We start from the raw sequence: 72,089 nt of genomic DNA, 5'->3' as shown, positions 1-72,089 counted from the left end.
TTGTCCTAAAAGCATGTTTGGAAAAAAAAATTTTTTTCTTCAAAATATCAAAAATGGAAAAAAAAATGCAATTGCACATCAGTCTTAGAACAAAACAATAAATAGTGGTATATTTATGTAATGTTAAATAACAATGAAAATATTTAATTACTGCTAAGTGCAAACATCTACAGAAACTATGCTGAAAGAAAGAATCCAGACACCAACAACTGTAGATAGATGGACAGATAGACAAACTCTACTTGATGTTCAGGGAAAGAAAAAAAGCAGTCTTGGGTGATAGAAATAGAAATTTTTGTATAACATTGGGGATATTGAGTTGAAGGGGGAATAAATGAGGTTTCTAGTGTACAAAAAAATAATCTGTATCTTAATTCAGATGGTGGTTTCAGAGGGGAGTGTGTGTGTTAGTTGCTCAGTCATGTCTGACTCTGCGACCCCACGGACTGTAGCCCACCAGGCTTCTCTGTCCATGGGATTCTCCAGGTAAGAATACTGGAGTGGATTGCCATTCCCTTCTTCAGAGGACCTTCCTGACCCAGGGATCGAATCTTGGTCTCCTGCATTGCAGGCAGATTATTTATCATTTGAGATATAGGCAAGCCCCTTCAGAAGGATATTCCTTTGTAAAAATTCATCAAGATCTACTTGTTACCTGGGCATTTTATGTGTGTTATACCTCAATAAAAATGTTTATAGGAAAATATTACTTAAAAATATGTAGAGAGAATTAAAATACACTGCAACAATGGTATGCAAAGTTGGGAGTACAGGTAAAATGATCTAAAGACTTTATATTGTTCAGAGAAAGCTGATGCAATTAATATTAGGCTCTGCCATGTTACATATGCATATCAAAATTTCTAATGTAATCATATAATATAGTAGCATATATAACATATAAGCTAATATAAAAGAGAAACTGAATAGTGAGAAGTATTATCAGTTCAAAAGAAAGCAATAAAAGAATAGAAAAAGGAACATAGAGGATAGGAAAAATGTTCAGTCACCGACTCATGTCCAACTCTTTGCAATCCCATGAACTGCAGTACACCAGGCCTCCTTATTCCTCATCATCTCCCAAAGTTTGCCCAAGTTCATGTCCATTGCATCAATGATGCCATCCAGCCATCTCATCCTCTGACGCCCTCTTCCCATCTGCCCTCAATCTTTCCCAGCATCAGGACTTTTCCAACGAGTTGGTTGTTCACATCAGATGACCAAAATATTGGACCTTCAGATTTAGCGTCAGTCCTTCCGAGTATTCAGGGTTAATCTCCCCTAAGATTGACTGGTTTGATATCCTTACTGTCCAAGGGACTCTTGGGAGTCTTTTCCAGCACCACATTTCAAAAGCATTAATTCTTTGGTGTTCTGCCTTCTTCACGGTCCAGCGGTCACAACTGTACATAACCACTGGGAAGACCGCAGCCTGGACTATACAAAGTATATGTTACAGTAAAACCCAAATATATCATAAATTAAATGTCTAGATTAGAAGACATATTTTCAGACTGTATAAACATCCCCAAATTAATCACACATTGCATATTAGAAACTTATCTCATATATAAAAGAATATGAGAATACTGAAAATAAAAGCATATAAGAGGACTTAACAAACAATAACTAACCAAATATAGCTTATATCACTAAGTTAACATGAGATAGAACAGAACTTACAGCCAAAAAAATTGTTAGAGCAAAAAAAACCAAAGTCTTATTAACTAAATTTAGTTTGACAGGAAAATATAACTAAATTGAATGCTATATATAATAAGACAGACTCAAAATACATAAAGCAAACTTTTACATAATAAGAAAAAATAAGAAATTAAAATCTTTGTAAAAATATTCTAACACACCACTCTTAAAAATTTATAGGAAAATTAATAGAAATTTAGGAAGTAAATAGACTATTTGATGACAATTTTCTAAAACTTGATGTATTAGATATATGAAAATGATATTCAAAAATATACACTTTTTAAGCAAATATATAACATGATAGAAACTTTAAAAATTTTTCAGCATAAATAAAATGAGGGAAATTTTGCAGCATATATTAATTTCCCAACACTGCAGTAGCAAGTTACCATAAATTTAGTGGATTAAAACAACACAAATTTTTTATCTTACAGGTCTACAGCTCAGAAGTACTAAAATAAGGTGTCAGCATGTCTGGAGGCTCTAGGGGAGAATCTTTTTCCTTTTCCAGTTACTAGAAGCAGTCTAACACCCTTGGTTTATGGCCCTTCCATATATCATGCTAACCTCTGCTTCTGTGTATCTCCTCTCTCTCTAACACTTTTGCTTCATTCTTTCCCTTATAAGACATTTTGTGATTACAAGGGACTAAAGGTCACCCAGGATAATCTCCCCTTCTCAAGTCCTGTAATTTAATGATATCTAGAAATTCTTTTCTGCCAGATAAGGTAACATATACATTCCAGAGATTAGAACATTGACAACTGGGGGTGCCATTAAGTTTTCTACCGCTAACAGTATATGCTTCAAACTCAATATAAATCTGTATGCAGGTCAAGAAGCAACAGTTAGAACTGTACATGGAAGAGCAGACTGGTTCCAAATCAGGAAAGGAGTACATGGCTGTATATTGTCACCCTGCTTATTTAACTTATATGCAGAGTACATCATGAGAAACGCCAGGGTGGATGAAGCACAAGCTGGAATCAAGATTGCTGGGAGAAATATCAATAACCTCAGATATCCAGATGACACCACCCTTATGGCAGAAAGTGAAGAAGAACTAAAGAGCCTCTTGATGAAAGTGAAAGAGGAGAGTGAAAAAGTTGGCTTAAAGCTCAACATTCAGAAAACTAAGATTATGGCATCTGGTCCCATCACTTCATGGCAAATAGACGGGGAAAACAATGGAAATGGTGAGAGAATTTATTTTTTTGGGCTCCAAAATCACTGCAGATGGTGACTGCAGCCATGGAATTAAAAGGCATTTGCTTCTTGGAAGAAAGCCTATGACCAACCTAGACAGCATATTAAAAAGCAGAGACATTACTTTGCCAACAAAGGTTCATCTAGTCAAAGCTATGGTTTTTCCAGTAGTCATGTATGGTGTGACAGTTGGATTATAAAGAAAGCTGAGTACCGAAGAACTGATGCTTTTGAACTGTGGTATTGAGAAGACTCTTGAGAGTCCCTTGGAATGCAAGGAGCTCCAACTAGTCCATCCTAAAGGAAATCAGTCCTGAACATTCATTAGAAGGACTGATGTTGAAGCTGAAACTCCAATACTTTGGCCACCTGATGTGAAGAACTGACTCCTTGGGAAAGACCCTGATGCTGAGAAAGATTGAAGGCAGGAGGAGAAGGGGACAACAGAGGATGAGATGGTTGGATGGCATCACCGACTCAATGGACATGAGTTTGAATAAACTCCGGGCGTTGGTGATAGACAGGCAAGCCTGGCTAGCTGCAGTCCATGGGGCCAGACTCACAGCGTCAGACATGACTGAGCAACTAAACTGAACTGATAAATATGTCTAAACTCTTAAAATTGCATAACTAAATATGTGAAATATTTTTTGTATATCAACTATTTTGACTCACATTGGAACACTTCAAAACTCAACTTGGATGCAACTCCTCTGGAAATTCATTACATCATCAGTATCAGTAAATGTTCTTTGTGGAAGTTCCATAATGTAAGACAGTCATTGAGTTCAGTTCAGTTCAGTCGCTCAGCTGTGTCCAAATCTTTGCAACCCCATGAACCGCAGTATCCCAGCCCTCCCTGCCCATCACCAACTCCCAGAGTTTACCCAAACTCATGTCCATTGAGTCGGTTATGCCATCCAACCATCTCATCTTCTGTCATCCCTTCTCTTCCCGCCCTCAATCTTTCCCAGCATCAGGATCTTTTCCAATGAGTCAGCTCTTCACATCAGGTGGCCAAAGTATTGGAGTTTCACCTTCAACATCAGTCCTTCCAATGAACACCCAGGACTGATCTCCTTTAGGATGGACTCATTGGATCTCCTTGCAGTCCAAGGGACTCTCAAGACTCTTTTCCAACACCACAGTTCAAAAGCATCAATTCTTCAGTGCTCAGCTTTCCTTATAGTCCAACTCTCACATCCATACATGAGTACTGGAAAAACCATAGCCTTGACTTGACAGACCTTTGTTGACAAAGTAATGTCTCTGCTTTACCAATTCTAGATTTGCTTCTATCTGGGTTTGAATATCACCTTTTTTAAAAAACTTTTTATCTCTTCTTGAAGTATAGCTGATTTACAACATTTCAGATAAAAATTTAAAATGAAAAAGGTGATATTCAAAACTGGTGCCTTGGACAGTAAAGAATCTGCCTCATTGCAGGAGATCTGGGTTTGATCCCTGGGTCAGGAAGATTCCCCTGGAGAAGGGAATGCCTACCCACTCCAATATTCTTGCCTGGGAAAATCCCATGGACAGAGGAGCCTGGCAAGCTACAGTCCATGGAGTTACAAAGTGTCAGACAAGACTGACGGACTAACACTTTCACTTTCATATATATATATTCTTTTTCAGATTCCTTCTCATTATAGGTTATTACAAGATAGTGAAGATAATTCCCTGTGCTATATAGTATGTTTTTATTATCTATTTCATATATAGCAGTGTGTATCTTTTAATCCCAAATTCCTAATTTATCCCTCCCCCGCCTTTCCCCTTTGGTAACCATAAATTTCTACATCAGTGTGTCTATTTCTGTTTTGTTAATGTTTATTTGTGTAATTTTTTTAGATTCCACATCAAAGTGATATCGTATGTGAATATCACTTTTTTTATTCATTGGCTGTGTGACTTGAATAAGCTATTAAACACCTCTTGAGTTTCCTTTCCTCGACTGTAATGTTGCTACATTAAGAGACAGTAAATGTGCTTAAGGAGTTAAGCTGTCTGATATCAAACAACTTAAGTTTGAAACCCAACTCTATACATTACTCACTTTGCAACCTTGAGCCAGTTGCCTTATCTCTCTGGGCCTCAAATTCCTCATCCATAAAATGGGATAATACTTAAATTACATGATTTTTAAAGAACAGGTAAATTAATATGTTAAGCACTTAGAATAGAGTCTGACTTATACCAAGAGCTCTGTAAATATTTGTTCTTAGTGTTGCTTTTGGTATTTGTAGAAGCTACACATGGTAATTCTGGGGTGTGTGATTCTCATGAGAAAAAGAGACAAAAGAAAGTCAACTCTACTTCTGAGGTCTTTCACAGTGGAAGGGAGGGTCATATGTTAAAAGTTCGGTTCAGTTCAGTTGCTCAGTCGAGTCCGACTCTTTGCGACCCCATGGGCTGCAGCACACCAGGCCTCCCTGTCTATCACCGACTCCTGGATACTCAAACTCATGTCCGCTGAGTCAGTAATGCCATCCAACCATCTCATCATCTGTCATCCCCTTCTCCTTCTGCCTTCAATCTTGCCTGTGTTAAAAGTAGTCAGTGTATAAAAAGTGATAAAAATGGAGAAACATCATGATTTGGGAACACTACACGGTAAGAGAAACAAGAAGAAGTCTCCAGCAGCTACCATTAAGAGAGAAATGCTGGAATCAGGGCAGACATTAAGAGAAGTGTCAGTGAAATAGAAGATGTAAAACTTCTCCATCTCCCCTAAAAGAATAAAGATCTATGATATTATTCCAAACTTTCAATCAAATTCACATTTTACTCTGGTAGGTATGTTTGTTTGGATGCTTTTAAAAATATATGGACAGAGAGAAACAGGTTCCAAACCTGCCAGTTTCATTTAGTTGTGTTGTTTTTTTTTTAACTTTTTGATGTGGACCATTTTTTAAGTCTTAATTGAATTTATTACACCATTGCTTTTGTTTTATGTTTCAGTTTTTTGACTTTGAGGCATGTAGGATCTTAGCTCCTCAACCAGGGATTGAACTTGCACTCCATGCATTGGAAGGGGAAGTCTTAACTACTGGACCGCCAAGGAAGTTCCTGCCATTTGGGTTAACCCAGCAAAATCCTTAGTAATCCTCAATAAACAGAAACTATTATTACAGTGCTGATCATGACCTATTAAATTTGTTTTTTGACTCTTCTCCCCCACTGTCCTCTGTCATATTCATCTCCGAATGCCCGTCAACTAAAGCCTCTTTGTAATGATAGGTGCTTAACCAATATTTGTAGATTGGATTAACTGAAGGGATTGGAAGGATGATGGATGGAGAGAGGAACAGACAGAAGAAAGGAAGAATGCTGACATTGTTCACATCAGCTTTATGGAGAAACACACTAGCATGATCAGTTTAGTTTAGTTCAGTCACTCAGTCATGTCCGACTCTTTGCGACCCCATGAATCGCAGCACGCCAGGCCTCTCTGTCCATCACCAACTCCCGGAGTCCACCCAAATCCATGTCCATTGAGTTGGTGATGCCATCCAACCATCTTATCCTCTGTCGTCCCCTTCTCCTCCTGCCCTCAATCTTTCCCAACATCAGGGTCTTTTCCAATGAGTCAACTCTTCACACGAAGTGGCTAAAGTATTGGAATTTCAGCTTCAGCAACAGTCCTTCCAATGAACACTCAGGACTGATCTCCTTTAGAATGGACTGGTTGGATCTCCTTGTAGTCCAAGGAACTCTCAAGTCTCTTCTCCAACACCACAGTTCAAAAGCATCAATTCTTCGGCACTCAGCATGGCCAGTCTTAGAGAAGGCAAAACACACGCTGAGAGTGGGTCTTCTATCTCCCCACTCTGGAACTCTCCCTTTGGATAGCATCACCAGGAGACAGTAGAATCACTAAAAACTCAGGGTCTAAAACCAGATGGCCTGTGTTCAAATTCTAACTCCATCCAGAGACATATTCACAGTAGAGTTAGTGATGTGAAGATTCAGGGCCCCTCACTTACAGCCCCTTCCAAGGTCCTGTACCTGTATTTCACATTTGTAAATGTGTATTCTATTTGTGAAAGAGATTCCCAATCCTATAAAACAAAACTTCCTAATTCCACAAAACCTGGATCTAAAGTTGGCTCCTCTAGTTACTGGCTATGTGACCTGGGCTCCATGTATTTATCTGCTATGTGCCTCCATTTCCCCACTTGTTAAACAGATTAAAACTGGAAACCTACTTTGTGGGGTTATTTTGAAGATTAAGTGAGTGAAATACTAAGCACAATGTCATGCACATAGTATGTGCTCAATGTGTGTTGGCTTCTATAATTCCCTTTTTAGGTCATCCCTTAACTTCCTGCCTGTCAGGTCCCAGGTAATCTCTCTCTTTGCAAATTTAGCCTGTGGCAAGCTCCTCCCTAATCCTTAATCCCTTCCCCTAGCACCTGAGCACATTGTCTGCTGTGAGCCTCCTGGCTTTTTTACAATCTGATTTTATCAATCTCTCTTTGATTTCTTTAAACCTACTATACTTGTTCATTACTTACAGCACATGACAAATTGGTATTTTTTTTCCCTTTAGGAGCCATCTGCTTAATGGGTTTTCTGGACAATAACACAGGGAAGATGATAGCATTATCCTGAAAACTTTTGTTATAAATAATATTTTGAAAACACTCATGCATACAGAACTGTGGAAAACATTCATACATACAGAACTGTGGCCACTAATTAGATTCTATCTTGCCCCTGAAATATTGATCTTTTCAGATATATTCAGCCCCATGAATACTGATACCTCTATGTCAACTGTGGAACAGGCTTGGGACACATGGATGTTTGCCTGATATACCTGTCTAGCGGGTTTCTCAGGTGGTGCTAGTGGTAAAGAACTTGCTTGCCAATGCAGAAGACAATAAGAGATGCAGGTTCGATCCCTGGGTCAGTAATATCCCCTGGAGGAGGGCATGGCAATCTACTCCAGTGGAATCCCCTGGACAGAGGAGCGTGGTGGGCTACAGTCCACAGGGTCACAAAGAGTCAGACATGACTGAAACAACTTAGCACGCACACAGGCATTTGCCTAGTTCCTGATTTAAAGCTAAACCCAGTGAAAATGTACAAGAAAACACGCTGCTGCCAGGTTTGCCTCATACTCTCCATCTCCCTCCAAATCTTGTATGCAGTTTGGGTAGCAGTTAAAGAACAAGGTTGTGTTGACTGATTGGCTCAATGGCTCTCAAACCACATCACTTTCTAGAACAGATAGTCATTGCTGTTTAAGTCAGGATTACTGAACCAATGTCTGCAAACGTTCAAGTCAGGTTCACATACCCAGGAGTCCTATAACCAAATACACATGATGGAGTGAAAGACAAATGCCGGTCATTCATACTGGTCCTTACGTCATCCTCACCATGTTTCATTATTCCGGGGCCATCATTTTCCATGGTATCTTGACAAATATGTGACCATTGCTTTCTCTTCTTCTTTTTTTTTTGGGGGGGGGCCTCACCATGTGGCATGCGAACCTTAGTTCCCCCACGAGGAATTGAACCCACACCCCTGAATTGGCAGTGTGGATTCTTTTTTTATTAGTTATCAATCCTGAATACTTATTGGAGGGACTGCTGCTGAGGCTGAATCTCCAGGACTCTGGCCACCTGATGCAAAGAGTCAACTCATTGGAAAAGATCCTGATGCTGGGAAGGATTGAAGGCAGGAAAAGAAGGGGATGACAGAGGATAAGATGGTTAGATGGCATCACCAACTCAATGGACATGAGTTTGAGCAAACTCCAGGAGTTGGTGATGAAAGGGAAGTCCAGCGTAGTCAATGGAATCACTTGCAGTCAGACATGACTGAGCGACTGAACAACAACGAATTAATTAATTTGACTGCACTGGGTTTTAGTTGAGTCACATGGGATCTTTGTTCTTCCCTGAGGCATGCGGGGTCTTTAGTTGGGGCGTGTGAACCCTTAGTTGTGGCATGCGGGAACTAGTTCCTTGATGAGGGATCGAAACTGGGTCCCCTGAAATGGGAGTGTGAAGTCTTAGCCACTGGACCACCAGGGAACTCCCATGTGACCATAAAAATAGTAATAATTTTATACTAAAATAGAGGTAAATATCACTATGCAGTACATTTCAAAATTATGTTAAATAGGCAATAAACTGTCTCACATCCCAGGACTTCACCACATGATAAAGTTACACTGAAACATCCTGAAGCCCAGGGAAATGGCGCAGAGAATTCAGCACAACCTGTCTAAGTGGTGTATCTTCATTTCTCATCTGCCCTTCCCAGGTGAAAGGCCACTATACCCTGAGGTTCAGAGAGCAATTTTACCAACAATTTCAAATATACTTTTAACCAATATGAATCCCAACACTTTCAACCTGTACTATCCCTTTCCAAACAGTCTGTATTAGGATTCTCAGAAGAGAAACAGAACCAGTAGGGTATGTGTTGGGGAGACAGGGCTGGTTGCTGGGGTGTGTGGGTGCGGGGTGTGTGTGGGGGTGTGGGGGGTGTGTGTTGGGGTGTATACGGGGGGGGGGTTTTTGGGGTGTGTCTAGGGTCTCTGTGCTTGGGTGTGTGGGGTATGGGTGTGTGGGGAGTAGGTGTTGGGGGGGTGGGTGTTAGGGTTTGTATGGGTGTGTGTGTTGGGGTGTGTGTTGGGGGGGTGGGTGTTAGGGTGTGTGGGGGTGTGTGGGGGGAATGCGTGTGTGTGGGTGGGTGGGGGGTGGGTGGGTATTGGGGTATGTCTTGGGTGTATGTGGGTGTGTGTGGGGGGTGTGGGGGGGTGTGTGTTGGGGTATATAGGGGTGGGTGGGTATTGGGGTGTGTCTGGGGTGTATGTGGGTATGTGTGTGGGGTGTGGTTGTGGGGGTGTGTGTGTTGGGGTGGTGTTAGGGTGTGTGGGGGTGTGGGGGGCATGGGTGGGTGTGGGTGTGTGGGGGTGGGTAGGTATTGGAGTATGTCTGGGGTATGTGTGGGTGTGTGGGGGGGCATGTGTTGGGGGGGTGGGGGGTGGGGATGGGTGGGTATTGGGGTGTGTCTGGGGTGTGTCTAGGTGGGTGTGAGTGTTTGTGGGAGGGTGTGGGGGGGTGTGGGTGTTTGTGGGGGTACATGGGGGGTGTGTGTGTGGGTATATGGGTGTGTGGGGGGGTGTGTATGTCTGAGAGAGACAGACAGAGCTGTGTTTTTTTTTTTAAGGATTTGATTCATATAATTGCAGAGACTGGCCAGTTTGAAATCTATGCTCAGGTCAGCACCCTGAGGACCCAGGAAAGGGTTGATGTCACAGATCAGGTCTGAAGGCATTCTAGAGGTAAAATCTCTTCCTTGGGTGGCCTTAGTCCATTTTCTTAAGGCTTTCATCTGATTGGATGAGACCTGCCCGCATTATGGAAGGTAATTAGCTTTACTCAATGTCTATTGATTTAAAAATAGCTTCACAGTAAGTCAGAGAAAGAGAGATATGGTATGATATCCCTTACACACAGAATCTAAAAAGAAATGATACAAATGAACTCACAAAACAGAAAGAGACTCACATATTTAGAGAAGAAATTTACGGTTATGGGAGGAAGGGGTAAGAGACAGGGAGCATGGGATTGACATACACACATTGCTATATTTTAAGTGGATAACCAAGAGGGCCCTACTGCACAGCACGGGGAACTCTGCTCAGCATTAGGTGGCAGCCTGGATGCGAGGCAATTTAGGAGAGGATGGATACATGTATACGTTGTCACTTGCTCAGCGCCATGTGGCAGCCTGGATGCAAGGGGAATTTAGGGGAGGATGGATACATGTATATGTTGGCACTTTGCTGTGCATCTGAAATTATAACACTATTAATCAGCTATACTCCAGTATAAAATTAAAAGTTTAAATAAAAATAAATGAACTAAAAATTAAATTTAGAAAATAAATAAAGCTCCACAGTGACATCGAGACTTGTACTTAACCCAAAACTAGGTACTTTGGTCTAGCCAAATTGACATACAAAATAAACCATCAAATGAGCCATGACCTGCACAATATATAAGATACATCATGTGCACTGAAGGTTCTAAATACTGTTGTTTCCTATGGCAACCCACTCCAGTATTCTTGCTGGAAAATTCCATGGACAGAGGAACCTGGTGGGCTACTGAAGTCCCTGGGGTCCCAACGAGTCAGACACAACTGAGCACACACGCACACATTCACACTGGCCAACAGGAGAACACAGAGTCAATAGATCCTCTTAACTCATCAGCTGTCCCTTTTGGAAAACTGCTTTGATGGAACTATGCTAGAGGTAGGTCCTCAACGATTTGACTATGTCTTCAAAGGGAGTTAAACCTCAGCAGGGAGTTCTTCCTGGATTTCCAGTGGAAGAGAATGGACACTTTCTAGATTCTTTTGCCCTGATTCTTCTTTGATCTCAGCTAGCAGGTCCCTCTGATGAAATTTATACAAGCAAGTAAGAGAAGGAGCAGGTGCAAAGAAAATTACATTGTTGAAGAATGTTGAAAGAATGCAGATGTATAGAAAATTACAATGTTGAAAAAGGAGGGTCACCATGACCAGGGCAGGGGGAATGAAAGCATTGTTCTTGAGTACACAGAATGGAAACAAAGAAGAAAGCATGTGACCACAATAATAGCTGGAGTCGTAAGTGAGGAATGACATGAGTAATGTCAAGTTCAGAGGAATGAGTAGAGAAATGCAGGAATATAATAAGCAGGAAGAGCAATCCACAAAGATATATTCAGAAACAGAGGCATATGCCTGGATTTTAAATCTGAATTCTGGCTCTAGAGATATACATAGGCAACTCTCAGAACCCTGATTTTCACGTTCATGCCTGGGAAAGTCTTCCCATACTGCTATCTGTCAAGCAAAGGATAGGAACAAATTCCACAGTGTCATGACATCATAGGTAAAGGAATAGATTTAACTGAATAAAGACTATCACCAAGCCAGTGCCATCAAGAGCCAGTTTCCCTCTCATCCCAGGGAGAGAATCTCTCATTCCTGCCAGGGCAATCTCTGGACACTGTTTGGGTTCTGCTCTAATGGAGACAATCCTTCCCTTTGTGGGTCTTCCTGTGTGCCTCGTGCTGTAACACAGCAGTAAGAAAGTGACCACCTCAATAGTGAAATAAGCAGACTCTTCAGTGCTGAGATGTCTGATTTAGGAAAGCCAGCTATGTACAGAAATTGTCTAGAGTTAAAATACTGCCTGCATTGGGGACTCTGGGGCAGCTAGGGGTCTTGGGCATCTGTAGGATGTATCATTAACCCTGAAGTTAAGAAGGACTCTATAATCACAAATATCTTCAAGTCACCCAGTGCCATGACCTCAAGTTTCCATCATCCAGAGCAGCCCATCTCTAGTTCCCCCACCATATGATTTTTTGGTGGCCCTTGGGGATACCTTGATCACCTTAGTTTCTGAAAAAGGATTTGAACATGTCCAATTGAACTTAATAAGGGGATCAAGTAAATGTGCCCCAGACTGAGATCTGAAATCTGCTCCCATAGCTGGATTCTCTGGCTCCAGAGACTATCAGAGGAGTGACTGAAGCTAAGACCATGTAGAGCAGGACAGACAGGTATGGAAGGATGAGGAGAAGGAAATCATTTCTGTCAACTAGGGAAAGTTTGGTATATCTTTTGAGGTCCTGGCCATTCTAAGAAACTCTGATAGTGAGAAAATGAGGAAGGTAATCTAATTCCTCTACCAGACTGTTAACACTCAAGCTGAATGTTGACTTTTTCCATAGAAAAACAAACTTTAGCTCAACAAGGAAAGATCATGCGTGGGGAGGATAAATGTATGATTGACAACATGGATCTGCTTGGCAGCTCTCCACTTCCTTGATCTGCGTATAAAGACTGTGCTGAGCACCTGGGATCCTACTTCTCTAGGACATCACATTCTGTCTCTTTCAGCATGTACTCTCTCCATCTCCTGCTCAGGGCCAGCCCTGCTGCCCTGCTTCTGATTCTTTGCCTGCAGCTGGGGACCACCAAAGCTCAGGAAGACACGTGAGCCAAGACTTTCTCCTCTTCATTAAAAACAAACAAAACAATTGGGTTGGGAGGGGGCTCCTCCACTCCTACTCTAGAAATCTGCATATCTACTCCTGAAAACTTTTTCAACTTCCCAGAACTCTAGTCCCAGGAACTGTCATGAACCCCACGCCTAGCCCCATTTTTCCCCTCTTAGGGAGTGTCATCAATTTCCCTCACATTTCCACTGGGTATTTCTAGGTTGCCCATGGAAATAAGGCTCCCAGTGTTCAAGCAGGCTGTAAGTAACTGTTGCTGTGGTTGTTTACTTGCTAAGATGTGTATGTCTCTTTTGCGACCCCATAGACAATAGCCCACCAGCCTCCTCTGTCCATGGGATTTCCCAGGCAAGAATACAGAAGTGGATTGCCACTTCCTTCTCCAGGGGATCTTCCTTACCCAGGCACTGAACCTGAGGCTCCTTCATGGAAGGTGGATTCTTTACCTCTGAGCCAAAGCTCTGATTCATATCCTGTCCATAGTCAATATCTTTGTGAGAATTCTGCTCAGAAAACCCCACCTTCTCGTACCTTCCCTCCTAGAAGAGAAGATGAAGCAGGTCAGAGAGCTCCAACAATAGCTTTAGGAAGCTTTGGGCAGGACTCAGGAAAGGATTAGAGGGTGTGGTCACAGATCCTTGGCCCTATGGTATGAAGCTGCGCTGACCCAGCAACTTAGACATTCTCCCTATTCTCAAGACCACAGATGAAGGCAAGGACCCCTGGCCCCCACAAACACTGATATCAGGAGGCGCAGGTTTAGAAGCTAGTTCACTGTGGGTCCACGTTTGACAGAAGCGAGAAACTGGGCAAGCAGAATGGAGTGAGTAGGAAGTGGAGCGAAGGTCTGGGGAGGAACAGAATCACTCAGCATATCTTGGAAGCTTTCTCTACAGGAAGAGAGTTTGGAATGCTGGGTTTCTGGAATATGATTCCGGTGGTGATCTCTGTAGTGTGACCAGATGTCCTATTCTGGAAAAAAACCCTTGGATTTTGAGAAGCTGGTATAATGTGGAGGCATCAAGAAACACTAAGTGAGGATTAAGTTCAAATATAGATACCACTCTATTCAGCCCTGAGGCATGGCAAGTAGTTGAAATAAGCTGTGCTAATTAAGGTGACCACTCAGCCCAGTTTGCTCAGGAGTTTCTTGGTTTTAGCACTAGAAAGCCCCTCATCCCAGGCAGTCCTTGCTTTGGGGCAAATGAGGATGACCAGTGCAAGGAAAGAAGATGCTCAGCTTTAAAATAAAGAATTCAAGTTGCTTTAGTAAGCACACCTAATCTGTACAAAACAAGCCCAAATCAAAAGTTGTCAGGAGACTCAGATGCTGAGTGATTGATCCTCCTCTCATCATCTCCTTCCTCCGCACCTTCTCTGTTTCCTTGGTCCTGCTGATAGCAAGCCCCGTCTCTTGTGGATTGATTTCTGATTTCTGACCTGCTTCTCTCTTCCCAGAACCAGTCGACAGTTGATGACAATGGACCTGCAGATGCAAATAGCAGAGGCGAGTGAAGAGGCCACCTTGGTGCTTAAAGTTTCAACAGAACTGAGGGAATGCATGGTGGTAAGTAGAGGCCCACCTTGGGAAAAGTCTGATTCCTAATTACAAATACGGCTAAATCAAGCTCTGACTTCAATATTGCATAATGTAATTAATAACATAATGAACCCCCACCCTCCTGCTCCCAATGCTCATACAGATACTTGAGCCTCAGAATAATCATGGGGGCTCAGGGCAGATGACTACTGTGATTTTACAGATGAAGGGACCCCCGCAGTCCAGACAAGTGTGGGAGGGAGGAGACAGAAGGCATGAGAAGTGGGAGAAGCACAGCTAAGAGGGAAGAGAGAAAAACATGTGAGAGGTGGGGGAGGATGGGTGAGAGTCCCTCCCCAGGTCCTGGGTATGACCGTTTGAGATGAAGGACAGGAGCGTGGAGAGCCTCAGAAGGAAAACCCACAATCCCATCTGGGAGGTTGAGGCAAGTGGGGAAAGGAGATGCGGTGCCAACAACATTCAGGTTATGAACCCTCCTCCTCAGGAAGCCCTGAGCAGAGTCTGCTTTCTTCTCACTCTTCTGTTCTTTGGCTTCATCTGCTCTTTTGTCAGAAGTTGACCGTTGTCCCAACCTCTCCTCTCTGATAAGGAAAGCACACCCTTCTCCTCCCTTTCTCCCAGTTCAGCAGTGGTGAGAGGGAGGATCTAGACCAGAGCATCTCCAAGGATAACGTGCATTAGGCCCCCTCTTGTCTGACTGCTCTGGGTCTCGTGGAAAGGACCTGTGCAGGTTGAACCCACAGAACTTCCCCTTGCACCCCAGGAAGAGTGTGTCCTTCTCCACCTCACTGACAGTCTCCTCTGGTGTTGTCATGAAAGCACAATCCTCGCTTGCTAGGGGCTTCCTCAATGTTCAGCGGATAAAGTACCGACCTGTAATGCAGGAGACTCAGGAGATGCAGGTTCCATCCCTGGGTGGGGAAGATCCCCCTGGAGGAGGAAACAGCAACCCACTCCAGTATTCTTGCCTGAAAAATTCCATAGACAGAGGAGCCTCGTAGGCTACAGTTCATGGCAGCACAGAGGGTCGCACACAGCTGAGCGACTGAGCAGGCACGCACATCCCTTGTTAGCCACCTCTGTTCAAGGACCAAGATCCATGCATCTACCCCATCTCATTCCAGAAAGACATCTCTCAAGAAGCACAGGTACCTTCTGACAGCTTCGGAATTCAAATTAGATTTGAAAGTCAAAATGTTAGTCTCTCAGTCGAGTCTGACTCCTTGCGACCCCATGGACGGTAGCCCACCAGGCTCCTCTGTCCATGGGATGCTCCAGGCAAGAACACTGGAGTGGGTTGCCATTCCCTTCTCCAGGGGATCTTTCTGACCCAGGGATTGAACATGGGTCTCCACATTGGAGGCAGACTCTTTACCTTCTGAGCCACCAGAGACTTTAAGGACAGGGACTAAATAGAAAACAAAATTGGGAGTGTGAGGATTGTTATTCATTAAACTACTTTCTAGAAATGGCCCCACACCTATAGGAGAAAGGCTCCTGATCATTGACCAAAGAGTAATACAGCTGCTTTATCCAATTTTTCTGTTTACAATCCAATAACATGAACTATGTGTAATAATAGAGGTGGGTGTTTACAATCCAATAACATGAACTATGTATAATAATTAGAGGTGGGAGGGAGGGTGAATCATAATTTTTCAATTTTGTGTTTTGTTTATCAAAAGCACAGATGAAAAAAGAATGTGAAGATGGGCATAAAAGTTTTGTGATAATGGTAATTTCTGGTGGTGATAGATTATGAAAGTCCAATTCCAACCCTGAGAATGTAACAGGTGTAAAAAAAAATGTGTTTAATCAACAATTTGACACCTGATATAATTTTTTGCTGCTGTGATTAATAAAACTGTCTTAAGAAAAATGCTAGTATAATAAAATAAAGCAATCTTTTTAAAACCTAACCAAGTACAAGTCAAAGACAAAGAATTCCATAGAATGAATGATACTGAAATTAGAAAGAATTTATGTATAACTATAAAATAAGTGTGAGCTTTCCAGGTGGTGCTAGCAACAAAGAACCTGCCTGCCAATGCAGGAGACATAAGAGAAGGTTTGATCCCTGGGTCAGGAAGATCCTCTAGAGAAGGAAATGGCAACCCACTCTAGTATTCTTGCCTGGAGAATCCCATGAACAGAGGAGCCTGGCAGGTTACAGTCCACGGGGGTCACAAAGTGTCAGACACAACTGAGCAACTTAGCATGCAAACATGAAATAAATGTATAACTATGAATACACCTTCATATTTTTAAAGCTTTGGAAAAAATATAATTTTATAGGTGTGCTGCCTCTAGAACCTAATATTCATTTGCTACTAATTATAATGTTTATGTAACTAAATTCTTGATCAAGTGAGGTATTAAAGATCACAAAGACAAGTATAAAATAGATTGGGATTTCCCTGGGGGTCCAACGGCTAAAACTCTGCACTTTCAAGGCAGGGGACCCAATCAGGGAATTAGATCCCACATGCTGCAACAATAGATCCCTTGTGCCACAACTAAGATCCAGGGTAGCCAAATGAATAAATAAATACAAATAAATATTTTTAAAATGGAATAGACTATACCCTCAATCATGTGTTTGAATATAAACACCATATAATCATTTAATGTTGAAGAAAACATAGGGTTAACCAAGTGCTTAAACATTTGTGGTCTGGACCATTTTGCTGGTCTTGGGACTCTTACCAGAAAATTGCTCTAAATTTGTAAATAAAATGCACTGGTTACAAAGGAAAACAGACATATTAAAGAAAAATGATAAAATTATTAAGAAAATTAACTTGTGATACAGCTATATATGTCTGTTCTTTCATGGGCGCACTAGCTAAAAGGCAATATACTTAAATATAAACAAGTTAAATTTTATTTTCTAGAGATTATATATAGATGGCTGTCATTGTGAAGCTTGAGTAAGGACCTTAAACTGTACACTACCATTTGGCAACAAATCACAGCTGTTTTGTTGGACATCCAAGGGACTAGGAATTTTTTGTTTTGGTTATTCAAGTAGTGAAAATCCTGATTCATAAAGATTGTTGTTACTCACTTTATAAGGCATGTCCAACTTTTTGTGACCACATGAATTGCACCACGCCAGGCTTCCCTGTCCTTCACTATCTCCCAGAGTTTGCTCAAACTCACATCCATTGAGCTGATGATGATATCTAATGGTCTCATCCTGTGCTGCCCCGTCTCCTCCTGCCATTGATCTTTTCCAGAATCAGGGTCTTTTCCACTGAGTCAGCTCTTTGTATCAGGTGCCCAAAGTATCAGAACTTCGGCTTCACCATCAGTCCTTTCAATGAATATTCAGGGTTGACTTCCTTTAGGACTGACCTGTCCAACTCTCACATCCATACATGATGGAAAAACAATAGCTTTAACTATACGGACGTTGGTCGGCAAAGTGATGTCTCTGCTTTTTAATAATTTGTTTAGGTTTGTCATAGCTTTTCTTTCAAGGAGAAAACATCTTTTAATTTCATGGCTGCAATCATCATCCTTAGTGATTTTAGAGCCTAAGAGAGTAAAATTTATCACTGTTTGCACTTCCCTTTTCTATTTGAATGAAGTGATGGGGCTGGATGCCTTTTTGTCGTTGTGTTGTCCCGTCACTCAGTCATGTCCAAGTCTTTGCTACCCCATGCACTGCAGCACGCCAGGCCTCCCTTGTCCTTCACCATTTCCCGGAGTTTGTTCAAACTCATGTCCACTGAATTGGTGATGCCATCCAACCATCTCATCCTCTGTTGTCCCCTTCTTCTCCTGTTTCAATTTTTCCCAGCATCAGGTTCTTTTCTAATGAGTCAGATCTTCACATCAGGTAGCCAAAGTATTAGAGCTCCAGCTTCAGCATCAGTCCTTCCAATGAACATTCAGGGTTGATTTCCTTTATAATTGACTGGTTTGATCTCCTTGCAGTCCAAGGGACTCTCAAGAGTATTCTCCAACACCACAATTCAAAAGCATCAATTCTTTAGTGCTCAGCCAACTCTCACATCCATACATGACTACTGGAAAAATCATAGCTTTGACTATACGGACCTTTATCATCCAAGTAATGTCTCTGCTTTTTAATATGCTGTCTAGGTTTGTCATAGCTTTCCTTCCAAGGAGCAAGCATCTTTTTATTTCATGGCTGCAGTCACCAACTGCAGTGATTCTGGAACCCAAGACAATAAAGTCTTTCACTGTTTCCATTGTTTCCCAATCTATTTGCTATGAAGTGATGGGACCAAATGTCATGATCTTAGTTTTTTGAATGTTGAGTTTTAAGCCAGTTTTTCATTCTCCTCTTTCACACTCATCAAAAGGCTCTTTAATTCCTCTTTGCTTTCTGCCATTAAAGTGGTATCATTTGCTTATCTAAGGTTGTTATTTCTCCTAGAAATATTGATTCCAGTTTGTGAGTCACCCAGCCCAGCATTTAGCATGATGTAGCTAAGTTAAATAAGCAGAGTGGCAATATACAGCCTTAACGTACTCCTCTCCCAATTTTGAACCAGTTTGTTGTTTCATGTCCAGTTCTAACTGTTGCTTCTTGTCTCTCAGGAGACAAGTAAAATGATCTGGTATTTCCATTTCTTTAAGAATTTTCCACACTTTGTTTTGATCCACACAATCAAACATTTTTGTGTAGTCAATGAAGCAGAAGTAGATGTTTTCCTGGAATTCCCTTGCTTTTCTATGATACAACAAATGGTGGAAATTTGATGTCTGACTCTTCTGTTTTTTCTAAACCCAGCTTGTACATCTGGAATTTCTCAGTTCACATACTACTGAAGCCCAGTTTGAAGGATTTTGCATATTACTTTGCTAGCATATGAAATGACTGCAATTGTGCTGTAGTTTGAACATTCTTTTGAATTGCCCATTTTGGGGACTGGAATGAAAACTATTTTTTTCCAGTCCTGTAGCCACGGCAGCGTTTTCCAAATTTGCTGACATATTGAGTGCAGCACTTGAACAGCATCGTCTTTTAGGATTTTAAATGGATCAGCTGGAATTCCATCACCTCCACTAGCTTTGTTCACTCTAATAATTCCTAAGGGCCTGCTTGACTTCACCTTCCAGGATATCCGTCTCTAGGTAAGTGACAATACTATCATGGTTATCAGGTTATTAAGACCTTTTTGTACAGTTCTTCTGTGTATTCTTGCCACCTCTTCTTAATCTCTTCTGCTTCTGTTAGTCCTTACCATTTCTATCTTTTATCATGTCCATCCTTGTATGAAATATTCCCTTGATATGTCAAATTTCTTGAAGAGATCTCTTGTCTTTCCTAATCTGTTGTTTTCCTCTATTTCTTTACATTGTTCACTTAAGAAACTTTTCTTGTCTTTCCTTGCTATTCTCTGGAACTCTGCATTCAGTTGGATATATCTTTCCCTTTCTCCTTTGCCTGTCGCTTCTTTTCTTTTCTCAGCTATTTGTAAAGCCTCAGACAACCATGTTGCATTCTTGCATTTCTTTTTCTTATGGATGGTTTTGGTCACCACCTCCTGTAAACTGTTATGAACCTCTGTCCATAGTTTTTCAGGCACTCTGCTATCATATTCAATCCCATAAATCTATTCATCACCTCCACTGTATAATCATAAGGGATTTCATTTAGGTCATACCTGAATTGTCTCTTGTTTCTCCCCACTTTCTTCAATTCAAGACTGAATTTTGCAACAGGGAGCTCATGATCTGAGCCACAGTCAGCTCTAGGTGTTGTTTTTGCTAACTGTATACAGCTTCTCCATCTTCAGCTGCAAAGCTTATAAATCAATCTGATTTCAGTATTGACCATCTGGCAACGTCCATGTGTAGAGCTGTCTCTTGTGTTGTTGGAAAAGGGTGTTTGTTATGATCAGTGTGTTCTATCTCTGTCCTGGTTCATCTTGTACTCCAAGGCCAAACTTGCCTATTACTCCAGATAACCCTTGACTTTCTACTTTTGCTTTCCAATCCCCTATGATGAAAAGTACATAACTTTTTGGTTTTAGACCTAGAAGGTCTTGTAGGTCTTCATAGAATCCTTTAACTTCAGCTTCTTTGGCATTAGTGGCTGGGACATAGACTTAGATTGCTGTGATGTTGAATAATTTGCCTTGAAAATGAACTGAGATCATTCTGTTATTTTTGAGATTGCACCCAGCACTGAATTTCAGACTCTTTTGTTGCCTGTGAGGGCTATTCCATTTCTTCTAAGGTATTCTTCCCCATAGTAATGGATATAATGGTCATCTGAATTAAATTCACTCATTCCTGTCTGTCTTAGTTCACTGATTCCTAAGATGTCAAGTTTCTGGCCATCTCCTGCCTGATCATGTCCAATTTGCCTTGATTCATGAACCTAACATTCCAGGTTCCTATGCAGTGAAGCTCTTAATAGCATCAGGCTTTACTTTCAACACCAGACATGTCTACAACTGAGTGTCATTTCTGCTTTGGCCTAGCCTCTTCATTCTTTCTGGAGCTATTTCTCTGTCTTCCCCAGTAGCATATCGGACATCGTCCAACCTTGGGGGCTAATCTTCTGGTGCCATATCATTTTGCCTTTTCTTACTATTCATGGGGTTCTCAAAGAAAGTATACTGGAGTGGATTGCCATTCCCTTCTCCAGTGCACCACGTTTTGTCAGAACTCTGCACTGTGATCCATCCATTTTGGGTGGCCCAGTAGAGTGTGGTTCATAACTTTATTGTTATACAAGACTCTCTGCCATGACAATGCTGTGATCCATGAAGGGGGATAGATGAAGATACATTGTTGCAAATGTAATAAAAAACTAAACAAGGTAAGGGTAGATTTCCCTATAGAAACACCAGGATGTCCAAAGTATTCTGAGTAAAATTCCAAAGGTGAGAACATTTGAGTTCACTGTTTGGGGCTGACAGGCCATTCAGTGCAGAGCTGCCAGTCACCTGGGCAAGTTGCAGGAAAGAAGCTGATGGCCCCAGCCATGAACATACATGTCAGTCTGATAGAGCACTAAGGTAGTGATGAGGAGACAATATTTCAAGATCTCTAAAATTATAATGTAGTGCAAACATGTCTATGTCTCTCTTCTTGATAAGATCACGCATACTGCTAATACCGCTATGGATTACTGATGACCTTTGTAACAGAAGGACTCATTTTCAATGAAAGTCTAGTAAAAATAAAGATAAAACTTCTTCCCACCTGAATACACAGACTCACTGAATGCTATCCACAGATCTTTCTGGGTTTATGGACCCCAGAATAAAACTCCCATGCTAAACACTAACTAGACAGAAGCTTCTTGACTCCACTGAAACTTACACATGCTGTACTCTGGGATCTTCATTTTTTTTTAGCTTCTTCTTAATTTTGACTGTGCTGGGTCTTCCTTGTGTGGCTTTTATCCAGTTGCAGTGAGCAGGGGCTATGCCCCAGTTGCAGGGAATGGGCTTCTCGTTGCAGTGAATTCTCTCATTGCAGAGAATGCGCTGTCGAGCCACAGGCTCAATACTTGTACTGCATGGGCTTCGTTTGCTCTGTGGCACGTGGGATCTTCCCAGTCCAGAGACAGATCCCACGTATTCTGCATTAGCAGGCGAATTCTCTACCACTGAGCCACCAAGGAAGCCCGTATACTCTGGGATCTTAAATTGTAAAGTGCTCTCAATTTCAAAAAGGAAAACTAACTTCAAGATCTCAATCTCATTTGGAACCCATTAGTAGCACCCAGGGTTGGTGAGTAATTGCTTTTGCCTCACAGCTGAGGAAAGCCAGGGTGAGACACATCACCCTAATTAAGAAAGGTCACTAATTACTGAAAGTCACAGAGTTTTAGAGGAGCACAGCTGGGGCTCAGCCACAGTCTGGCAGCAGGGCCTGGCATTGACTTCCACACCCAAGCAGCCAGGCTGTGGTCACAGGCCAATTCTGGACAGCCTTGACTAGGGAAGCAAGCCCTGTGAACTCACCTCTTTCCTCCCAAGCCCTAGACCCACGCTGCTACAGCAGGAATTTGAGGACATGAGGACAGAAGACCTTCTGACCTAGATGACACCACATAGTTGACTCCTCCTGCCTCTGACCCACACCCATCCCTGCCTTTCAATCACTAAGCAGATCCTCCTCCCCCTTCACCCATTCTTGTCTTTCACTCTTCCATCCCCAAGCTAACACTGGGTCCTCTCTCCCCAGATTAAATCTTATCTTCTAAGCAACATTCCGATTGAAGGCAGTTTTAATTATAAATACACCTCCTGCCTCTGTGACAGTCACCCAAGGAGCTTCTTCTGGGACTTGCAAACCAACAGTAAGTACAGGAGATGACCAAGCCAAGAACTATCCTCCAGGGAGGGAAAAAACACAAGAGAAAGGTGGCTCCATATCTGGATCAGAACCTCCATGGGGAAGGGCGGAGAGGAAGGGAGGGAAGAAGAGGCGGAGAGAATGTGGGGACTCAGCCCAATTTGAAAGGTGAAAGGTTTGGGAGAAAAGTTAATCAGGGGCCTATATTTGTAAATGATTTGGGGAAACTGAATCCCAGTGGGGAACTTCCTGGTGATGGCAGAAAAGCCAAGGCATAGAGTGTTATCAGAGAAGACCTTTGTCCTGCCTTATCTCTTTCAGGTACAGTAAGAATAACAGCAGTGGTTGACGTTATTCGTGAACTGGGTATCTGCCCAAATGACTGGGCAGTGATACCTATTAAAGCAAATCGCTTTTCTATCACCAAGAGCCTACCATAGTCTGATCTAAACGGAAGCCTTTTTCTCTGCATACCCCAACCCTGCCAGCAGATGATTTCCTCCAAGGAAAGCTGGGTGGGGTCAACTAGCTAACTTTAGTCTCTAAAATAAACTTCTCACAAGCTTCTCTGACTTCTTTGTCTTTCCTACAAAATCTACCCCAGAGGAGCCTCAGAACAGCCAGAATTTTTAGGGCTCTGCTCTTTCAAAGGACCTTTACTGAGGAGAGTTTTTGGGCTTTCCCTGTCCATGAAATATTCTGGCCACCTGATGCAAAGAGCTGACTCATTGGAAAAGACCCTGATGCTGGGAAAGATTGAAGGCAGGAGGAGAAGGGGACGACAGAAGATGAGATTGTTGGATGATATCACCGACTCAATGGACATGAGTTTGAGTAAACTCTGGGAGTTGGTGATGGACAGGGAGGCCTGGCAAGTCCATGGGGTCACAAAGAGCTGGACACAACTGAGTGACTGAACTGAACTGAACTGAACTGTCCATGAAAGAGGAGAAAGAAAGAGGGGCCATTCACATAGAAAGAGAAAGCAGTGGCCCTAAAACTCATAGCAAGTGATGGGCAGAATGTGGACAGGAACCTCAAGGCCCCCTATTCCCTGGCCCTTCTACATCCCACTGCTCCACACACCCTCCTCCCCCCAGGAACTGCTTCAGATCCCAGGAGATGAGAGTCACCCTGCCTCTAGTGGAGTCAGGGGCAGAATCTATGGACCCCGGGATAAACAATAGCATTCTGTTCTATTCAGCTGCTTCTTTTCAGAAAGTGAAGGATGGTGGACTAAAGGATGTCTACTAGATACTGGGCTGCACAAGAAGCATAATATGCTGAAAGGCAGAGGGCAGCCTGAGGGGCTCCACCAAAGAGGGTGAATGAGTCCTTCCTGAGAGAAGGGGAATATGAGCCAGGGTCGGGGCACACAGTGGGCAGAGAGCATTGTGGCCGATGAATAGCAGGCGCCAAGAGGCCAGAGCATGAAACAGCACCAAGATCAGGGCCACTAAGCACTTTAATATCAGGCAGGATTAAGAGCAAGTCAGGAAGGCTAGAAAGGGGGCCAACAAGGAGACAGGAACAAAATCATTGCATCTGGACAAGAAGGCAGGACCATAAATGAGTATCAGAATCCAGGGCAAGAAAACACAATTATTGGGAAAGATCACTTGATATACTAATTAGAATAGTACAGTGATTGCATGCTTAACATGTATCAAAAAAGCACTGAAGATTTTTATTTACATGCTTTACCACATGCCTTATTAAAAAATAACCTCAAGCTGTATATACAGGTATACACACACATACATCCACACACATACATAGGAGTGAGTATTATTCTGTCATGGGAAAGAATGAAATTCTGCCATTTGCAACAACATGGATGAAACTTGAGGACATTATGCTAAGTGAAATAAGTCAGACAAAGAGAAAAATACTGTATATCACTTATATGTAAAATCTAAAAATGCTGAACTCAGGAAGTGGGACAGAAAGCAGAGTAAGATGATTCTAGACTCGCCTCCTCTCAGGGACACACCAAATGACAAAATACATATAAAGAAGCTCTCTCTGAGGATGACCTGGAGACTAACAGAAAAGGTTTTCCACAGCTAAAGATAAGAAGGGAAAGCCACATGGAGAAGGACAGGAGGAGCAGAAGAGCAGTCTGGTTGGGACCAGTCCTGGGGGTCTAACCCATCGGTGGGAAGGATATCACAGCCTGGGAGACTCGCTGAGGGCCCTGAACACACGAAGGCCCCCAGCCCAGGAGACCTGCGCCAGGAAGACAAGCTCCCATACCATCTGGCTTTGAAAGCCAGGGGGCTAAACGCCTGGGAGAGCCAGAGGGCTGTGGGAAGCTGAGACTCTACTCTTCAAGAAAACTCCAAAATTCATTCCCTTGGAGTGTCGGCACCAAGGCAGATGTTTCAAAATCTCTTACCTTGAGGAGACTCGTTGACTAATTTTCAGGGATGTGCCCGAGCAGCAGGGATCACAGAACTTTCGGGGTGTAGAGAGACTGGCAGGTGCCACTTTGATGGCAGTTTTCTTATAGCTCACCCTCTACTTAGCTGGTCCAGCACTGATGGGCACCATTTCTGACTCTTGCCATTTAACTTACTAGCACTGCTTGTCCCATCCTGGGTTCACCTGTGGACCGAACACATCCGGCAATCTTCCAAAGCAGCACCCCAACCCTGCCAGCCCCAACAGATATCCTCAGCCAGCAGCAAAGCCCCACCAGACCTGGCAGCCACTCCAGAGCTACACCAGAGCCCCTCCAAAGCAGCCTGCCATGCTCCCAGTTCCAGCAGACACCATCAACCAGCAGTGGAGACCTCCAGAGTAGACCGCTGCTCCCCCCATACCCAGTGACCAGGCTAAGTGGGCACCAGACTCCCTCCAATGTGGCCTCTCACCCCGCCAGTCCCTGCAGGCATTTCTGACCAACACCAGAGTCCCTCCAAAGCAGGCCACTGTTCCATCTTACCCAGTGGATACCCTCAGTTAGCAAAACAGAGCCCCTTCAAAGCAGACCCCTGCCCTGCCGGCCTTGACGGTCACCCTTCGCTGGCAGCACCATCTGAAAGCAGCTTTGATCCCAGGGGCCAGCTGCACACAGCACCGCAGCAACAACGACTGCTGCCAAGCCTTGCAGGCTCAGCCCTTCCTACTAGCACACCTGCAGTAAGCACGGCCCAGCCACAGCGTGAAGACAGGCAGTAAATCTAAATCATACCAAGCATCTTTTCTGATTAGAGACAGAGAATTAGAAAAAGAAGAACAAAGAAATCCCAGCATCAGCAGAAGAAAGGAAATAATAAAGATCAGAGAGAAGATATATAAAACACATAATCACATAATCATCTCAATAGACACAGAAAAAGTATTCAGCAAAATTCAATATATATTCATGGTTAAAAAAAAAAAACCCTATCAAAGTGGGCATAAAGAGAACATATCTCAACATAATGAAGGCCATTTATAACAAACCCAAAGCCAACATCATAATCAATAGTGAAAAGCTGAAAGACTTTTCTCTAAATAAATGAACAAGACAAGGATGTCCACTCTTGTCACTTTTATTTAACATGGTATTGGAAATCCTAACCACAGAATTCAGATAAGAAAAATAAGAAGCATCCAAATTGAAAATGAAGAAGTAAAATGGTTAGTGTTTACATAAAACTTGATACTACATATAAACACCCAAAAATATACTAAAACTAATACATGAATTCAGCAAAGTTACAGGGGGTAAAATTAATATTCAGAAATCTATAGTGCTTCTATACCCTAACAATAATCTATTAGAAAGAAATTTTTAAAATAATCCCTATTGACAATTGCATCTAAAGAGAATAAAATATGTAGGAATAAACTTAACCAAGGAGGTGAAAGATATATACTCTAAAAATTATAAAACACTGATCAAAGTAACTGAAGATGACACAAATAAAAGGTATACTTGGCTTATAAACTGGAAGAATTACTACTACTAAAATGTTCATATGACCCCAAACAATCCAGAGACTAAATGCAGTCCCTATCAACATACCAAGGCATTTTTCATGGAACTGGAAAAAATAATCTTAAAATTTGTATGGAACCACAAAAGATCCCAAATAGCCAAAACCACCTTGAGAAAGAAGAACAAAACTGAAGATATCATGATCACTGATTACAAGCTGTGCTATAAAACACTGGACGCCTGATAAAAAGGAGAGACAAGACACATAGATCAATGGAAGAGATTGGAGAACCTGTACATAAAACCACTCTTCTAGAGTCAATTAATCTACAACAAAGGAGGCAAAAATGTAAAATGGAGCAGACAGCTTCTTCCATAAATATTTCTGAGAAAACTGGACAGCTACTGCAAAAGAATCAGACTAGACCATTTTCTTATATAGAAAATAAACTCAAAATGGATAAGGACCTGATGTAAGACCTGAAACCATAAAACTCCTAGAAGAAAACATAAGCACAATGGTCTTTGACATCCGTCTTATTTTTTTTGGATTTGTTTGCTCAGGCAAGAGAAATAAAAGCAAAAATAAACAAATAGGATTACCTCAAACTAAAAAAGTTTTGCACAACAAAGGAAACCACAACAAAATAAAAAGGCCAACTACTGAATGAAAGAAGATATTTGCAAATGATATAGCCAATGGGGTTAATATCCAAGCCAAATTTTGTAGAAAAAACATATAACTCAGTATAAAAAGATCTAATTTAAAAAGCAGTCAGAGTACCTGTATAGACATTTCTCCAAAGAAGACATGGAAATACCTAATATGAAACTCAACAGCACTAATTTCCTGGGAAATGCAAATTTAAAACACAGTAAGATATCACCTCATATCTATGAGAATGATTGTCATCAAAAAAACAACAAATAATATGTGTTGGAAAGGGTATGGAGAAAAGTTAACAGTCGTGCACTGTTGGTAAAAATGTGGAATGGCACCAATCTACATTTAAATCTACCAGTCTACACCAATCTTCTCAGTGCAACTAAAATGGAAGAGAGTATGCAGGTATCTCAAAAAATTAATATAACAAACTATCATATGATTCAGCAAGTCCATTTTCAGATATCTTCCTGGAGAAAGCAAAAATACTAATTTGAAAATATGCATGCAGGCCTATGTCTGTTGTGCATGCTAAGTCTCTTCAGTCATGGCTGATTCTTTGTGACCCTATGGACTATAGCCTGCCAGGCTCCTCCATCCGTGGAATTCTCTAGGCAAGAATACTGGAGTGAATTGCCATGCCCTCCTCCAGGGGGATCTTCCTGACCCAGGGATCAAACCCTCCCACATCTCCTGCTTTGGCAGGCAGGTTCTTTACCACTAGAGCCACCTGGGAAGCAAAACATTCATTGCAGCATTATTTACAATAGCCAAGATATAGACGCAACCTTGTTATTGTTGCTCAGTTGCTAAGCCACGTCCAACTCTTTGCAACCCCATGGACTGCAGCACGCCAGGCTTCCCTGTCCTTCACCATCTCTCGGAGTTTGCTCAAACTCATGTCCACTGAGTCTGTGATGCCATTCAACCATCTCACCCCCTATTGCCTACTTCTTCTCCTGCCCTAAATCTTTCCAGTATCAGGGTCTTTTCCAATGAGCCAGCTCTTCACATTAGGAGGCCAAAATATTGGAATTTCAGCTTTAGCATCAGTCCTTCCTGTGGATATTCAGGGTTGATTTCTTTTAGGATTAACTGTTTTGATCTCCTTGCTGTCCAAGGGACTCTCCAGAACCACAATTCAAAAGTATCAATTTTTTGGTCCTCAGTCTTCTTTATGGTCCAACTCTCACATCCAAACATGACTACTGGCAAAACCAACGTTTTGATTCTATGGATGGTTATAGTAACTAGTTAACTTTGAAATCAATCCTCACTAGGTAAGACTTAAGACCTAATATAATATTTCTTAATATTTATTGATTTATATGGTTGAACCAGGTCTTATTTGAAGCACATGGGATCTTCAATCTTCACTGAAGCATGTGAGAACTTTAGTTGTGGCATGCAAACTCCTACTTTTGGCATGTGGGAACTGGTTCCCCAGCCAGGGATCAAATCCAGGGACCCTGCATTGGGATCTCATAAACACAGAACCACCAGGGAAGTCTCAACACTGAATATTCTTGAGAGAAGAAATTTAGGTGACTTATCTCATGGCTAGAGCATAACTGGTTTTCAATGAATGACAATTCGAAGCAACAAAAAAAAAGTAAAGGAATGAATGAGTAAATAAAATAATGAATTAAGGAGTGAACAGAGTTTTGAGAGAACATCTACACATGAATCAGTCCTAGAGGGATCAGATACAGTTTTCAAGACCACTTGAATGTATCTAGTGAGATATTATCTATTGAGATTATCTTAGCACAGATATCAGGCTTTTTAGAAAGTTTCTAGACTTAAATATTGTTTAATTTTTTTATTGTTGACCTAAGAAATTCTCACAAATGCAGTGACTTTAAATAACACAATATACTATCTTATAGTTAAACTGAACACATCTCACTGCACTAAAATCAAGGCATCAGGAGGATGGTGTTCCTGTTAGAGGATCTAGAGAAAAAATCATTCCCTAACTCATTTTAATTGTCAGAATTCACACAGCTGCCTACATCTCAGAACAACATCTAACTACGAAGACAACATCTAACCACAAAGACAAGAACTAGAACTTTAAGCAAAGCATTGAATTGCTCTACATAGCATTGAACTGGACCATAAAGAAAACTGAGTGCTGAAGAATTGATGCTTTAGAACTGTGGTGTTGGAGAAGACTCTTGAGAGTCCCTTGGACTGCAAGGAGATCAAACAAGTCTAATCCTAAAGGAAATCAGTCCTGAATATTCATTCGAAGGACTGAAGCTGAAACTCCAACACTTTGGCCACCTGATGTGAAGAACTGATTCATTGGAAAAGACCCTGATGCTGGGAAAGATTGCAGGCAGGAGGAAAAGGGGATGACAGAGGATGAGATGGTTGGATGGCATCACTGACTCGCTGGACATGAATTTGAACAAGCTCCGGAGTTGGTGATGGACAGGGAAGCCTGGTGTGCTGCAGTCCATGGGGTCACAAAGAGTTGGACACAACTGAGCAACTGAACTGAAATGAACTGAACTGATCGCCCCTCACCCTCCCTTACTACAACCAAAAATATTTCTTGGCTTTTAAGGACTCAGGAACATAAATGGAGCCCACACAGGTAATCCAGAATAATCTCCCCACCCCAAGTTCAAATGTCTTAATTACATCTGAAAAGTCCCTTTTTCCACATACAGTAACAGCCACAGTTTCCTCAGATTAGGGTCTGGATATCTTTTTAAATATCTTTAAAAAAAAAAACTTTTTAGAAGTCTGTTGAATTTATTACAGCACTGCTTCTGTTGTTTATGTTCTGATTTTTTTGGCTGGGAGGCATATGGAAACTTAGCTCCCCAGCTAAGGATTAAAGCAGGACCCACTGAATTGGAATGAAAAGTTGTAACCACTGGACAACCAGGGAAGACCCTGGATATACTCTAGGAGCCATTATTCTGCCTCTCAGAGATAGGTAGTGAAGAGTGCCACAGAGGTGAAGTTAGATCATATGACTCGTCCCAAAGAATTCTCTGTACTTTTTTATTACTGTAGCTTCTATTCCCACTCAAATCAACTGTTTCCTCATACGTGATAGGATTATTAGCACTTTTACATGAACTATCACTGACCTCTCTTTGCCCTTGGGCTTTGCCATTGTATACATATCTCTGTTTTTGCTTTAATTATTAGAAACTTTACCCTTGTTTTAGAAATCTAGATTGAGAGATTCATGTCTTGGAGTTTCCCCCCCAGTGTGCTTTCCTGGCATAGCAGATCTGCTGATCGACATAAGTCATCCTCAATTTGCTGTGTGTAGCTTACTTTGCCACTAACAGATTCATAATATGTAAATGACTTCAAAAGCTTTGGCACATTCACTTTTATTTCATTCCAAATTGGAGGCTATGTCTGTCTTTTAAAAACAAAGGCAAAGGAGGAAATTGACTGTTCTTTCAGTTGACCAAAATAAACAATGAAATTTACATTCCCAGTCATGGTTGCCAGCTCAATAGGTTTTCATATTTTTAGAAAAAATTCAAGGCCTTAAAATGTTCCTAAACATAATATATACTGAATAAATGTATTTGTTTAACTATGTGAATTAAGATGTACAGATGGATACCTGGTGGATAACTGAATTTTTTTTTAAATGATAGTTCTGCTTCCAAATTGTAATAGCTGGTTTTGACCTATGTTTTCATTTTGCTTCCTAAATCTCCTAGCCAAAAATTCTCCACTTCAGAAGAAAGTTTATTGAGTAGATACAATAGAAATTATTTATGAAGGAAATTTGATTTTTGAAAGTCATTCTTATAGTAAAATGCATTTACCCATTTTGGCATAACAACATGTAATAGCATTTAGAGGTGGGGAGGTCTGGGGAGAACAAGTAACTGAGTAGTCTGGGAAGAACAAAAGCCAATGTTAAAATATATAAAAAAAAGAAAACAAGTAAAATTTTAAATATGAGATAGAAATTTTTTGTAAATCCAAGAGATAAAACTAATATGAATGCAGCAAGGAATATTGGATGAATTAATGACAATAAATAGGGTAAGAATCAGTTCATAAGATAGTTATGATGACTTAATTTCAGGGTTAATGGTCAAGGACTAGAAAAATAGGTTCATGGGAACCATCTGGAAGTATTTGTAAGGAATTAATTACTGTGACCATCAGAGATTTCGAGGTGAAGGATTTAAGGTATAAATGACTTCTACTGTTCAAGTTATATTCTTTTGTACTTCGAATCTATGTCAAAATAAAGTAACTCCTCAAAATAGAAGCCAGTAAAAATTCTAGAAATGAAAATGACAATAGATAAAATTAAAAAGCCAATGAACAGTTTCAATAGCAACTTAGACATAGGTAAGGGGAAATTTGTGAAAGTGAAATAAATTGGAAAAAATTACAGTGAATTACAGAGAAAAGAAAAATGGATAACACAAAAAAAGACAATAAAAGGCAAATGGGATGTGATGAAGAAGAATAGGATAAGTGGCTTAGAAGGAGAATTGACAGTGAATCAGAAAGAAGTAATATTTGAATATATAATGGCTTCAGTTCAGTTCAGTTCAGTCGCTCAGTCATGTCTGACTCTTTGCGATCCCATGAATCATGGCTTAGAATGTTCCAAAACTGACAAAAGGCATCAAATCTCAAATACAGAAAACTAGAACTTTAGCCAGGATAAATGCAAAGAAAATCACATTTAGTTCATTATAGTGTGGGCCTCCTGAGAACCATAAATAGAGAACATTTAAAGTGAAGTCAAGGGGAAAAAAAGTCATTTAAACTTCAAATGCCCAATAATAAGAATAATAGCTGACTTTAAAACAGAAACAATGGAAGCTAGGAAAACATAGTACAATATCTTCAAAATTCTAAAAGATAAACTGTCAATCCAGAATTTTATATTAGTAAAACCATAAGCGAAGTATATTTAAATACAAAGAGTTTTTAAGGAAAACTTGTATTCAAATTATTTACTTCAACTGATACAATGTTTTAACTCATTGGTTTTTCAGATTTTTCATTTTTTCTGTTCCTTACATAATTTATCTAAAAATGATATATAAGTGCTTAAAACTTTGAAATCTTACAAAGTTTCTTAAAGTACACTGTAAAGAAAAAAGGTAGTAACCTTATTTGAACCAACAAAAATAGTTACACATATATATATATATATATATATAAACTTGAAAAAATAGTAACTATGTAAAAAATACAATATTGATTTAAATAAAATATTTCTGTTGTCAAATAGGTTGTTAAAACTAACTGCAGAAGAAAAAGTCTAGTTGAAGGAGGAAAAATATAAATATATATATATATACATATATATCACAAAAGCCTATCAAGAGGTACTTGACTTCACTCTTTATGAGAACAATGAAAATTTAAACTACAATGGGATAATATTTTCACCTATCTAATTGATAAAATATAAAAACATTGATAGTTTACAAATGTACTTCTCTTTGATACAGCAGATATACTTTTTGGAATTTACCCTACAGAAAATCCTAAAGAATTCAAAATGATTAATGAAAGATATTATTGATTACAACACTATTTGTAAGAGTAAAATTTTGTAAAGTAACATATTGTCTATCAGTAAAAAGATAATAAAATAAATTATGGTTTGTAAACACAACTAAATACACAGCTTTACATAGAATGAAGGACGTCTTACATACTATAGTGAAAGGTCTCCATGTCATAGTGATAAATAGAAACAGTAAGGCAAAGCAGCGTGTGATTAATTTTGTGTCAGAAAATTAGGAACAGAGTAATACTGTATAAGAATTCAGTAGCTTAAAGAAACACTAGAAGGATACACAAAACTAATAAAAGTGTTTCTCTAAAAAGTAAGGGTGATGAGTGAGTTGAAGCTTTAAATGTCAATGTCTGTCCTTTATTTAATTCTGATTGTTTTTACCCTGAGAATCTATTATTGAGTTGAAAAGTAACATTTTAATAAATAATAAATTATTGGAAGGGAAGGGAATAGGAAAAAAAGAAATTTAATGACTAGAGAAAAAAAGGGGTCTTAATGACCTGTATAACCATGATGGTGTGCTCACTCACCTAGAGCCAGACATCCTGGAGTGTGACATCAAGTGGGCCTTAGGAGGCATTAATACTAACAAAGCTAGTGGAGATGATGGAATTCCAGCTGAGCTATTTCAAATCCTAAAAGACGATGCTGTGAAACTGTTGCACTCAAAATGCCAGCAAATCTGGAAAACACAGCAGTGTTTTCCAGTCACAGGACTGGAAAAGGTTATTTTTTATTCCAATCCCAAAGAAAGGAAATGCCAAAGAATGTTCAAACTATTGTACAATTGCGCTCATTTCACATGCTAGCAAGCTTATACTCACAATCCTACAAGCTAGGCTTCCACAGTATGTGAACCAAGAACTTCCAGATGTACAGCTTGATTTCATTGACTATGCTTAAGCTTTTGACTGTGTGGAACACAACAACCTGTGGAAAATTCTTAAAGAGATGGGAATACCAGACCACCTTGCCTGTCTTTGAGAAATCTATATGCAGGTCAAGAAGAAACAGTCAGAACTGGACATGAAACAATGGACTGCTTCAAAATTGGGAAAGGGGTATGTCAAGGCTGTATATTGTCACTCTGCTATTTTAATTTATATGTTGAGTACATCGTGTGAAATGCTGGGCTGAATGAGTCACAACCTGGAGTCAAGATTTCAGGAGAAGTAAAAACAACCTCAGATATGCAGAAAACATCACTAATGGCAGAAGGCAAAGAGGAGCTAAAGAGCCTCTTGATGAGGGTGAAAGAGGAGAGTGAAAAGACTAGCTTAAAACTCAATATTCAAAACACTAAGATCACGGCGTCTGATCCCACTACTTCATGGCAAATGGACAGAAAAATTGGAAATAGTGGCAGATTTTATTTTCTTAGGCTCCAAAATCACTGCACATGGTGACTGCAGCCATGAAATTAAAAGATGCTTACTCCTTGGAATAAAAGCTATGACAAACCTAGACAGCATATTAAAAAGCGGACATCACTTTGTCAAAAATGCTTCTTATAATCAAAGCTATCATTTTTCCAGTAGTCTTGTATGGATATGAGAGATGCATCATAAAAAAGACTGAGCACCAAAAAATTGATGCTTTCAAATTGTGGTGCTGGAAAAGACTCTTGAGAGTCCCTTGGACAGCAGGGAGATCGAATTAATCATTCCAAAGTAAATGAACCCTGAATATTCATTGGACAGACCAATGCTAAAGCTGAAGCTCCAATACTTCAGCCACGTGATGTGAAGAGCTGACTCACTGGAAAGACCCTGATTCTGGGAAAGATTGAGGACAGGGGGGACAGGGGATGACAGAGGGTGAGATGGGCTTCCTCAATGGCTCAATGTGTAAAGAATTGGCCTGCAATGGAGGAGACACAGGAGATGCAATTTCAATCCCTGGGTTGGGAAGATCCTCTGGAGAAGGAAATGGTGAGATGGTTGGATGGCATCACTGACTCAATGGACATGAGGATGGACAAACTCTGGAAGATAGTGAAGGACAGGGAAGCCTGGCATGCTGCAGTCCATAGGGTCAAAGAGTCAGACCCATCTTAGAGACTGAACAACAAGAAAGAAAACAGAGATGAAAGGCATAGTGACCCAGGCAGCAGAAGACCTGCTATAAAGAACCTGGAGCTAGAGAGAGGCCCCTCCTGATTCATAGACAATATTGCATAAAATACAAATGAAGAATGGAAGCAACCTTCCCTGGTCTTGCTCTAGCCTTAAGGCACCTCAAGGTCATGCTTAGCTTCAGCACGCTAGTTCTCTGAGATACCCTTTAGGAGTAAGAGTGAAGCACTCTCAGCTGCCCCAACTCATTCACTCTTGGACACTACCTCCCCGTCTGATGCAAGGACCCTCAACTCTTCCATGGTTCTCACATTTAGGTAGTAGGTGGGAAATGCCGAGAGTTCCCTAGTCACTCTAATTCTCACTGTTTCCTCAGATACCATTTTCTCCTGTAGATAATTAGAGATGATAAAAGTCCTTCAAAATGGGCTTTTTAAAAATCTATCCTTGCAACTTAATTTCCTGCAATTAGCAGCAGACGGAGCAGTAACTAAAGCTAGAGAAGCAGAGAGCTGGGATGACAGGACTTTTTCTGAGATGCTTCAGGAGAGCAGCATCCATAAAGGTGATGTAAATTCAAGGCTCCTAACAAACCAATCCAATCACAAAAAGGCATTTAACCAGCTTCTTGCTTGTTGGCAGTATCATAAGAAAGACACAGGTACACCCATGGCTGATTCATGTCAATGCATGGCAAAAACCACTACAATATTGTAATAAGCCTCCAATTAAAATAAATTAGTTAATTTTTAAAAAAAGAAAGAAATGCACACTGTATATATCTGGTCTCCCCTAGTCTCATCTGAGTTTCTCCATGCCCATGGATTAAATTCTCCTCAAACACACTTTATACCCAGAGATGATCCATTATACCAAAAATGCAAATCAGAGAAGGTAAGAGTAGGGACATTAGTTTCATGGCATCCAGTCTACATCTAAAATTTATAGCAAATTTTAGGGTTGAGGCATTGAGAGGAAGACAAGACACGTGTCACACACAGGACAAAGGGAAAATACACCTCATGGATCTTTACACTTAGAGCAAGGATTAGGAAGTAGGACTTAGAAAAGGAAAGAATCCTGTTCTGAACAGTTAAGGCAGGATCAATCTTACTGAGCCAGGAACACTTCAATGTTGAAAAACAAATGGAAATGGTCCAATTCATTCCTTCCTCTCTCTCCTTAATTTAAAGTTCCAGCTAAACATTGACCTTACTCACACACGAAAAGAAAAAGTTAGCAATGTGGGAAATCCCTCGGGTGTGATGATTTTGGCCAAGTGAACCTGTCCCAATAGCTTCAGGGTCATCCTGCTAGAGTTATAAAGAACCATCCTGCTCCCTGGGAACACAGCCTTCTTGGGCATCAAATTCCTCCAGCATGCGTGCGCTTCAGCTTCTCTTCAAGACCAGCCCTGCTGCCCTTCTCCTGGGCCTCTGCCTGACACTGTGGACTGTCCCAACTCAAGGACAAATGTAAGTCATCTATTTTCCCTCCCTACAGAGAATCGTACATGGACGACCCTTTTGCCAACCCAGAAACCCACCTTATGCACCTAAATATTATTTTCCTGCTCCAAGAGGACCATGCTGGGAGTCCTCACTATTTGAGTCTCATGTCTCACTCTCTCCCTGCTCAGAACCTGTGGAGAGGTTACTGGATCCATAACCTACAGTTACTTTCTCTTTTAACTCAGTTTCCTATCCTTTTATCAGTCTCTCCCTTTGCCACAAAAGAGAAACGTAGGCAGAATCTGAGCTTGGTCTAGAGCTGTGGGTGAAACTTTGAATAAGATGTTTGAGCCGTACAAGAAGGGCCATGTCCCTGGTTACTACCCGATAGAAAGGGTTGTTCTGATTCTCCTTGTCATTTCATTGGCAACAGTCTCATCTTCTTTATATGGTCCTCCTCATACACTGGAGTTCAGAGTCTACAAGATCTGAGCATGTTTCTCTAATCAAGGAACAGTAGAAGCATGCTCTGGGATCCTGCCGTTCCCTGGACTTGCTGCTATATGCAGAGCCATGATGTAACAAAAGTGGTCTCCAATTCTATCATTCGTGGACAGAGAGGCATTGAAAGGGGACTACGTATTTGCGAATATGAAGGCACTGAGTTTCAGAAAGAAGTCAGGAAGGCCTAAGGAAACACAGACATGTAACAGAATGTGGAGAAAGGAGCATATAACAGGCAGGAATGGAGCCTTGGAAATTTTGGTAAAAGGATTCCTGAGAAATTTGGGGATTTCTCTAAGGGAAAGAGAGGCAAAGAGGGCAGAGGCTGTGTTTGGGGTATGTGTATGTGTGTGGGTACATGCCAAGTCGCTTCAGTTGTGTCCAACTCCTTGCGACCCCATGGACTGAAAGTGAAAGTTGCTCAGTCATGTCTGACTCTTTGTGACCCCATGGGCTATGCAGTCCATGGAATTCTCCAGGCCAGTATACTAGAGTCGGTAACCTTTCCCTTCCCCAGGGGATCTTCCCAACCCAGGGATTGAACCCAGGTCTCCTGCATTGCAGGTAGATTCCTTACCCCATGGACTATAGACCACCAGTCTCCTCTGTCCATGGGATTCTCCAGGAAAGAATACTGGGGTGGATTGCCATGCCCTCCTCCAGGTTATCTTCCCAACCCAGGGATCAAACCCACATTTCTTATGTCTCCTGCATTGGCAGGTGAGTTCTTTAGCACTAGCTCTACCTGGGAAGCCCATGCGGGGTATGCTGGGGGTCAATTCTTTTAGGTTAATTAAGTAGTACTTCCAGGTTCCCCTCAATTTAGGCCTGAGGAACAGTGAGTTGATGGACAAAGCTAAGCTAAATGAATCCTATCAAAACTTAATTCATTGATACAATAAATATTTCAAATTCTTAGAGCTTCATATCCTTCCACTAGTGGAGGAGAAGGAGTTTCCCTGGATTATGGGATGATTTCACAAGAAAAATGGAAGGAAGTACATCATAAGCTAAAATAAACCATGCAATCAAATCACTTCTTCCTCAAACAGAACCACTGAAATTCAGTCAGGAATTTGCAATGAAGGGAAATCAGCTCTTTCGGCCCATATCTCTGCCCTCATTTGTTGAAAAAAAAAAAAGCAAATATCATATGTTTGCTTCTAGGTATCCAAACAGGTGGGCTTCTCAGGTGGTGCTAATGTGGGTTCGATTCTTGGGTCGGGAAGATCCCCTGGAGAAGGGAATGTTGACCCACTCTAGTATTCTTGCCTGGAGACTCCTTGGGCAGAGGAGACTGGTGGGCTACAGTCCATGGGGTTGCAAAGAGTCACACACGACTGAAGCAACTTGGCACACACGCACATCCAAATAGGTGCGTCTTGGCTGGACACAGACTATAGGCAGGGGTCATGCAAAGCAGATCCTCAGGAGTGATGGCGTTGATGCCTCTGTCTCTTCCCTACTCCTTTCATCCCCCTGCTCTCTCTGCCTCCCCTGTTTTCATATTCCCTTCCAGGCTACCTCAGTCCTGGACTTTGATCTGACTTCAGATTTCTGCCTCTTTTGCCATATCTAGACAGAATGTAATTTCAGCGAACCTGACAACTTCTCAAATTGACAACTCAACTGGCTATGTGATAACACTTGCGGTTTCAAATCTCATATCTCAATGCATAGTGGTAAGTGAACAACTGGAGGAAAAGAAAGAAATGCCCTCCTAAACAATTTCAGTCATCACTACTGACATGAAGTGAAACACTATCTTACAAAGAAGTCAGCTACAAATGCTTTTGCCTTGAACTTCAGAGCAACCTTGTTTGGAATGTGTGTATTATTATGTCCATTTTAAGGATGAAGAAGTGATGGTATGGATAGAATAGTCAAATTCATAAATTCAGAAAATACATGGGTAGGTGCCTGGAGGCAGGGTTAGAGGGTGGGGAGGTTGAATGGGGAACTAGTGTTTTATAGGGATTGCTGTTCAGTCACTAAGTCATGTTTGACCCTTTGCAAGCCCATGAACTGCAGCATATCAGGCTTCCCTGTCTTTCACTATCTCCTAGAATTTTCTCAAACTCATGTCCATTCAGTCAGTGATGCCATTCAACCATCTCCTCCTCTATCGTCCCCTTCTCCTCTTGCCCTCAATCTTTCCTAGCGTCAGGGTCTTTTCCAGTGAGTCAGCTCTTCAAATCAGGTGGCCAAAGTATAGGAGTTTCAGCATCAGTCCTTCTAATGAATATTCACAGTTGATTTCCTTTAGGATGGACTGGTTGGATCTCCTTTCAGACCATTGGACTCTCAAGAGTCTTCTCCAACACCACAGTTCAAAAGCATCAATTCTTCGGCTCTCAGCTTTCTTTATGTTTCAACTCTCATATCCATAACTGACTAGAGGAAAAGTCATAGCTTTGTCTATAAGAACCTTTGTTGGCAAAGTGATGTCTCTTCTTTTTAATATGCTGTCTATGTTTGTCATAGCTTTTCTTCCAAGGAACAAGTAGCTTTTAATTTTGTGGCTGCAGTCACAATTGCAGTGATTTTGAATCTTAAGAAAATAAAATGTCACTGTTTCTACTTTTGCCATGAAGTAATGGGACCACATATCATGATCTCAGTTTTTTTAATGTTGAGTTTTGAGCCAGATTTTTCATTCTCCTCTTTCACCTTTATCAAGAGGCTCTTTAAGTTTCTCTTTGAATTCTGCCATTAAAGTGGTATCATCTCCATATCTGAGGTTGTTGATATTTCTCCCGGCAATACTGATTCCAGCTTGTGAGTCATTCAGCTTGGCATTTTGCATGATATACTCTGCATATAACTTAAATAAGCAGGGTGACAATATACAGCCTTGATGTACTCCTTTCCCTATTTTGAACCAGTACGTTGTTCCATGCCCAGTTCTAACTGTTGTTTCTTGTTCTGCAAACAGGTTTATCAGGAGTCAGGTAAGGTGGTCTGGTATTAGGGATAGAGTATCAGCTTCAGTTCAGTTCAGTTCAATTCAGTCGCTCAGTCATATCTGACTCTTTGCAACACCCCCCCCCCCCCCCGCCATGGACTGCAGCACACTAGGATTCCCTGTCCATCACCATCTCCCAGAGTTTACTCAAACTCATGTCCATCGAGTCGGTGATGCCATCCAACCATCTCATCCTCTGTCATCCCGTTCTCCTCCCGCCTTCAATCTTTCCCAGCATGAGGGCCTTTTCCAATGAGTCAGTTCATCGCATCAGGTGGCCAAAGTATTGGAGCTTCAGCTTCAGCATCAGTCCTTCCAATGAATATTCAGGACTAATTTCCTTTAGGATGGACTGGTCTGATCTCCTTGCTGTCCAAGGGATTCTCAAGAGTCCTCTCCAACACCACAGTTCAAAAGCATCAATTCTTTGGCACTCAGCTTTCTTTGTGGTCCAACTCTCACATCCATACATGACCACTGGAAGAGTCATGAGTATCAGTTTAGGAAGGTGGAAGTTTGAAAGATGAATGATGGTGATAGTTGTACAACAATGTGAATGTAGTTAGTGCCACTAAACTGTACAGTGAAGTATGGCTAAAATAGTATGTTTTATATTATGTGACTTTTACCATAATAAAAAAGCTTAAAAAATGAATTGATAGTATACAGAGAATAAACTAGTGGAGGATTAAAAGCATGTCAGGATACTTCACTTCACCAGAGGAGGGGAAGAGGAAAGAGAGAAAAGCAATAAGAGTGGGGATGAAAACAAAGATGGATAAGACTGAGTGTCAGTGATGAAGGAGCTTCTTGGAACTGAGCCATCCACGTCCCTACCACCATCCTGTGAAATGATGAGCTTGAGGGAGACTATGCTCAGGAGGCCATGGCAGATGAGAGAGAAGCTGCAACAATGAGGTAATCATGGTCTCCCTCACACATGGGAGACCGACTGTCAGACCAGAACTGGCTTTCCCAGTTCCTACCTCCAATACGTTTCCCTACTGGCTTCAATAACTCTTCATATCAGGTTCTAGACCTCTCACTTCTCCGTATTTCATAGCAACCCCCAACTCCTTCAAGGCCTCCTTAGCGTTTTTAGGAAACAGATGCAAGCAGATGGGAAAGTTGCATAGCGACAAAAAACCCTATGAATTCCATAGAGTATCTGATACTTACTCAAATATAAATGATACTAGAAATGTTGTTGAGCATGCCTTTTCCAGAGTTCATCTCTGAAGCTTTTTTCAGGAAGCTTTTGGTATTTTCTCTTCTCAGGTATGACCTCAGCAGATTTCTTCTCCCATCTGAGAATCTCAGTCATTCCTTAGAGTTTGTATCTGAGTAAAGGTTTTATAATCCTATTTGAGGAGGATATCAGGCACCAAGTGCTAGTTGGCCAAGTGCTTTCAGACTCCAAGTGTGTATTATTTATACAATACACATAGTACTTTACCTTCATAGAGCTCTTCATCATACACAAAACACAGAAAAACCTATGGCCTCATACATTAGATACGTTAAGTATCAACACCTCCATCTCATAAAAGTAAAATGAAAGCTCAGAGGGATAAAGGCCCCATCACAAAGCTGGAAGGCGGGATACTTGGGACAATAAACCCTGTTGGATTTGTTTGGTGAGTTTTTTCGCCACCACATCAGAGCAGACAAAATGTTTCCAATCTCCAAGACCATCTTGGTTCACCAGACAAAAGACAAATTCACTGAAATCATTTCCTGCCTACTCCAGTTTGGGAACTTCAGTCCAGAACTAAACACAGTCCAACCATGGTAACGCCCTTACTCATCCATTCCTCAAAACAAAGAACATTTCACACATCCGTTGATGAGTTAAATGTTAGCCAGACCCTCAGAGTGGGTTGACTCCCACACCAGGGGACAGAAACAAGTGTGGTATCTGAGGATACTTTCAAACCCAACTTTAAAACTTTGCATTTGCCACATCCAAGAAGACAACTTTTTAACAAAGAGAATAACCAATAGTTCACTAAAGTCAAGTCTGGCCCTGAATGTATTAACCGGTGATGTCTGGGGGAAACCCTTGGTTCCCCCTTCATTGTAGGCCTCAGAAATATTTACTTTGCTTAATGGTCACTCCAGGGCTGCCTCAGTCAGATCGGCTCTCGTTAACTCTTTCTCATCCTCTTCTCTTCAGGTTAAAAACACATTGGAGGTTTCTGACACAGTCATTTTTTCTTATGGTAATTTTCGTTTTACCAGCTGTCTGTGTGGTGTAAGTACAAGAAGATTCTTCTGGGAGATAGAAGCACCTGGTAAGTGAAGAAATTTCCTGCTGAGCATTCATGTCAGAGAAAGGGAAATGTGAAGACAGGGCAAATTGTCAAGGTGGAGCTGAGACATGGCAGAAAGCAAAAGGAATAAGGTATTGGAGTAAGAAGCAAACACAAGACGTAGAGGCAGTGTGGGCAGTGATTTGATGTGGTAGGCGGGAGAGGCTCCTAACAGCTGTGAGCCTGAGAAACGGGGCTGAGCATCAGACACTGTAAAAGGCAGGATAGGATGGCTTGCATGTGGAGTCCAGTTGCCTGACACAGCTTTGCTTCTTCTCTCCAGAAAATGGGATCATAACAGGGAAGGCTCAAGTTGTGTCAGAGGAGAATATATGCCCTCCTGGTGTGAATATCTCCACCCCTGTTTATGAAATTGTTATCACACGTGATGTCATTATAACACTCTGATCTGGAAAATCTGTCATTTCTGAGTTGGTGGGCATCTGTGTAGACTGGAAAATAAACTTCCTACTGACTTCTCACTGTCCTATCTGTGTTCTTTCCCCAAAACTCAGTACTGTGTCTACTCAGACATCCCCCGGTCCTAAGGAACCAATATTTTTAAGAAAACTTCTCAGGTATGATACGTGAGTATCCACTCCCTAGCCAATGATGAGAAAAAGAAGATAGGAACTATTCTCACCATCTAACTCAGGAGAGGAAATGTCCAGAAAGAGAGAATTGTCCCTAGTGATACAATTAAGGACAGAACTGACCAACGGTTCTAAGTTTCCCTTCTATTTCAGTCCAGGTGCATCCATCTGTCTCTCCCACTTATCTGAAAGTTCAACGAATCTGAAGCCCTAAATTATTACATCTTGCTTCTCTTCAACTGGTAGCAAGGAAAAGACTCACACGAGCTCACATGAGCTGGGTTCCTATGCAGATGTACCATCTCTGTGCCCAGGTTCTTTCATCACAGTAAGGCAAAACTCAGAAATCGAGGAGATACTACTGTAAGCAGGGATTGCAGGGTTATGGGGAACTAGTCAGAGTTCCAAGTGGGAGTTCGTAACAGGTGCAGCAGCCATCTGGAGAACTACTAGTACTTAAATTATTTATGTACCTACCTTCTGACCCAGCACTTCCACAACCAGAAATGACAGTAAGAAAGACCATTTTTTGATTTGTGGGCTTCGAGGCCAATCTATTTTAGCTGTCATAGAAAAAGAACCACAGAAGGGCCATTGTTTCAGACTACATGCTGCATCTTGAAGGGCATCACCATACCCCTAAAGAGTGTGACTCCCGAGTAATGTCCTTACTGCTGATGTACGAGCTTTGGGTAGCACACCATAGGGTCAAGAGTTTCCTGATAACGAAAGTAATGAAAAATCAATACATATCTTGATCATGTGCCTGTAGTGGAAACTCTTTCATTTAAAAGAAAAAGGATTCCATTGGTCTAAGGAGATATTAGATGGGTCTAGTAATCAGATATTGCAGGCAGGAAAGAGATCCATACCTAGAACATGTATCAGTGTCAGCTGAGACAAAATACTGCCCTCTCGGGAATCAGAAGGAGCCTGTGACCATTATTCTCTCGAATGGTCTCCTTGAGAAATGGTACATTATTGAGGCCGCAGAACTAGTCTTTGTTATTGAAAGGCCACCAGCTGCAACATCTAAGCTGTGTATGGGAAGAAGTACATTTTTTGGTGTTTTAACATATAATTTATTTATTGACGTATAGTTGATTTATAATATCATGTAAAGTTTAGATGTACAGCACAACAGTTCAGTTTTATATATACATATTTTTTCAGATTCTTTTACCTATAAAGTAAGATTAAGTAATATTATTAAGTAATAATAATATTAATTAATATTAACCTAATATTAAGTACAGTTCCCTGTATGATTTTAGCATATACTTTAACACCTCAGGGCATAAGTCAAGTGCAGTGATAGAAGTGTCTATTTCACATCAGCCACCACCATTTTAGCCATCACATAAGGACTTGTGTAGCAGAGGACAGGAGCTGCTGACACCCTTAGAACCACTCATCCCGCCCTCTAATTGTTCAATGCCTCCTCTGCTTATATACTTTCTTATAAGCACTTCCATGAGACGCCAAGAACCAAACGTTCTGTTCAAAGGTATTGGTTCTTTCAGATGGCTCTTCTCCAGAACTTCTGTGTTGAATATGCTAACCTTGTTCCTACAATGCTCCAGACCAACAAGCCAAGAAATATGCCACTCCCCTGGAGTCCATGTATATCTTTACCTCAAGACACTTTTCCAACCTCATAGAACTGATGACCAGGTATATTGCTTGTAGCTCTGCCCACTAAGATTATTTCCCCCACCTGTGTTTTTCTATTGCATACCTGCGTGAAGTTTTAGTTTGGCAATGATCCATCTTTAGTTCACAAAAACATATTGAGCCAACAAATCTGTGAGTCACATGAGGTTGATTTCCTCCAAAATCTAAACAAAGGACCTCCCTAACCCATGAGGCTGTAGGCACAATCTGAAGACAAGAAAGTGGGGGCTGGTATCAGTGCAGCCAGAGTAGGTGACGTAGGGTATGAACCATGTTCTTCTGTACCACAGGCCCTTTGGACCTAGTTGGGTTCACACTTAACTGTGGTATTTCCATTGTGTGAGGACTGCTGCTATATCCACTCAAATATATTATTTCTGAGTCTACTAATGCCTGTGTCATAATGGGGAACTCTATTCTCTTGATGTTTCATTGTCAGAAATTGCATCTATTTAGTGCCCAAAAGAACCTTTAAAAAAATTAGTTTTCTGCTGCAGAGAGAATAGACTTACTCCAGAATCCTGTTGGTCTAGTCCGCGACTCTCAGCCTGCGGCTAACCAGAGAGTACAGTCAGCGATCTTAATCTACCATGGATCTCTGTAGCACCATAGGATCTGCCAAGTGACACAGCCAAAAATAAAGCATTCATGTTAGCTCAGAGTGCCATAACAAAATACGACAGACTGAGTGACTTAAACAACAGAAATCTATTTTCTCACAATTCTGGAAGCTAGAAGCCTGAGATCAGGATGCCACCACAACTAGGTTCTAGGGAGGGCCCTCTTCCTTGCTTACATGCAGCCACCTACGCACCGTGTCCTCACATGGGGTAAAGAGAGCAATGGCGTCTCTTCCTCAGCTTATAATGGCACCACTTCTGAGTTCCACCATAATGACCCCATTTAACCAGAATCACCTCGTTAAAGGCCCCAAGATGGTCACTTAACGGGAGGGGAAGGAGGGCATCAACATATTAATTTGCAAGAAACACAATTCAGTCATAACAAGACTGTTCATGCAAAAGTTTGAACCTGCTATAGAACTCCTTTTATCCTCTGGATACCACTCAAAACCGGCATCCTTTGGAGTCACCCAATGATGTCACTTTATCATTCCTAGTTTAGTAAACTCTGCCTGCAAAGTCCAAGGGCTTACAAGAAGGGTGCCATGTTTTCAGTGGTAAGTTGTTCAAGATTCAATAAATATCTCCACTTGGAAAATGTATTGCAACAAGCCCTAGACCACTAAACATCTAAAAACTGATGTGGCATCCCCCTAAGTATTTGTATTTTTAGGGACAGTTTGAAATACAAACTATTTTGTATTTCAAACTATCCCTAAAAATTGAAGAGGAAGAAATACTTCCAAATTATTCTGTGAAACCAGCATTTGTTGTTGTTCAGTAGCTCAATCAGGTCCAACTCTTTGTGACCCCATAAACTGCAGCATGCCAGGCTTCCCTGTCCTTCAGTATCTCCCAGAGTTTAAACAGCTCCATTCCTGTCCATTATGTCAGTGATGCCATCCAACCATCTCATCTTCTGTTGCCCCATTCTCTTGCCATCAATCTTCCCCAGAATCACGGTCTTTTCCAATGAGTTTATTCTTCGCATCAGGTGGCCAAAGTATTGGAGCTTCAGTTTCAGTATCAGTGTTTCCAATGAAAAATCAGGGTTGATTTCCTCTAGGATTGACTAGTTTTAACTCCTTGCTGTCCAAGGGACTCAAGAGTTTTCTCCAGCACCACAGTTCAAAAATATCAACTTTTTGCCACTCAACCTTCTTCATGGTCCAACTCTCACATTCATACAAGACTACTGGAAAAACCATAGCTTTGACTATAGGACTCTTGTTGGCAAAGTGATGTCTCTATTTTTTAATATGCTGTCTAGGTTTGTTGTAGCTTTCCTTTCAAGGAGCAAGCATCTTTTCATTTCGAGGCTGCTGTCCACAGTGATTTTGGAGCCCAAGAAAATAAAATCTGTCACTGCTTCCACTTTTTCCTCACCCCATGACACAATGGGACCAGATGCCATGATCTTAGTTTCCTGAATGTTGAGTTTTAATCCAACTTTTTCATTCTCTTTACCTTCATCAAGAGGCTCTTTAGTTCCTCTTCACTGTCAGTCATTAGAGTGGTATCTTCTGCATATCTGAGGCTGTTGATATTTTCTCCAGTAATCTTGATTCCAGCTTGTGATTCATCCAGCCCAGCATTTTGCAAATAAGTTAAATAAGCAACATGACAATATACAGCCTTGACATACTCCTTTCCCAATTTCAAATCAGTCTGTTGTTTCATGTCCAGTTCTAACCGTTGCTTCTAATCCTGCATACAGGTTTCTAAAGAGACAAAACATCCAGGAATAAACTTAACCAAGGAGGTAAAAAGAGAGGTACTCTGAAAACTATGAGATATTGACCAAGGTCATTTAAGATTACACAAATAAAATGTACTGTGTTTACAGATTGAAATAATTAATGTTCTTAATATGTTCTTACTTCTCAAAGTAATCTACAGATTAAATGCAATCTCTAACAATATACCAAGGCATTTTTCTCAGAACTAGAAAAAATATGCCTAAAATGTGTATAGAACCACAAAAGACCCCAAAGAGACAAAACCTTCTTGAGAAAGAGGAACAAAACTGAGGGCATCATGCTCCCTGATTTCAAACTATTACAAAACTCTAAGAATCAAAACACTGTGATACTATCAAAAAGCAGATCCACAGATCCAAGGAACAGATGACAGAACTCAAAAATAAATCCACACTTACATAGTCAATTAATCTACACTAAGAAGGCAAAATTATAAAATGACATAGAGGGCTACTTCCATAAATAGGCTGGGAAAACTGGACAGCTACTTCAAAAGAATCAAACTAGAACATTTTCTTATGTCATGTACAAAATAAACTCAAAATGAATTGAGGACAGAACAAAAGACCTAAAGCCATAAAGCTCTGGAAGAAAATGTAAGCAGTATGCTTTCTGATGATGGTCTTAGCGTCTTAGCGATGTCTTTTTGGATCTGTTTCCTCAGGCAAGGGAAACTAGAGCAAAACAAACAAATAGGACTCATGAAACTAAAATCCTTTTGCAACAAAGGACACCAATAGCAAAATGAAAAGGCAATTCGAACTACTGAATGAAAGAAGGTATTTCCAAATAATATATGCAATAGGGGTGCATTTCTTAATTATATAATGGGATCATGTAACTCAATATAAAAAAATTCCAACCTACTTAAAAACAGGCAGAGTGTCTGTATAGACATTTCTCCAAAGAAGACATAGAGATTTCTCAGAGACACATGAAAAGATGTTCAACATCACTAACTATCTGAGACACACTAATTGAAATCACAATGAGATACCATTTCACGTCCGTCAGAATGGCTGTCATCAAAAAGACAAGAAATAATAGTATCACCAAGGATATGGAAGAAAAGTAACACCCATGCACTGTTAGCAGATGTGTAGATCGGTGCGACCACTATGGGAAACAGTATGGAGTTTCCTCAAAAAACTAAATATCAAGCTATCATATGATTCAGCAAGTTCACTGATAGATATTTACCCAGAGAAAGCAAAAACACCAATTTATAAAGATGTATGCACCCCTATGTTCTTTGTAGCAATTATTTGCAATAACCAAGATATGGAAGCAACCTTAATGTCCATCAATAGATGAATGTAAAAAGATGTGCTATATATAAACAATGGAACCACTCAAACATAAAAGAGAATGAAATCTTGCAATCTGCAACAACGTGGATGGACTCAGAAGGTGGTTTATTGAGTGAAATAAATCAGAGCAAGGTAAATACTACATGATCTCATTTATATGTGGAATCTAAAAAGCAAAGCAAACAAAACAAAACAAAAACAGACTTACAGAAGGCAAAGCGATGGTTTTCAGGGGCGAGGGAGGTGGGGCTTTGTCAGAAATAAGTGAAATGGATTAAATGGTACAAACTTCAGTTATAAAATAAATAAGTCACAGGAATGTAAAGTATTGCATAGGAACTATAGTCAATCATACAGTAATAATTTCATATGGAGACAGAGGGTTACCAGCCTCATTGTGGTAATCATTTTGCAATGTATAATATTTGACTGTTGATTCATTATGCTGTAACACATAAAACTACTACAATATTGTACTCAACTGGACTTCAACTTTTAAAAATTAAAAATAAAAAAGCTAAACTGAAAGAAATAGAGAGTAGAGCTATGGGGATCAGGGGCTGGGTGGCAGGGGAGGAAGGAATTGGGGAGATGAGTGTCAAAGTGTATAAACTTTCAAACTTAAGATGCAGAAGTTCTGAAGATCTGTGTATAGTACAGCAAATATAGTTAATAATATTGAATTATATACCTAAAAATTGCTAAAGAGTGAATCTTAAATGTTCTCACCACAAAAAATAAAAGGTAACAATGTGACTTGATGGAACTGAAAGCTAACTCTATGGTGATAACCATTTTACAATACATATATGTATAAAATCAGCACATTGAATACCTTAAATTTACACAATGTTTTGTCAGTTATATCTCATTAACACTGGGCTTCTCTGGTACCTTTGCTGGTAAAGAATCTGCCCATAATGCAGAAGACCCCAGTTCAATCCCTCGGTTGGGAAGATCCCCTGGAGAAGGGAACAGCTATCCACTCCAGTATTCTGGTCTGGAGAATTCCACAGACTGTATAGTCCATGGGGTCGAAAAGAGGTGGACACAACTGAGTGACTTTCACTTTCCCATTAACACTAGAAAAATATTTTAAAATAAATAAAACCTTTAAAACAACCTGCCAGACTTCTCTTGCGGTACAGTGGATAATAATCCACCTGCCAAAGCAGGGAACACAGGTTTGATCCTTGTTTCAGGAATATGTCACATGGCGTGGAGCAACTAAGCCTATGTGCCCCAACTAGACTCTGCGAGCCACAACTACCAAACCTGCATGCACCAACTACTGAAGCTTTCATGCTCTGAGACCTTGGGCAACAACTGCTGAGTCCCCGTGCTTCAACCACTGAAGACCTTGTACATACAGCCTGTGCTTCAGAAGTGAAGACACCACGATGAAAATCCCCAGCACCACTACTGGAGAGTAGACCTCACTCACCGCAACAAGAGAAAGCCACTGCCAAGCAACAAAAATCCAGCACAGCCAAAAGGTTAAAAGCCATTCATGCATTATGTATTCATTCACTCAATAAATGTTTATCAAGTACCCTATGTGCCATTCCTTATTTTAGGTCTGTGGTTTACAGAAGTGATGGAGAAGGAAATGGCAACCCTCTCCAGTATTCTTGCCTGGAGAATCCCACAGACAGAGGAGCCTGGTGGGCTACAGACCGTGGGGTCGCAAGAGTCGGACACGACTTAGCAACTAAATAACCACCACCGCCACCTTACAGAAGTGAATCAGGAACTTTTTCATCCCGATTTTATAAAGCTTATATTTTTCAGGGGAGATAGACAAAACAAGTGAATACTACTTATCCTAAAGGAATCCTAAAGGAAATCAATCCTGAATATTCATCGGAAGGACTGATGCTGAAGCTCCAATACTTGGGCAACCTGATGTGAAGAGTCAACTCATTAGAAAAGGCCCTGATGCTGGGAAAGATTGAAGGCAGGAGGAGAAGGGGATGACAGAGGATGAGATGGTTGAATGGCATCACCGACTCGATGGACATGAGTTTGAGCAAGCTCGAGGAGTTGGTGATGGACAGGGAAGCCTGGCATGTTGCAGTTCATGGGGTTGCCAAGAATCAGACATGACTGGGCTGAACTATTTATTAATATATTTGACTTCATTGATGGGAAAACTGATATAAATTAATTTGGACATAGCTACTGTGTAGCAGGCTGGCATTTGCACGGTGCAGGCTACCTGACACAAGAGCCTATGCTCCTGGCTTGTACACACACATACGGATTTATACACACAGGCAATCTTATGTGGGCCCCTGAAGTCTCTACCAAATAGCATTACAAACTCACAGATTTTATCTCCTGTCCTAGTTCTATACACACTTTTATTTCCTTTGTCCTCAAAGCAGCTAGATGCATGATTTCCTGGAGTAGCACTGTCCAGTTAAAATGGGGGGGGGGGGGGAGGGGGAATCCTCAGGCGGTCCATGGTTAGGACTTGGTGCCATTACTGCTGAGGTCCTGAGTTCAATCCCTTGTTGAGGAATTAAGATCACACAAGCCCTAGAGAGAGGCCAGAAAAAAGAGAAAGAGAGAGAGAGAGGGAAATATATTGTAAACTACATGTGTAATGCTGAATTTTCTGTTAGCGACATTTAAAAGAAAACAGGTGAAGTTAACTTGATAATATATTTGATTTAGCCTAATATAAACTAAATATTATTTTAAGATCAAATTACCACACAAAAAAACTGGAAAAAATCTTAAAGAGATGGAATAACAGACCATCTTACTTGCCTCCTGAGAAACCTGTATGCAGGTCAAGATGCAACAGTTAGAACCAAACATGGAACAACAGGTTGGTTCCAAATTGAAAAAGGAGTACATCGAGGCTGTATATTGTCATCCTGCTTATTTAACTTATATGCAGAGTACATCATGAGAAATGCTGGGGTGGATGAAGCACAAACTGAAATTAAGATCGTCAGGAGAAATATCAATAATCTCAGATATGCAGATGACACCACCCTTATGGCAGAAAGCAAAGAGGAAATAAAGAGCCTCTTGATGAAAGTGAAAGAGGAGAATGAAAAAGTTGGCTTAAACTCAACATTCAGAAAACTAAGACCATGGCATTTGGTCCCATCATTTCATGGCAAATAGATGGGGAAACAATGGAAACAGTGAAAGATTTATTTTCTTGGGCTCCAAAATCACTGCAGACAGCAGCCACGAAATGAAAAGATGCTTCCTCCTAGGAAGGAAAGCTATCACAAACCTAGACAGTATATTAAAAAGCAGAGACATTCCTTTGCCGACAAGGGTCCATCTAGTCAAAGCTATGGTTTTTCCAGTAGTCATGTAAGTATGTGAGAGTTGAACCATGAAGAAGTCTGACTGTCAAAGAACTGATGCTTTCAAACTGTGGTGACTCTTGAGAGTCCCTTGAGGAGCAAGAAGTTCAAACCAGTCAATCCTAAAGGAAATCAACCCTGAATATTCATTGGAAAGACTGATGTTGAAGCTGAAGTTCTAATACTCTGGCCACCTGATGCGAAGAGCTGACTCATTGGAAAAGACTCTGATGCTGAGAAAGACAGACACAGTGGAAAGGTGTTCTCATCTCTTGAAGACTTTTCCACAGTCTGTTGTGTAATTATATCTTAAAATAATATTTAGGATACATTAGGCTAAGTCAAATATATCATCAAGTTAACTTCACCTGCTTCTTCAGGAAGAGAAGAGGATGACAGAGGTCGAGATGGTTAGATGGCATCTCCGACTCAATGGACATGAGTTTGAACATGTTCCAAGAGATGGTAAAGGACAGGGAAGCCTGACATGCTGCAGTGCATGGGGTCACAAATAATCGGACATGACTGAGCGACTGAACAGCAACAACAACAATAATTACTATTAAAAAATCATTTGTGAGATACATTACATTGTTTTATCCATACTAAATCTTTGAAATCCACTGGGCAGTTAACACAACAAATCTAAGATAGACTGACCCCATTTCCTGGCTTCAGTGGCCACTTGTCCTATGCAAACCGTGCAGCTATTGAACAGTTTCACTGGGCAGAACGTGCTGTTGGACGGAGGCAACCCAGAACCTTAGCAGAGTAAGTCTTGCTGCCAGCCCTCATCCTAAAGCAGCATACAACTTCCTGCAAATACCACCACATTAACCTAATATCTCAATACTACTGAAAAAATGAGAGTTTGCTATGATAACAGGTTTTCTGCTGAAATTTGCTACTAATTGTTACATTCATTTCCATTCCTTTGGCAAACTGGCCCTTGATTTTATTGGAGCCCTCTGGGGCTACATATTTCTTAATATATACTTGAAACATCATTTCATCCCAAAAAGATAACTTGCAGTTTACTATTTGTGGAAGTCTATCAGAAGTAACTAGAAGGGTCAAGTCAGAGAAATTAGCTAAGAAAATTAGTTTAAGCATCAGTTTCCAACCTTGATATGATTTGGATTTTTTTACCATGAAAATATATTATTTAGTTGACAATAATATTTCAATAAATAAGAATTTAATGGAAGGCAAGATATTGGGAGGGAAAGAATTTTAATGAGTTTAGGAAAAACAGAGATGAAAGGTAGACTGACCCTGGAAAGAAAAGACCAGCCCTACAGCACCTGGAGTTAGACAGAGGCCCCTCCTGATTCATAGACAATACTGCATAAAATACAAATGAAGACATGAAGGCAACCTTCCCTAGTCTTGCTCTACCCTTAAGGCATCTCAAGGTTCTGCTTAGCTGCAGCACTCTAGTTCTCTGGGGTACTCCTCAGAGGTAAGGGTGCAGTACTCTAGCAGTCCCAGTTCACTCACTCTTGGACTTAACCTCCACATCTGATGCGAGAACCCTCAGCTGTTCCCTGGTTCTCCCTTTTGCATGATAGGTATGGAAGTGCATGAGCTCCCTAGTCACCCAAACTCTCTAAGTGGTTTTGCAGATACCAACCAGAGATGATCACAAAGGTCCTCCAAAGATGGAATCTGTCATCTGTCCCCACAACTGAATTTCTTGCAAGTAGAAGCAGGCTGAAAAGTAACCAAAGCCAGGGAAATAGAGAGCTGGGATGATAGGACTTTTTCTGAGAAGCTTCAGGAGAGCAGCTTCCACACATGGAGTGTGAATCCAAGGCTCCTAAAGGAACCAATCCATACATAGAAAGGTGACTGAATGCAGCTTCTTGCTTTTTGGTAGTGCCATAAGGAATACATGCCGTGTATGTCTTGCCTCTTCTAATCTGATCTGACTTCTTCCTATGTCCATGGACTGAATGCTCTTTAAACACACTCTACACACTTTGGGACCACCACTTATTAGAGATGATTCTCTGAACCAAAAATGTAAATCAGAGAAGGTATGATTAGGCACATTAGCGTCAAGGCATCCATTCTATTAATACAATCTAAAATTCCACATCTAAAATCTACAGCAAATTTTAGAGTTGAGGCATTGAGAGGAAGATAAGACATTTGTCATTCAGAGGACAAAGACACAGGACACTTCAGGGATCCTACAAACTCAGAGCAGGCGTTAGGAAGTAGTGCTTAGTAAAGGAAAGAAACATGCTTAGAGCAGTTACGACAGGATCTATCCTAAGGATCCGGGAACATTCTAATGTTGGGAAAAAAACAAATGGTAATGGTGCAACTCCCTCCTTCCTCTCTCTCTCCTCAACTTAAAGTTCTGACTACTTGTGAATGGGTAAATGAGCTCAGGCACAGCAAAAAAAGAAGTTCCGGACAAACACTGACCTTTCTCAAAAAAAAAAAAAGAAAGAAAACAACTAAGGTAGCAAAAAGGAAATCGCTCAGATGTGATGATGTTGGCCAAGTGAACTTGACCCAATAGCTCCAGGGTCTTCCTGCTAGAGTTATAAGAGCCGTCCTGGCTCCCTGAGGACACAGTCCTCCTGAGCTTCAAATTCTTCCAGCATGCATGCCCTTCAGTTTCTGTTCAAGACCAGCCCTGCTGTCCTGCTCCTCCTTCTCTGCCTGAGACTCGGGTCTGGCGCAGCTCAAGACCTAGTGTAAGTCGTGTATTTTTCTTCCCTGCAGAAAATCTTCCAGGGGAGGACAATTTTGCCAACCCAGAACTCATTCTCTCCCTGCTCAGAAACTGCTGGGAGAGGTTACTGAATCCATGACTTACAGCTCTTTTGTGTTTTAAATCCGTCTTCTATCCTTTTATCATTCTCTCCTTTTGCCATGAAAGAGAAACATAGTTGGCAATGTGACCGCGGTCAATAGCTATGGTGTAAACTTTGCATAAGGTGCCTGAGCTATACAAGAGAGGCCAAGGCCCTGCTCACTGCCCAGAAGACAGGGCTGTGCTGATCCACCAACTCAGGTGATCCCTGCGCTTCATGGGCATCTGTGCTCACCTCAGGTATTGTCATACAAAGGAGATCCTTAGGCATTGGTGCCTCTGTATCCCTGTTAGCCCCCTGCTCTCTCTGCCTCTCCTGCTTGCATATTCCCTCCCAGGCTACCTCAATCCAAGACTTTTATCTGACCTTTTTTCTGCCTCTTTTTTATATGTAGACAGGAGGTGATTTCAGCAAAACTGACAATTGATCCAGTGGAAGACTCAACTAACTATTACGATGTAACAGTCACAGTTAAAAGTCACCTGGCCAAATGCTTAGTGGTAAGTGAAGCTTTGGGGGTCATGGTGAGAGGGGAGAGAGATGAGAAATATCCTCATAAATGATTTCAATCCACACTATTGATTTGAAGTGAAACATCATCTTACAAAGTCACCTACAAATGCTTTTGCATGCATTAGCCGTGAACTTCAGAGCAACTCTCTTAGGAAAGTGTGTATTCTTATTTCCATTTTTAAAATGAAAGAGTGATGGTACGGATGGAATAGTCGAATTCATAAGTTCTGAAAGTACATTGGTAGCTTACAGGGCCAAGGTGTATGGGAGTGGGGATGTTAGTGTTTAATGGGGACGGAGTTTCAGTTTAGGAAGCTGAAAAATCTGGGAAATGGGTGATAGCCTGCGCTGCACAACAATGCGAATGGACTTTGTGCCACTTAACTGTGCAGCTAAATATGGTTAAAATGTTGTTTTTTATTTTGTCACTTTTACCACAAAAAAAGAAAAAGCACTAAAAAACAAAGAAGAATGTGATGGTAGGCAGAGGATAAATGAGAAGAGGCTTTCCACCATGTCAGGACTCCTATATTCCCCAGGGGAGAAGCAAGGAGGAGGGAGAAAAGCAGTAAGAATAGGGATAAAAACCAAGATGAATAAGACTGGGTGACAATGGTTAAGCAGCATTGCTGGCCCTGAGCCATCCACGCCCCTGCCACCATCCTGTGCCATGGGGAGGCTGAGTCATGGAGACTCCACTCAATAGGCCACGGCAGATGGGAGAGAAGCTGCAAGGATGGGGTGATTATGGTCTCCCTCACCGATGGGAGACTTCCTGTCAGACCAGGACTGGCTTTCCAGCCTCTTACCTCCATCACCTCTCCTCACTGCCTTCACTGAGCCTTCAGATCCCCTAGACCACCGGCTTCTTCGTATTTGACAGCAATCATCAACTCCTTAGAGGTCTCAGTGAGGTTTTTAGAAAACAATGCAAACAGTAGGGAAAGCTACCAAAACCCCTAAGAGAAATACATGCGGTATCTAATTATTTACTCAAGTATAAATGATGCTAGAAACGCCTTTGAGCTTCCCCTTTCCAAACATCTTCTCTGTTGCCATTTCAGGAAGGTCCTGGGACTTTCTCTTCTCAGGTCTGACCTCAGTAGATGTCTTCTCCCATCTGGAATCTCAGTCATTCCTTTCCTCTTGTATCTGAGTAAAAGTTTTATAAATGTATTGGGTAAGGCAAACATGTACTGAGTACCAGTTGGCCAAGTGCTTTCAGGTTCCAGGTGTCTTTATTTGTACAATACACATAGTACTTTACCTTCATAAAGAGCTTTATCATACAAAAAAGGCAAAAACTTATGAACTCATACCGACTAGATAGCTAGATTTCATACCTTGATTTCACAAAGGTAGAATGAGAAGCTCAGAGTAAAAATGCCAAGTCACAAAGCCGGAAACCAGCTCAGTAGGGACAATGAGCTCTGTTTTGTTTATTCGGTGGGTTTATTCCCCACCACATCGGAGCAGACTGCTTTTTACCATCTCGATGACACTCTAAATTGAGTTCAACCATACATGTGTGAAGGGCTGATGTCTAGGGGAAACCTCTGGTGCCCTCTTCCTGTGTTGACTTAAAACATGCTTATTCTGCTTAATGGTCACTCCCCAGCTTCCTCAGCCAAATCCACACTTTTTACCTTTTTCATCCTCTCCTCCTCAGGTTAGAGTCACGCTCAAGGCCTTCAACAACATCATTTTTCCTTATGGTAATTTTATTTACACAGCCTGTCTATGTGATTTCAGTACAAGAAACTTCTTTTGGGAAATACAAGCATCAGGTATGTGCAGAGACTTCCTGCCTGAGTGCTAATGTCAGATAAGGGGAAGTGTTATGTGAGGGCAAAGGGCAAAGTTTAAAGGGAAACCAAGACATGGCAGAAAGCAAAATGAATAAATTATTGGAGGAAGATGAAACTCATCACATAGAGGCAGTGTGGGCAAGGGGTTCAAGGTGGAGGAAGGGAGAGGGGCTGGTAACATCTTTGTCTTGTATAGAAGCCTGAGAAATGGGGCCGAGTGTCAGACACAGTAAAAGGCAGGATACGATGTTTTGTGGGTGGGTCTGGTGTAAGAAGACCAGTAGTGGAATCCAGCTGTCTGACACAACATTGCTTTTTCTCTCCAGAAAATGGGATCATAAAAGGGAAAGCTGAAGTTGTATCAGAAGAGAATATATGCCCTTCTGATGAGGAAATCTACACCATTGTTTACAAAGTTTGTATCAAGCGTAAAATCATCATAAGATTCTGATCTCAAAAGTCTGCTGAGTTTGTGGGCAGCTATGTGGACTGGAAAATAGAATTCCTATGGGCTTCTCACTGTCTTGCCTGTGTTCTCTCCCCCAAATTAGTACTGTGTCTGCTCAGACACCCCAGGGTCCTCATGAACCAGTATGTTAAGAGGACTTCTCAGGGATGATACATGAGCATCCACTTCCTAGCAATTGAGAAGAAAGAGAAGACGGGAACTATCCTCACCATTTAACACAGTGGCGAACATGTCCAGAGAGAGCTGTCCCCGGGGCTAAGATTAAGGGTAGAACTGAGCAAAGGTTCTAAGCAGCAGTCCCCAGTCAGTTTAAACCAGGAACCGGTTTTATGGAAGACAATTTTTCCATGGGCCAGGGGTTTGTGGCAGGGGGAGGTGAGAGAGAGTTTTGGGAAGATTCAAGTGCATTATGTTTATTGGCAATTTATTTCTATTTTTATATCATCAGCTCCACCTCAGATCATCAGGCATTAGATCCCAGAGGTTGGGACCCCTGGATTAAGTTTCCTTCCTCTTTCAGTCCAGTTACATGCAGCTGCCCCTCCCAGTTATCTGCAAGTTCAATGAACCTGAAGTCCTAAATTATTACATCTTGCTCCTCTTGAACTAGCAAGGAAAAGATTAGCAGGAGCTCAGGTGTGCTGGGCTCTTGACCAGGATGTTCCTTCCTTAAGCCTAAGCTCTTTCATCACAATAAGGCAAAACTCAGTCGGCAAGGAGATACCTATTGTGAGTGGAGATTGAGGAGTTATGGGGACCATTCATTGCTGCTACTAATGGGCATGTATAAATAGGTACAGCCATCCAGAGAATCACCTGATGTAACTTAAATTAATTGTGTACATACCTTCAGACCCAGAACTTCCACAACCAGCAGTGATGGTAAGAGAGACAATTTTGATTCCTGGGATCCAGGGCCAATCTACTCTAGCTATCAAAGACAAAGGGCCACTGAAGAGCCACTGTTTTAAAAGAGAGGCACATCTTGAAGGATATTTTGTGATCCCATGCACTGTAGTCCCCTCCGGCTCCTCTCTCCATGGGATTTTTCAGGCAAGAATACTAGAGTGAGTTGCCAATTCCTTCTCCAGGGGACCTTCCTGACCCAGGGATCAAGCCTGGGTCTTCTGCATTGCAGGTGGATTCTTTACCAACTGAGCCACCAGGAAAGCCCTCATAATTACAGCTCGTGAAGAACATCACCATATCCCTAAACAGTGTGATTCCAAAGTCATTTCCTTAGCAGCTCATGTCTGTGCTTTTCCTGGCATGCCACATCAGTAGTTTTCACATAATGCGAATGAGACTCAGTATATACCTTGATCGTGGTATTCCCATTGAAACAAACCTTTCACTTAAAAAAATTATTCCATTGATATAAGGAGATGTTAGATGGACCTAGAAATCAGATACTCTGTGAGCTCTCAGAGAGTGGTGCTGAATAAACACTGCAGGCAGGAAAAAGTTCCATACCTAGAATATGCATCAATTTCAGTACAGACAAGATGAGTGCATGAATGTTAAGTCACTTCAATGTGTCCAGCTCTTTGAGATCCTACAAAGATACTGCCCCCTCAAGAGTCTAAAGGATTCAGTGTAATCATTATTCTATGAAATTGTCTCCTTGAGAGATGATACATTATTGAGGTCTCAGTATTAGTTTTTGTTGTTGAAAGGCCAGCACCTGAAACATCAAAATCACTTATGGGAAGAAATGAATTTTTTACAATTTTACCAAATACTTTATTTTTAAAGTATTTTTTAATATTAGCTGCTCTGAGTCTTAGCTGCGGCACACAGAATCTTAGATCCTCATTGTGGTACACGGGATGTTTGGTTGCAGCATGAGAACTCTGTGTTGTCTATGGGATCAACTTCCTTGAGCAGAGATCAAACCTGGGCCCTCTTCATTGGGAGCACAGAGTCTTAACCATTGAACCACCATGGAGTCCCTGCTGCTGCTGTTGATGCTGCTGAGTCGCTTCAGTCATGTCCGACTCTGTGTGACCCCAAAGACAGCAGCCCACCAGGCTCCTCTGTCTCTGGGATTCTCCAGGCAAGAATACTGGAGTGGGTTGCCATTTCCTTCTCCAATGCATGCATGCATGCTAAGTCGTTTCAGTCATGTCCAACTCTGTGTGACCCCATAGACAGCAGCCCACCAGGCTCCTCTGTCCCTGGGATTCTCCAGGCAAGAATACGGAGTGGGTTGCCATTTCCTTCTCTGAGGGAGGTCCCTAAAATATATTTTATTTTTATGGAAGTATATTTGATTTGCAATAAGTTTCAGGCACAAACCACAGGACTTCAGCTATATAAATATGTATATTTATATTTATTCAGATTCTTTTCCCTTATAGGTTATACTGTGCTATTTCCAATTTATGAAGGATGGCTGCTGTAGCCACTCAAATATATAATTTTTGGGTCTGCCTATGTCTAAGTAATAATGCAGAACTCTGGTCTCTTTGTGTTTCACGGTCAGGAATTGGGTCTCCATGGTGCTCAAATGCACCTTTTAAAAAATTAGTTTTCTCCTGCAGAGAGTATAGATTTATTCCAGAATCCTGCTGGTCTACCCTGCCACACTCTGGTGAGACTTAACAGAGTCGACACTCAGAGTCCATCATCTACCATGAATCTGTGTAGCACCATAGGATCTCCCAAATGATGTGGCCAAAATAAAGGATTTATATTAGCTCAGATTGCTGTAACAAAATGCCTTAGACGGAGTGGCTTAAGCAACAGAGTTTTATTTTCTCATTGTTCTGGAGGCCAGTAGTCTGATATCAGGATGCCAGCATGACCAGGTTCTAGGGAGGGCTCTCTTGCTGGCTTGCATACAGCCACCTTCTCACTGTATCCTGGTACAGGGAAAAGACAGTAATGGTGCCTTTTCCTCATCTTATAGTGGCACCAGTTCTAGGAGCTCCACTCTTAAGACCTAATTTAACCTGATTCACCTCTTTAAAGGCTCTAATAGACTCACTTGAGGAAGGGGAGGCAGAGCAACAAAAAATAATTTCAGGAAACATAATTCAGACTCAGCAAGACTGCACACACCAAAGTTTGAACCTGTTATAGAATCCCTTTATTGCTCTGGATACCACTCAAAACTGGCATCTTTTTGAGTCATCCAATGATGATTTGTCAGTCCCCAAATTAGTAAACTCTACCTCCAAACTCTAAGGTCTTCCAAGAATGGTGCCGTTTTTTCAGTGGTAAGTTGTTCAAGGTTCAATAACTATCTTTACCTTAGAAAAGAGCTTCCCAGGTAGTGCTAGTGGTAAAGAACCTGCCTGCCAATGTAGCAGATGCAAGAGACAAGGGTCTGATTCCTGGATGGGGAAGATCGCCTAGAGGAGGGCTTGGCAACCCACAGTATTCTTTTTTTTTTTACCTACTTTATTGTGACATTATTTACGTAACATAAAATACAATGGGTTTCCCAGGTGACACTAGTGGTAGAGAACCGGCTTGCAAATGCTGGAGACATGACCCTTGGGGAGGGGGTGTCCCTGGGTCAGGAAGATCGCCTGGAGGCGGGCATGGCAACCCACTCCAGTGTTTTTGCCTGTAAATCCCATGAACAGAGGAGCCTGGTGGGCTACAGTCCATAATGTTGCAAAAAGTTGGCCTTGACTAAAACAGCTTTGCATGCATGCAGGCACAAAATACAATAATTTAAAGTATATGGATAACCAGCAAGGACCTACTGCATCACACATGGAACTCTGCTCAATGTTACGTGGCAGCTTGGATGGGAGGGGAGTTTAGGGGAGAATGGATACATGTATATGTATGCCTGAGGCCCTTCATTGCTCACCTAAAACTATTACAATATTGTCAATTGGCTATAACCCAATACAAAAAATTTTTTTAAAAATATAAAATATAAGATAAAAAATAAAAAATATTTGCCAATTGTCTTCTTAAAGGAATAAAGAATACAGTTCAAGTTTTGATAAATAGCTATAATTACTAATAAAATCATGATGAATATTTTATCAGCACAAAAGATTTAATCATCCCATTTTTCATCCAATATCCTCCTCATCCTCAAACCCCAGATAACAACTGATCAACTTTTGTTCACTGTATATTGATTTGTCTTATCTAAAACTTCATAAAAATTGAAATGAGCACTACGGACTGTTCTGTCTCTAGCTCCTTTATTTAGCATGTATGTTTTTGAGATTCATACATGTTTTTTACTTTTTTTCTCCACACCAAAGCTGACAGAATTTACTGCTAGTAGACCTGAGCTATAAGAAATATCAACTTGAGTCAAAGAGAACAATACTTTTTTTTCCTCAGACACATAGAAGATCCAAAGGAATGTATTAAAGCATAGTAGAACTAGTAAGTCATTTTAGCAAAATTTCTAAAATACACAGGACAAAATACTAAAGTATCTGTTGCTCCATACTAGAAATAAGCAATTGGAATATTAAATTTCAAAACACCATACTATTTGGAATTTCATTATGAAATTTCATATCAGTTGTATTTATAGTAGTAAAAATGGGAAATAATACATAGGTACATGGAGAGATGAACAGACTTTTAGAAATGTGGCATATTTATACAATGGAAAACTACTCAGGAGAAAAAAAGTAAAAACCCACAGTATTCTTGCCTGGAGAATCCTATGAACAGAGGAGCCTAACAGGCTACAGTCCATGGGTTTGCAAAGAGTCAGAAATGACTGAATAGACTTAGCACAGCACCTTGGAAAAGATGTTCCAACATGCCCTGAACCACTACACCCCTAAAAACTTCACTAATGTGGAAGCCCCTTAAGTATTTGTATTTTTACTAACAGTTTGCATTTCAAAGTATTCCTCAAAACTGAAGAAGAAACACTTCCATATTATTCCGTGAAACCGCCATTGTCCTGATTTCAACCAATAGAAAAAGAATCCACAGGGAAAAAAAAAAAGAATATTATGGGTCAATGTTCTTGATGAACATAGATGCAAAAATCCTTGACAAAATATTAGCAGGTCAAATTCAACAGTATAGCAAAAGGATCCTACACCATAGTCACCTAGGATTTATCCTAGATATTCAAAGATACTTCAATGTCCACAGTCGATCCATGTGATACAGCACACGAACAAAACTAAGTATAAAAATTATATAGTAATCTCAATACAGGCAGAAAGAGCTTTTCACAATACAAAACATCCATTTATAATTTTTAAAACTTTCAACAAGGTAAGTGTAAAGGGAATATACCTCAACATAACATCTATTGACATATATATATGTAAATACCTATTGATATATGTGTGTGTATATACATATACATACATATATATATACACACACACACACACACATATATATATATATGACAAACCCACAGCTAACATCATACTCAATAGCAAAAGGCTGAAAACATTTATTCTAAGGTCATAAACAACACAAGAATTCCCACTCTCACCACTTTTATTCAATACAGTATTGGAAGTCCTAATCAGAGCATTCAGACAAGAAAAATAAGAAGCATCCAAATGGAAAGGGAAGAAGTAAAGCTGTCACTATTTGTAAATTACATGGAATTTGCGTAAAAACCATAAAGATTCCACCAAAAAACTCTTAGTACTAATACGTGAATTCAGGAAATTCATAGTCTATAAAATTAATATACACAAAACTATAGTGTATATACTATATAGTATATACAATAATGATGATCTATCAGAAAGAAATTAAGAAATTAACCTCATTTACAATTGTATCTTAAGAGAATAAAATACCCAGCAATAAACTTAACCAAGGAAGTAAAAGACTTGTACTCTGAAAATTATAAGACACTGATGAAAGGAATTGAAGATCACACAAATAAAAGATATACTACACTTATATATTGTAAGAATTACTACTGTTAATATGTTCATACTACCCAAAGCAATCAACAAATTAAATGCAATCCCTATCAGGATACCAAGGCATTTTTCACAGAACTAGAAAAAGTACTCCAAAAATTTGTATGGAACCACAAAAGGCCCCAAGAGAAAAAGACGTCTTGAGAAACAACAAAACTGAAGACATCATACTCCCTATTTCCAACTATTCTACAAAGCTCTATTCATCCAAACATTGTGATACTATCCAAAAATAGCCACATAGATCAATGGAACAGACTACAGAACCCAAAAATGAGTCCACACCTATATAGTCAATTAATCTACAACAAAAGAGGAAAAAACATAAAATGAAGAAGACAGCTTCTTCCATAAAAAGTCTGGGAAAACAGGACAGCTACTTCTAAAAATCAGACTAGGCCATTTTCTCACATTGTATATAAGATAAACTCAGAATGAATTAAGGACCTAAGGTAACACTTGAAACACTTGATACTTGAAACCATAACACCCGTAGAAGAAAACATTAGCAGTAAGCTCCTTGACATTGATCTTAGCAGTATTTTGGGGGGTCTGTTTCCTCCTGCAAGGGTAACAGGAGCAAAAATAAACAGACAGGACTGCATCAGCTAAAAACCTTTTCCACAGTAAAGGAAACCAACAACAAAATGAAAAAACAAACTACTGAATGAAAGAAGATATTCCCAAATAATATGTGCAACAGGGGTTTACTATCTAAATTATATACAGAAAACATCCAATATTTTAAAAACGAATCTAATTAAAAAACAGCCAGAGTACCTAAATAGACATTTCTCCAAAGAAGATACAGAGATCACAAAGAGACAGATGGAAAGATGCTCAACATCACTAATTATTTGGGAAATTATTGACATTTCTCCCAGCAATCTTGATTCCAGCTTAGGCTTCCTCCAGCCTGAATTATTTAGCCTAATGCATCCTGAATATTATTTTAAGGTATAACATTTATATTAAATTTACGTTAAATATAATTAATATTTTTAAATAATTAATGAGATACACTACATTCTTTTATCCATACTAAATCTTTGAAATCCACTGGGCAGTTGACACTTACAATAACTCTAAGTTAGACTAACCCCATTTCCTGGCTTCAGTGGCCAATTGTGCTATGTAGACAGTGCAACTATTGAACATTTCCACTGTGTCAGAATGTGCTGATGGACAGAGGCAACCCAGAACCTTAGCAGAGTAAGGCTGACTGCCAGCCCTCATCCTAAAGCAACACACAACTGCCTGCAAATACCACTACATTACCCCTAATATCACAACACTACTGAAAAAATGACAGCCTGCTAATAGGTTTTCTGCTAAAATTTGCTATTAATTGCTTCATTCCTTTCCATTCCTTTGGCAAACTAGCCCATGATTTTATCGGAGCCCTCTGGGGCTACATATTTCTTAATACATAGCGGAAACATCATTTCAACATAAAAAGGTAACTTGTAGCCTGCTAGTATTTGTGGAAGTCTATCAGAAGTAACTAGAAGTGTCAAATCAGAGAAATTAACTAAGAAGAGCAATCTAAGCTATTTTAAGCTTCAATGTCCAACCTTGATATGATTTGGACTTTTTTTTACCATGAAATATATTATTTAGTGGAAAATAAGATTTTAATAAATAAAAGTTTAATAGAAGGCGAGGTCTTGGGAGGGAAAGAAATTTAATGAATTTTGAGAAAATAGAGTTAAAAGGTAGACTGAATGGGAGCTAGAAGACCTGCTGTACGGCACCTGGTGTTAGAGTGATGCCCCTTGGATCACAATATTGGATTAGATACAAATGAAGAGATGAAAGCAACCTTCCCTGGTCTTGCTCTAGCCGTAAGGCTAGAGTCCTGCTTGGCTGCAACACTCTTTCTCTGGGGTACTCTACAGAGGTAAGACTGCAGCATTGTCAGCTGTCCCAACTCAGTCACTCCCCCATCCAACGCGAAAACATTCAAATCTTCTCTGGTTCTCCCATTTGGGTGCTATGTGTGAAATTGCATGAGTTGCCTAGACACCCTAACTATCTAAGTGGTTCCTCAGATACCACCTTCTCCTGTGAGATAACTGGAGATGATCACAAAGGTCCTTCAAAGATGGGATCTGTCATCTGTCCCCACAACTGAATATCCTGCAAGTAGAAGCATCTGCGCAGTCACTGAAGGCAGGGAGAGAGAGAGCTGGGATGCCAGCACTTTTCCTGAGAAGCTTTAGGAGAGCAGCTTCCACACACCGAATGTGGATCCAAGGCTCTGAAAGGAACCAGCCCATACATAGGAAGGTCATTGAATCCAGCTTCTAGCTTGTTCATAGTGTCATAACAAATACACACACATGTATCTGGTCTCCCCTGGTCTCATCTAGGGAAGACGTTTCCTGACTTCTTCCTGAATTACCTTTAAACATACTTTGTGTCCTATGTAGCCACCACTTCTTAGAGATGACTCATTGTACCAAAAATGCAAATCATAGAAAGTATGAATAGGCACATTCATGACAAGGCATCCATTCTACAATCTACAACTCTACATCTAAAATCTACAACAAATTTTACACTTAAGGCATTGAGAGAAAGACAAGACGTTTGTCATTCAGAGGACAAAGAGACAGGACCCTTCCTGAAATCTACGGACTCAGAGCCAGGGTTAGGAAGTAGGACCTGGAAAGAATCCTGTTTACAACTGTTGAGACAGGATTTATCCTAGTGATCCAGGAATCTTCTAAAGTTAAAAAAACAAGGGGAAACAGTCCAACTCATTCTTTCCTCTCTCTCTCTCCTCATTTAAAGTTCCGGCTAAGCATTGACCAAAAAAAAAAAAAAAAGAAAGAAACCAACCAAGATACCAATGAAGGAAATCTCCAGGATGTGATGATTTTGGCCGAGTGAACCTGCTTCAATAGCTCCAGGGTCTTCCTGATAGAGTTAAAAAGAACAATCCTGGTCCCTGGGTACACAGTCCTCCTGAGCACCAAATTCTCCAGCATGCATCCTCTTCAGCGTCTTTTCAAGACCAGCCCTGCTGCCCTGTTCCTGGTTCTCTGCCTGACACTGGGGACTGGTGCAGCTCAAGAGCCAATGTAAGTCATCTGTTTTTCCTCTCTACATAAATTCTTCCAGAGAGGACACTTCCGCCAACCCAGAAACCCACATTATGCACCTACAGATTACTTTCCTGCCCCAAGAGGACCCAGCCTGAGAGTCCTCACTATTTGAGTCTCTTTGGTCACACTCTCTCCCTGTTCAGAACCTGTTGGAGAGATTACTGAATCCATGACCTACACCTACTTTGTGTTTTAACTCAGCTTTCTATCATTTTATCATTCTCATCCTTTTCCCATAAAAGAAAAGAAAAGGCCGGGATGTTAGCACGGCGGTCAGCTCTGGGATAAGCTTTGAATAAGATGCCTGAACTGCACAAGAGTGGCCATGACCCTGGTCACAACGCAGTAGAAAGTGTTGTGCTGACCCAGCAACTCAGATGATCCCTGTGACTTCATCGGCAACAGTGCTCACCATAGCTGTGTGCCATGCCAAGGGGATCCTTAAGAGTGGTGGCACTGATGCTTCTGTGTCTTCCCATGCCTTTCATCCCCCTGCTCTCTCTGCCTGTCCTGCTTCCATATTCCTCAAAGGTTACCTCAATCCTGGACTTGTTGCTTTTTTTTTTTTTAACTGGAACAGCTCAGAACTTGGCTTTAATGCCCTAAAGTTTATCCCAGAATCAAAATTGCCATGTGCTGTTGGTGAGGATGTGAACTGAATACAGCCCTTTGGACAGAATATGTCTGTATCAAAAATTTTAATGTATACATTTTGACCTAGCCATTCCACTTATTGGAGAAGGAAATGGCAACCCACTCCAGTAGTCTTGCCTGGAGAATCCCATGGACAGAGGAGTCTGGTGGGCTACAGTCCATGGGGTCACAAAGAGTCAGATACAACTGAGTATGCACACATTCCACTTATAGAGATGTGTCCTAAAGAGATATTCACAGAAGTGTATGAAGATACAGATGAGTGAGGATGTTTGCAGCATTGTTTATGATTATAAACAAAAATGGAAAACAACAGAAACGTCAACCTGGGCTTTTACCAGAGTTTTTTTTCTGCCTCTTTTGTCATATCTAGACAGAAGGTAATCTCAATAACCCTGACAGTTGAACGACTGGAAACTCAGAAGACTATAATGTAATACTCAGGGTTAGAAGTCATGTGCCTGTATACTTAGTGGTAAGTGAAGAATTGGGAGTTATGGTAAGTGGGGAGAGAGAAGAGAAATACCCTCATAAACAATTTTTGTGGTCACTAATGATGTGAAGTGAAATAGCTTCTTACAAAGAAGTCACCTACAAATGCTTTTGCATTCATTAGCCATGATTCTGAGAGCAACCCTGTTAGGAATGCATACATCATTATTTCCATTTTAAAAATGAAGAAGTTCCAACTAATGAAAATAAACGGGAAAAAAATTGTTTTAAAAAATGAAGACGTGTTGGTACAGATGGAATAGTCAAATTCAAAAATTGAAAATGCACATTAGTAGGTGCTAGGTGCCAGGGAGTGAGTGCCAAGTGGGGATATTAGTGTTTAATGGGGACAAAGTTTCCAAATTAGGAAAGTGAAAAATTCAGGAGATGGATGATGGTGAGATCTACACAACAATGTGAATGTACTTAATGCCACTGAACTGTACAGTTAAATATGGTTAAGATAGTATGCTTTATATTATGTAACTTTTACCTCAAACAACAACACAAATCTTTTAGTGATGGTATGCAGATGATAAATGAGGAGAGATTTTTTAACCATGTCAGGACTCTTCATTTCACCAGGGGAGGGAAGGAGTGGAGAGGAGAGAGGAAAGTAACATAAAGGGGATAATAACAAAGATGGATGAGACTGATGACAATGACAAAGGAGCTTTGCTGACTTGTGCCATCCACACCCTTGTCTCAGGCCAATGCGGTGATGAGGTTGAGTCAGGGAGGCGCCACTCAATAGGCCATGGTGGACGGGAGAGAAGCTGCAAGAATGGGGTGATGATGTCCTCCTCACAGATGGGAGACTTACTGTCACATTAGAATTGGCTTTCCCATTTCCTACCTTTTTTACTTTTCCCCGCTGTCTTCACTGACTCTTCAGATCCCTTATACCTCCTGCTTCAGGATATTTGATAATAATCCCTGATCCTTCAAGGCCTCCTTGGGGTTTTTAGAAAACAGATGCAAACAGAGGAGAAAGTTGCAGAGGTACCAAATCCCTAAGAGGACTACATACAGTATCTGATATTTATTCAAATGTAAATGATGCCAGAAATGCTTCTGAGCATCCCCTTTCCACAGATCTTCTCTGTTGCCATTTCAGGAAGATCCTGGAACTTTCTCTTCTCAGGTCTGACCTCAGCAGATTGCTTCTCCCATCTGAGAATCTCAGTCATTTCTTTCATCTTCTATCTGATTCTAATTCTATTGGGGGGAGGAGAACAGGCACGAGGTACTAGGTGGCCAAGTGCTTTCAGACTCCAAGGTCTTTATCTGTACAACACACAGTACTTTACCGTCACAAAGCTCTGTATCATACACAACACACAAGCCTTATGAACTCATACAGACTAGAGAAGTAAGTATCAATATCTTAATCTCATGATACCTCACAGAATGAGAAGCTCCGAGGGATAAATGCCACATCACAAAGCTGAAAAGCAGGATCAGTTCAGTTCAGTTCAGTCGCTCAGTTGTGTCTGACTCCTTGCGACCCCGTGAACCGCAGCACGCCAGGCCTCCCTGTCCATCACCAACTCCCAGAGTCTACCCAAACTCATGTCCATCGAGTCAGTGATGCCATCCAACCATCTCATCCTCTGTCTTCCCATTCTCCTCCTGCCCCCAATCCCTCCCAGCATCAGGGTCTTTTCCAACAAGTCAACTCTTCTCATGAGGTGGCCAAAGTATTGGAGTTTCAGCTTCAGCATCAGTCCTTCCACTGAACACCCAGGACTGATCTGTTTTAGGATGGACTGGTTGGATCTCCTTGCAGTCCAAGGGACTCTCAAGACTTCTCCAACACCACAGTTCAAAAGCATCAATTTTTCGGTGCTCAGTTTTCCTCATAGTCCAACTGACATCCATACATGACCGCTGGAAAAACCATAGCCTTGACTACACAGGATACATGGGAAAATAAACCCTGTTTTATTTGTTTGGGGGATTTTTTCCCACCACATCGGAGAAGACAAACTGATGATTCCAATCTCCATGACCCTCTTGGTTCACAGGCAAGTTCACTTAAGTCATTCCCTATCTACTCTAGTTGGGGAGCTTCAGAACTAAACACAGTCCAATCATGGTGACCTCTTGGCACTTCCATTGCTCTAAAGAACATTTCACGTATAACTTGATTAGTCAAATGCTAGGCAGACCCTCACACGTGTGTTTACCCCCACATCAGTAGACAGAACCAAGTGTGGTATCTGAGAGCACTTTCAAACCCAACTTCAAAACATTGACATACAGCAAGCAAAGAAATTATCTTTTTCACAACACAAGTCAAAGTTGAAAATGGCAGATAAGGAGAATTACCAATAGATTGGCTAAAGTCAAGTCTGGCCCTGAATGTGTTTAGAGTGATGTCTGGGAGAAACCCCTGGTACTGCCTCTGTGTTGGGCTAAAACATCCTTCTTTGGTGTAATATTTACTCCGGGGCTGCCTCAACCTGATAGACTCTGTTTAACTGTTTCCTATCCTCTTTTCCTCAGGTTAAAATCACACTTGGGGCATCCAACAACATCATTTTCCCTTATTGTAATTTTACATACACAGGATGTCTGTGTCTTCACTGTTCAAGAAATTTCTTCTGGGAAATACAAGGACTTGGTAAGTGAAGAAACTTCCTGCCTGAGCATTAGTGTCAAATAAGGGGGAACACAAAGAGGATAAAGTGAAAAGGGGAAATCAAGTCATGGCCAAAAGCAAAAGAAATAAGGGAGTGAAGTAAGAATGAAACACAAGACACACAGGCAGTGTGGGCAAGGGCTCAGTGCGGAGGAAGTGAGCGCGCTGGAAACAGCTGAATCTTGTGTGGGAGCCTGAGAAATGGGGCTGAGGGTCAGACACAGTAAAAGGCAGGGTAGAACGGTTTGTTGGTGAGGTCCAGTTGTCTGATAGAGCCTTGCTTCTTCTCTATAGGTAATGGGATACTAATAGGGAAGGCTGAAGTCGTGTCAGAGGAGAATATATGCCATGAGGTGGAAATCTCTACCCCTGTTTACAAAGTTGATATCAAGCGTGAAATCGTCATAACACTCTGATCTGAAGTCTGCTAACTCTGAGGTTGTGAGCATCATATGGAGTAGAAAATAAACCTCCTACTGGCTTCTCGCTGTGCTGTCTGTGTTGATTCCCCGAATCTTAGTACTGTGTCTGCTCAGACACCACAGGGTCCTAATGAACCAGTATTTTAACCTACTCAGGGATGATACATGACCATTCATTCTCTAGCAGATGAGAAGAAAGAGAAGACAGGAATTACTCTCACCATTTAACATGGGAGAGGAATGGTCCAAAGAGAAAACTCCCTAGACCTAAAATTAAGGGCAAAATTCAGCAGTGGTCCCCAACCTTATTAGAACCAGGGACCACTTTCCTGGAAGGCAATTTTTCCATGGACCTGGGGATGGGGACTGTTTGGGCGTGATCCAAGCACATTATATTTATTGTGCACTTTATTTCTATTATTATATCATCAGCTCCACCTCAGATGATCAGATATTAGATCCCAGAGATTGGGAAGCCCTGGGTTAGGTTTCCCTCCTATTTTAGGTCAATTACATCCAGCTGCCTCTCCCAGTTATCTGAAAGTTCAGTGACTCTGAAGTAAGTCCTAAAATTACTACATCTTCCTCCTCTTCAATTGGAAGCAAGGAAAGTACTCCCAGGAGCTCAGGCATGCTGCACTTCTAGCCAGGATGTCCCTTCCCTGTTCCCAAGCTCTTTCATCACAATAAAGCAAAACTCGGGAGGAAAGGAGAAACCTACCACTAACGAGGACTGCGTGTTCATGGGGACTATTCAGAGCTCCCAGTGGGACTGTGTAACAGATGCAGCCATCTGGCAGATCACCTGTAGTTACCCAAAACAGTTATGTGCACTCACACCTTTCGACCCAGCAGGGGCTCCACTGGGGGCTCAGACAGCAATGAATCTGCCTGCAGTGCCAGAGACCCAGGTTCAATCCCTGGGTCAGGAAGATCCCCTGGAGAAGGGAATGGCTACCCACTCCAATATTCTTGCCTGGAAAATTCCATGGATAAAGATAGTCCATGGGATCGCAAAGAGTCAGATATGACTCAGCAAATAATATTTTCTGACCCAGCACTTCCACAACCAAACTTGATGGTAAGAGACACTATTTTGATCCCTGAGCTCCTAGACCAATCTATTCTACCTATCAGAGACAAAGGAGCACTGAAGAGCCATTTTTTCAAAATACAGCCCACATCATCAAGACATCACCCTATCCCTAAAGAGTATGATTCCCAAGTCATTTCCACAGTTGCTCATGTGTGAGTTTTTCCAGCATGCCATAGGGCCAGTAGTTTTCTGATAATACAGTTAAGGAAATATCAGTACATACCTTGATCAACTGCCCACTTTGAGAACTCTTCATTTAACAAAATGATTCCATTGATATAAGGTCATCATAGATGAATCTAGAAATCAGATGCTCTGTGACCTCTCAGATAGTGATGCTGACTGAACACTGCAGACAGGAAAGAGATCCATACCTAGAATACGTATCAATCTCAGTAACAACAAGATACTGTCCCCTCAAGATCAGAAAAGATCCAGTGTAAAATCACTATTCTATTGAATGAGAGATGGCACTTTATTGAAGTCTTAGTATTAATCTCTGTTGTTGAAGGCCAGCTGCTACAACATCAAAATCACTAATGGGAAGAAGTGCATTTTTTAAATTTTAGCATACAGTTTACTTTTTTTAGTGATGATTTTTTTTAATATTT

At 41.0% G+C, this 72,089-nt stretch overlaps 3 protein-coding genes across 5 annotated transcripts; all 3 read left to right on the top strand.

Moving 5' to 3' along the window:
• Positions 1-10,217: 10,217 nt before the first annotated feature.
• LOC110139578 (prolactin-inducible protein homolog) lies at positions 10,218-23,384 on the top strand. Of its 3 annotated transcripts, none has more exons than XM_070462799.1 (5): positions 10,218-10,305; positions 12,841-12,936; positions 14,418-14,526; positions 22,702-22,816; positions 23,134-23,384. In XM_070462799.1, the coding sequence occupies exons 2-5, from the start codon at positions 12,842-12,844 to the stop codon at positions 23,250-23,252; spliced, it is 438 nt and encodes a 145-aa protein (XP_070318900.1). In that variant the 5' UTR covers positions 10,218-10,305; position 12,841; the 3' UTR covers positions 23,253-23,384. The 3 variants fall into 3 exon arrangements, with proteins under 3 accessions (XP_070318900.1, XP_020753206.2, XP_020753204.2); XM_020897547.2 differs by lacking the exon at positions 10,218-10,305 and adding an exon at positions 11,034-11,200; XM_020897545.2 differs by lacking the exon at positions 10,218-10,305 and adding an exon at positions 11,034-11,200 and having other exon boundaries at positions 12,672-12,936.
• Positions 23,385-36,357: 12,973 nt separating this feature from the next.
• Positions 36,358-42,735, top strand: LOC110139580 (prolactin-inducible protein homolog). Its single transcript, XM_020897549.2, has 4 exons — positions 36,358-36,496; positions 38,556-38,658; positions 42,118-42,235; positions 42,537-42,735. Exons 1-4 carry the CDS (start codon positions 36,402-36,404, stop codon positions 42,659-42,661), a joined length of 441 nt encoding a protein of 146 aa, XP_020753208.2. The 5' UTR covers positions 36,358-36,401; the 3' UTR covers positions 42,662-42,735.
• Positions 42,736-52,884: 10,149 nt separating this feature from the next.
• Positions 52,885-70,446, top strand: LOC110139579 (prolactin-inducible protein homolog). Its single transcript, XM_020897548.2, has 8 exons — positions 52,885-54,256; positions 54,771-54,876; positions 56,559-56,676; positions 57,024-58,048; positions 65,857-66,146; positions 67,198-67,299; positions 69,825-69,942; positions 70,255-70,446. Exons 1-4 carry the CDS (start codon positions 54,162-54,164, stop codon positions 57,146-57,148), a joined length of 444 nt encoding a protein of 147 aa, XP_020753207.2. The 5' UTR covers positions 52,885-54,161; the 3' UTR covers positions 57,149-58,048; positions 65,857-66,146; positions 67,198-67,299; positions 69,825-69,942; positions 70,255-70,446.
• The last annotated feature ends 1,643 nt before the right edge of the window (positions 70,447-72,089 follow it).

Source organism: Odocoileus virginianus, chromosome 1 (genome assembly GCF_023699985.2).
Source record: "Odocoileus virginianus isolate 20LAN1187 ecotype Illinois chromosome 1, Ovbor_1.2, whole genome shotgun sequence".
NCBI lineage: Eukaryota > Metazoa > Chordata > Mammalia > Artiodactyla > Cervidae > Odocoileus > Odocoileus virginianus.
Note: the sequence above shows the minus strand (reverse complement) of the source record. Positions and strands in the feature narration are given on the sequence as shown.

Coding starts and splice junctions, on each gene's coding strand:
- LOC110139578 (XM_070462799.1), top strand. CDS start 12,842: ATGTACTCTCTCCATCTCCTGCTCAGGGCCAGCCCTGCTGCCCTGCTT. Junction 14,527..22,701: donor AACTGAGGGAATGCATGGTG/GTAAGTAGAGGC, acceptor CTCTCTCCCCAG/ATTAAATCTTATCTTCTAAG. Junction 22,817..23,133: donor CTGGGACTTGCAAACCAACA/GTAAGTACAGGA, acceptor TATCTCTTTCAG/GTACAGTAAGAATAACAGCA.
- LOC110139579 (XM_020897548.2), top strand. CDS start 54,162: ATGCATGCCCTTCAGTTTCTGTTCAAGACCAGCCCTGCTGTCCTGCTC. Junction 54,257..54,770: donor GGCGCAGCTCAAGACCTAGT/GTAAGTCGTGTA, acceptor TTTTATATGTAG/ACAGGAGGTGATTTCAGCAA. Junction 54,877..56,558: donor ACCTGGCCAAATGCTTAGTG/GTAAGTGAAGCT, acceptor TCTCCTCCTCAG/GTTAGAGTCACGCTCAAGGC.
- LOC110139580 (XM_020897549.2), top strand. CDS start 36,402: ATGCGTGCGCTTCAGCTTCTCTTCAAGACCAGCCCTGCTGCCCTTCTC. Junction 36,497..38,555: donor GTCCCAACTCAAGGACAAAT/GTAAGTCATCTA, acceptor TGCCATATCTAG/ACAGAATGTAATTTCAGCGA. Junction 38,659..42,117: donor TCATATCTCAATGCATAGTG/GTAAGTGAACAA, acceptor TCTTCTCTTCAG/GTTAAAAACACATTGGAGGT.